This window comes from Pelecanus crispus, chromosome 4 (assembly GCF_030463565.1).
Source record: "Pelecanus crispus isolate bPelCri1 chromosome 4, bPelCri1.pri, whole genome shotgun sequence".
In the NCBI taxonomy this organism is placed as follows: domain Eukaryota; kingdom Metazoa; phylum Chordata; class Aves; order Pelecaniformes; family Pelecanidae; genus Pelecanus; species Pelecanus crispus.
The window spans coordinates 61,751,160-61,822,781 of NC_134646.1; the positions used below are offsets into that span (position 1 = coordinate 61,751,160).

Sequence of the window (71,622 nt, forward strand, 5' to 3'; positions counted from 1 at the left end):
CTACAGGAAAGATGGGGAGAATCTTTTTAGCAAGGACTGTTGTGACAGGACAAGGAGTAACGGTTTTAATCTAAAGGAGGATAGATTCAGACTGGATATAAGGAAGAAATTTTTTACAATGAGGGTGGTGAAGCACTGGAGCAGGTTGCCCAGAGAGGCAGTGGAGGCCCCATCCCTGGCAACATTCAAGGTCAGGTTGGCTGGGGCTGTGAGCAACCTGATGTGGTTAAAGCTGTCCCTGCTCACTGCAGGGGGGTTGGGCTAGATGACCTCTAAAGGTCCCTTCCAACCCAAAGCATTCTATGATTCTATGAATTCCTGCTTACAAAGAAAGTCCTGTAACCTAAGTGATTATTGCATGAGAGGGACAGTATCATGAAAGAGGCAGGGGGAGAGAGAGAGGGAGCAGGAGAGAGAGGTTGCTTCTAGAAAAACACTACCCGTATAGCTTAGTTTCTTTACTGTTATTTTCTCAACCTGACAGGCTGAAATATTGTAAAAATGGGCAATTTTTCAGGTATCAAGTTTAGAATATTAGAGTAGAACTGTGTTTTCTTTGCAGTTCTGTTAGGCCTCAGAGATTTATTTTTCCATGTAAGGCAATACATTTCAGAAATACATTTACTTTCATCACCAGAAACAGCTCCATACTGGGCAAAGGGGAAAGTAATAATGGAGTTTAGCTTTTAAATAGTTTGCCTGGGGTGTTCCTTACAACTTTTTCTTGACTACAGGTCTGATGAATATAGCTGCTTGAAGTTAGAGATATCGTTTCCAAGTGTCATGGTTTAACTCCAGTAGGCAGCTAAGCAGCACATAGCCAAAACCAGTACACCAAGGTAGGTTATACTGTCTGGGTCCATGTATTTTATTTTACTTTTTAATATACAATTTGCCATAAACAAATACAAAAGATTTCCTAGTTTGCAGACTGTAGACACATACTAAGAAGTGGTCTCAGTCCCACAGAGATTTGTAATAGCTGTTTTATGTATGAGGAACTGAGCTTATGAATACATAAAAAAAAAGTCTGTCAGAAAACCAATAATTAAACTTGAGTTTTATAAGTACCTAATACCTTAATCATCAAATTATTTTGCTTATTCCTCATCATCCCAGCTCCTGAAGTTATTGTTTTTTTAACACTCCTACTTTATTATTTTGCTCATTCTGATCTGTAAAGTAAACCACTGTCAGGTGAGTTACCGCTACCAAGAGTGCTTCTTTGATGTATATGAGTGTTTTAAATACTGCTGGTATTTGGGTGCAGCTTTAAAATGTTTTGGAAGTATCCTTGCCTTGAATGTCTAGATAATACATACAAAGAAAGCTTTTAGAAAGAACCCTTAGAAAACAAAGAAACCTGTGTCTTAACTGTGATTCCAGTAATAAATAAAACTGAGCAATTAAATGATGTGGGAATATGTACCATTTGAATTTCAAAGGGAATGTCATGTGTTCAAGCTTTACCAGCACTAGCGTTGGTCAGCTTCACACTGAGGTATTTGTGCATACATGTAACAGAGGTTTTTTATACATATATATATATATAAATGTGGAATTAGCATACAGCTTAATGATTTTCAAGTTCAGTATAAAGTAACTCGTTAGGTCATATAAAAGGGCTTGATGATGTGACATTTCCAGTGTCACTTTCTTTGTTTTGAAGTTTAAGACCATGTTGCTTAAGATGTGAAAGCAATGGGTTCTCTGTCTTCTACTTACTGCTGCCACTGTTTTTTCTTTCTGTAACTTGCAGATGAGGATGACTAGTTGTCTGGCCTGTTCAGGCATTCCTACCAATAAAAATGAAAGTCAGAAAAAGTCTTCCAATAACTAAAGTCAACAATGAAACAACAAAGGAAAAATTAGGTAAATGAATTAATAGGACATTCTCCAAATAATACGTACGTTAATGTGTGATTCAAAATAACGTAACAGAGAAATACTAAGCAAAACCTACTTGCCTCTTAGTTATAAAGGTCAAGAAAAGGCATATGTATTTTCCAGATTTCCAGTAACAGTAGTGAGGACTTCCAAGGGAAATGCAGAAATGCGTAATAATACATATGAAAAGAGGCAAAACCTAAGCTCTTCAAAGTGCATGCACAAACTAAGTACAAAAGACAGTTAAATTTGGTTTTGAGATGAAGTGTCGAGAATTAGTAGTGGCTAAAGCCAAAGACTACTTAAAAAAGAAAATGCCTTGACTGGTTTGCATGAGAAAAACTGCTTACATGTTTCCTAACTCATTACATTCTCTAGTAATAGGAACAAACTGAAGATACATTTTGGAAATCTTGAGCAAACAACTGACATGGACTGGGTCAATTAAACCTTACTGCAACTTAGTTTTGACTCTGTTAAGGAAACTTTACAGTGTTTTGAGTGAGGTTTATTATTCTCTGTAAAAGCTGGCAGGTCATTTTACGGGTCTTCTAGTGGCAAAGCTGATTTAAGAGTTCCCCTATACCCCGGGGTGTTTGTTCCAGTGGGTGAAGAAGGGCAGGAAGTTACTGCCTCAGAAATTGCGCCAATTCACTGCTTGTGGGCTGTGTTGTAAACCCAGATTAGTTCCCTTACTGTTGGGGGTGTGTGTGTGTGTTTTTTTGGGTTTTGTTTGTTTGTTTGTTTTTGGTTTTTTGTTTTTTTTTTTTTTTTTTTAAATAAAGTACAATCTTTTTGAAGTCAGAGGGAGACTCAGAGATAAAGCCTACCTCTGGAGAGCTTGTTTCATGGAGTCAGATTTGCTTCAGAAATCCTGCTGAATTTTACAGTTACCTGTGAGTTGGGAACCGCAGTGCTACACTTAACCAAAGAGAAAAGGAGGATTCCTCCTCTCCCTGAGTCTGTCTCGTTTATGACACTGAGTGCAGTTGACACAGAACCACACCCTCAAAAAAAGAATAAATCAAAATTAAAGAGACAGAGCAGAGGCAACTTGGGTGAGCAGTACTTTCTGTAGGAAACTTGAGAGGAAGAAAGATTTGGTTTTGTAAGTGCAAAGAACTCTTTCTTGTGTTGCTTGACTTCCTCTTCTGTCAAAAAGGACAGTTCTGCTCATTCCTTGTTAGTTTTCTTTGTTCATACATATGTAAGTTTCCCACCAATTCTTCAAATAAGAAGAAATCTGAGATTTCATGTTCTTGGCTGTCTACTTGACTGAGAAGAGGCATTTCCAATTATAAACATTGTATTCATTAAATACCTTAACTCCTTCAGGCTGAGCATTTGATTTGATACACAAGCTAAACTTGAAAAACAAAATCATTAATCCCTATTTATTCTGCTTATGTACTCTATTCTGTAGCTTTAGGATTTTTTTTTAATTGGGCTTTAATATTTTACTTTTATTATCTATGTCATAACTGTTTCTGATGACTTATATCGTCTATTGTCAGGACTGCCTTTTCTATTTGGATGCTGCTGATGAGCAAATAGCAGTCAAATAGCTAAAGTGTTTCAGAATTTGCTTCTATCAGGACTCAACTTTGAGTTGTGAAAGGAATTGTAAAATCATGGTACTAATAGATGCTAAAAATGGAAATGTAAACAAGTATCTAAACAGTAAATAGTGCTGTCACTACACTCAGAAAATGCTTATTCTCTGGAAAGACCTTTTCCCCTTGTGCTCAAAAGGATAAAAGACAGCTGTTGTACTTTTTGCATGTCAACATGTTTATCTCAGGCACTAAATCATCCTGACCTTTTCATACAAGTGTCTCTGAAAAAAATTATTTTATAAAAAATAGTGGCTACAGTTTGTACCATGAATAGAGCTGACAGTCAAGCACAGAGGAAAAGGGTTAAAACTTTGGTTATTTCCAGAGCTGCAGTTTCCAGAGCACTTCATCAAGTACACAAATGGTACTGACGTACTATTTTGAGAACATAATTTTCTGCATGTTTTCTTTACCAGGAAAGAAGACTGGAGGGGGCGGGGGGAGGAGATGTCAGATGGGCTGATTGTCCCAAACAAGAAGGTGGCAGTCTGGTGTACTGAATCTAGCTGTGGATAGCTCTAGTCAGTGGCTGATAAGGGTGTTTCTGCATACATTGTTGGTACTACATGAAAAAATTATTTAAGAATGTGTCTGCCTGTATAATAATTGCAATACTGTTTCTTAAATGAATGGTGTTTTTTGCTTAGGTATTTAAAATGAGTAAAAGCAAGCAAATACATTATTTAAATTAGAATAATTTAGAGTAATATATTTGGAAATACAGGGAATATATAACTGCCTCTGCCTTGATGCAAGAATATCACTCAGTTTCATGCCATGTCAGTGGAAAAGTCCAGTTGCAGATGCTGAAATACAAAGTGGGTCAAAGTCTAAGCACAGGAGTTAGTTTACCAGAGTGCAAATCTAAGCTGGAGTTTAGCTGTGAAGAATTAAAAAACAAAGCATGAATTTGAGGCCTTGGGGAACGGGAAGAGGTAATAGGGTGAGCGTGAGCAATGTCCCCATGCGCTCAGGGACAGCTAATGCAGGGTCACATTTAGTTTCTGAACACTTGCGAGTCCTTGCGCAGATGCTGCAGCGGTGGCGACAACTTCATGAGGCGCTGCGGCCCCTCGGGGGAAGCACGCTGCCCTGCCCTTACACTAAGGAGCTTCGATGCAGCTCTGCTAACCAACAGGCTCCCCTCAGGTGCGGGGCAAGGCCCTGGTGCAGAGCGACTGTCCCCGCCATACCGCCTCGGCCCCGGCAGCAAGGATGCTCCCAGCACGGCGAGCACGGCCTCTGGGGTGGCAGTGGCAGACGAGCCTTCTCTGGCCACAGCTGAACCCCATGGGTCTCAAGGGAGACACAGCTAAACCTGCCTGGATGAGCGGCCCCGGGCAACCCCAAGAGGGTGGCACGGCACCCCAGGTGCTGGGGAGCCATTGCGGCACAGGACAAGTGCTAAGCCCGCGGGGCGAGGAGTCAGCTCAGCCTGTCCCCATCTCCATCTTGCGTCCCCGCTGCACCCCAGCGTTGCGCTTGCCGGGCTGAGGGGCTGGGGGCCGGTGGGGCTCAGAAAACCACTGTCTAGCAGCTGCAATATCGAACTGCTTCTGGGGGCGGGGGCCAACCTCGGAAGAACCCTCACAGGAGTACGCAAGAAAGGCTTCCCCCTGCCTCAAAGCCAGGCCGCGGCACCCTGCGCGCAGCCATTTCCCGCACCGCAGCCTCGGCTTTCCCCCACGGCGCTGCCCGCGGGGGCCGCCGGCGCCCGCCCCCTGGAGGGCGGGAGGCCTCAGGCGCGGCACCGCCCCGGGCCGAGGCTCCGCGCAGGCGCCGTGTGGGCAGGGCGCGCCCCGCCGGTGGGCCGGGCCGGGCCGGGCTGGGCTGGGTCGGGCCGGGCGGCGGCAGAACGGCTGCCAGCCCGGAGGCAGCGCGGGCGAGGCGCTCGGTATGGCTCCGTCAGCGACGGGCGGGATCCCGCCGACTGCTCCCTCGCTGGGCCCGACGGCTGCCTGGCTGAGCAACCGCTCCGCTCTCGGTGGGTCGCTGCGGGCTCGGTCCTTCGCTGCGGGTCGCGGCTCCGTCGGAGGGGAAGCTTCAAGCCGGGACCCCCTCGCTCCCCCGAGCCTCTCCGCGGCCTTCCGCCGCCTGCGACCTCGGCGGGGGGTGCGAGCCGCCGGGCCCTGCCGGCCTCTCCCGCCGCTCGGGTGCCCCGTCTGCCCCGCTGCTTCCACCGCGGGCGACCGCCGCCGGGCCGAGGCGGGCAACTCGGGGGTGCCCTGCGCCGCGGCCCGCAGGAGCGTGGCGGGGGGGGCGCGTCCCGCCTCCGCCCTGCCCCTGGGCCGAGCGGGGGGCGAGCAGGGAGGCGGTGGAGGCCCCCGTCGCGGCGGCCGCGGGTTGTCCCGCCTGTCAGCCGGGCGGGCCCCGGCGGCGCGCAGGGCGCTTGGGCGGCAGCGGGGCTCCGGGTGCCGCTCGGGCGGGCTGGGAGAGCCGGTGCTGTCCGTGTTCAGCGTTGTCGGCGATAAAACGGCTCTTCACGTCGCGACAGTCCCCGCCCCGGACTGTTAATTTAGGCTTGCGGAAAAAAAAAAAAAAAAAGGAAGAAGAACCCCTACCGAACTATACACAAACTCGAGTCTGGCAACTCCCCCGTAGCCGATTTCACTTTAAGCTGGAATCGGATGGCTCACGAGGTAGAAACGCATCAAAGAATTGCTTCTACTTCACTGTCTGTTTATTGTGAGATTAAACTTGGCTTAGCGTTTTTCCATTCTGGAAATTCAGTTGACTGTAACCCTCGAGATATCCGAGGAACGCTCGCACACATACAGGCGCCCGAGGAAGTTAGTTTTAAATTAAACTTTCTTTGTTTATATCTAAGCCCAATTGTTATGGTACTACTAATCTCACAGTGAAACTGATTTTGTCGCCTGTGTAGTCTAAAGTGCTTTTTTGTGTGTTGTCTATGCCTCTCAAACATTTGTGTTTAAACTGATGCTCATTTTTACCTGGCGTGATACTCAACTTGATCAGCGTTATTACCTTTGGGTGGTATGATATTGATAAGAGTGTGCCTGCTTGTTTGAGAGTAAACTTTAAACTTAGCAGAAATGGTTAACATGGGCATACCATTAGCATAAAAACTAAGCAATGTTTCTAGTCTTTCTAGACTTACTTTTGTACATCTGTAACTATTACTTGGTGCAGGCCAGCTTGGTCAGAAAGGATTGCGATATCTGCCATGTGCTGTTTGTTTTCTGATAGCAAGAGGAACGGAAGGCTTGTCATCCAGTCCATCTCTCTCAGGAGAGCGGAAAGAAATAAGTACCGCTAGGCACAACTGGGGACAGTAAAATGATGCTAAAGATACTAGCATTATCAGACCTTTTTTTCCTCAGCTAACTGAGTTCGCTGAAAGAGTTTAAGCATTTTGAATTTCCAGTTTGGGTTGACTGGCAGGTAGTGTTCTCCGAGGCCCTAATTCTTTCTTTTTTTTTTCCAGGTTTGTATGCAGAGGTAGGAGGAGGAGAGGAATTGTGGATTTATCTTCTCTTCTTGATCATGACCATATTTTTTTTTTCCCCTCTTCTCAGTTGCTTTAGTGTAAAATATTTTTTAACAGATAAAAAATTAATTTGCTCTCTGATGGTTGTTACTTTGGCATATTACTGCATGTTTCCACATGTTGAAGTTACTATACAGTTTACCTACTACTGGCATCTTGAAGAGAATGTAAAGAGATGTTTTAGTAAACCAAAGGAAGCGTGTACATAGGCTTGTACTGACTTTTTACAAGTGTTTATACTCAGGATTTCTTTATTTAGCTTGAAGGCAGTTATGCTGGAGGACTGTTAGTATGCCATGTGCATTGGTAGGATTTAATAATTATAGCAGTAATTTAGTCTGGTGTATCTAGATGAATAGGATTGTACTTATAAAAGCTAGAAGTTGGCAAGTCTAGCAGGAAATGCGAAAGCTATGAAAGAATTTTCTCCTTCCTCTGTATTTGCCAAATGCTTTCTGTCAGTTTATCTGCTGATCTTCACACAGGAGACAAACTGGTTTTGGTTAAAATTGAGTTTTGAGTCATCTAAATTAGTGCGGATGTTAGTTTGCATAAATGCATTGATATGATGTGTTTGGTAGCATTGATTTAATGCTGCTCGCTAGGTGCTGCTTGCACTTGTAAATTTACCTGTGATATGGAAAACTTCTAAATATCTGGTGTGTCCAGAAATTACTTTTTTTTTTTTTTTTTAAAACAGCCGAACTGGTCAAGTGTGCTTTATTAAATGCATGTGGTAGCTGCATGCAGTGTGTATTTTGTTTGAAAACTGAAATTTGAGGAAAAACTTTCCAACAGAAATGCAAATGCAAAGCACCAGTACTATGTTTTTTTGCAGTAGGAGCTGTGTGCTGTTCCAGTAATGACCTGAGCAATTACACCAAAACACTGCAGTTTTAACGCTGGTAAACAGTCAAACATGAGCTTTTTGTCTCTGTATGTGTTTCTGCAGCATTATCAACTGCATTTTGTGTCACGCACAGGGAATGGGCTGAGTCTCTGTTAGTGCCCTTTATATTGTAACTTTTCCCTTTCTCAACAGGACAAAACTGCTCTAGATACTCTTCTCTTCACTGTTTTTCTCATTGAATTCTTAATAATGTCAGATGCCTTCATGGTGTGATTGTTTGGACTGACTGGGTGATGACTGCCAAGATGATTTATTAGGTTTGGTCTTCCTTTTTTGGTTCCTAACAAGCTCTGTCTGGGAGTGTAGAAATTGTAATGGTTTTAAATTGTTGAGGGTTGTGTGGATTATACAGTAATGCTTGTTTGCTGTTAATAGGACCTGTCCTTACATAGGATGGATCCCCTCTCTGAGTCCCCACCCCCAGGCTTCCAGGGAAGCCTGCCTAATGCAGACAATTTACTGAAAGTGTTGGTAGGGCATGTAATTCAGAAATAAATAAGGATTAAGAAATAACTCATCAGGGTGGAGATTTATCTCCCAGAGTTTAGAGTAGAAAGCTCGCTTTCCAGACCTACCGCAAAATTTGCCTACAATCACAATTTTTGTGGTGACTTCAGTGAGCCAAAGACTCAGTCTCTAATTTAAGGACTGTTGGCAGGCTCCAGCTTGAGGTACGATGAAAAACTTGCAGTTTTATGGTTTTCAATAGAGTGCTGGGTGGTAAGGGTGCTGTTGGGTATTATGTTCAGGTAGGTCATCCATGAGGCTTGCTGCATGCATCTTGCTGTTAGTGTTCTCAAAGGAGGTGCAGTTAGAACGAGCTTTAAAGAAACGCGTTGATCCTTCTGCTCACTTTTTTGAAATACTGCTTTTGACAAATCTAATGAAGGTCTTGAGGTCTGTTCTTAACAGCAAACCTTAAACAACCTTGCTTAACCTCTACGGCAATTGGCAGTACTGTTACTGGTTGTCATTATGTTCTTTCATCGTGTGGCTTCCTTTATCTCATCAGACTTCCTGCTTATTTCACTTCTGGTTGTAGGTTCTGATTACTACAAGGAAGCTAGAAGTTAAGCAGAATTCACAAACTTGTTGAAAGTTCCTCTTTGACAATAGGTGTTTTTCCTTTGTTACTCAGTTTATGCATATTCCCTAAAGGACAATTGCCCTGAACAATAGATGAAGCAAATGGTAGGCAATAGGTTTTCTTCACTTCAGAGTTTTTTCCTCTAGAAAATAAATCTTTTCTTTAACCTGTTCTTTGCTGCCTTTTATAGTTTGCCTAGTCTCTTCTGTAGCTACCACCTTACTAGTAAGGCAGAGAAGCCCAAACATTTCCTAAATATCTTTGTGAGCAGTGATATATTTTGACTTGTGATTGAAATTGCTTGTTATTTCATCTGCTTAGTTATGCAAAGGTAATTTGACTGTAGTGTCCAGAGTAGATAAATACTATTTAAATCAGAGAACTCTTAAAAAAGTATATTTAATTTGAAGTCACAGCAAACTGTTCTGGCTAAATTTACTCTCATTAAAATAACTAAAAACCTGTATTAAATCAGTACATAATTACTGAGTTCTAAACAAATCACTGCTAAGCACTTGAATTAAGAATCTAAAAAAATGAAATTAGGCGTTGATAACAGAAACCTCTACAGCAGCTCTAGTAGAATGCTTTGTATGTAAATAAGTTGAATGTACTGAATGAAAGTAAATAGCTGATTTAGAGTTTCTTTCTTTTTAGAAAATATCCACCACTTCTGAAATGCCAAGGAACATAAGCTGGCCACTTTTGGCATTTAATTAATTTCACTAAAACTCCGTTACCTTAGTAAGTTTTTAAAAAGAAAGATAGTTTTCTTAAATTTTTGAGTGAGGTATTTAGCATGTACTTAGGAAATTGAGCTAATAACCAAGCTTTTGTGTTTTTATGCCTGAATTTAAGTGTGTAATTTAAAGTTTTACTTTAAATGATACTTAAAATGAATGCTTTAAATCAAAGCGTACATCCGTCCACCTTAGATGTCTGGCCTGGAGGTAGGAAGTGTCATTCTAGTTTAATACGGTTCAAAATATACTTCCCCTAGAGCCAGGAGAGGATGAAGCACTAGGTATGGTCATCAGGTGCCTTCTCCTTGCAGGGTGAACTGAGGTCACGGCTGCCGGACCATTCCTCCTTGCGGCATTGCCAGCTTAAGCACTCCTTTGATTATGCCCTGTAAACGGTGTGTAGGTCCACATGGTGAATTGATGCAGGTATGAAAGAAAGAAAAAAACCAAAAAAAACCCCCAAACCACCCAAGCAAACCATATTCTGTCTAAATTATTTTGAACCTTAAGTGATTGCTCTTTCTTCCACAGATGGGTGAACTGGTACATTAATGGTGAAGAGGGGGAGAAATGCATAAGTTGATGTTGCTACTGAGACTTCTAACTGTGCTTAGCTGAGATGTTTGAGCAGATCATATGCCATATCTGAATATTTCATTTGTCTTGTACTTAAATAGGTTGTACATTGACTGTATTTAATTTCTTTAAATATTAGTTAACATTAAGGTCAACAATAATTTGTTTCTGTATACTGTGAGATTGATAGCTACATTTCATTTTTGTGCCTGAAAGCAGGAAGTATGATCATGTAACTCCTTGAACTTTATGGAGAAGATGATAGTGAATATGTATGTACTTATTTTTAGCAGGTAGATTGCTAGAACAATCAAATTAATAAAACATAAACAAAGTTCTTTAAAAGGCATGCCATAAGAAATAAATGGCATGGGTGTAATGGGCAAAATCCAGAGTAACCAAATAGGATTCTTTATCAGTAGAGCAGGGAGAAGATTACATCATTGTTTATGGGCAACTTTCTGTAAATTAAACAACACAAAAACAACCGGAATGTGCTTGAAGTAATCAGCTTGATGCAGATTATGCTTAGGTTTAGTATAGGAGATCTAGAAAAAATAAATATAATGCATTATTTTAATGATGAGTTTATATTGCTTATATAACAACTAAATGGGTTTGATCTTTGTTACAAAAAGGATTTATTTTTCAAGAATCTGAGTTCTTTCAGCAATATTAAATATTTCTAGAGATTTCTCATGCGCTTTATGAAAAGTTTGAGAATTGTCTACTTATATCCATACTAAAGGGAAAGCTTTGAGATAACTGGGTCTCATACTGGGGAGATCCTAGTGATCATGCCAAGTATGAAATCTTTTCAACTCTATGCAGCTAAAAGCAAGGAAAGAGTCATTCTGTAACTCAGTGCAAGCAGAATCTGATGTTGTGGTAGCAGATACTAAAGGAGGAATTGTTCTGACCCTCCATTTGCAGTGAGAAAGAAAATAGGTGTGGAGGGCAAGCTATTACCTTTGCAGGATCTTTAGTCATGCTTGGTAGATAGTTGTCTAGCTACAGTTGTTAGTCCTGCTTTTTTGACATTGGAATGAAGTGAGATGACCTCTCTAAGGTGCTCCCATCTCTCTTTTCTGTGAATTTATAAAACCTTAAGGGGAAAGCAAGTTTGTTACAGAGCAGTACCTTTGCTTACATGGTCCACTCCAGCTTCATTCTTATCACAGCCTTCAAGACATTGTAGTCTTGGAATACTTTTGTGGTCAAACATTATTTTACTAATATGGAGGGAATACAGTGTTTAGCTAGAATGCTAATAGATATGTCTGGTCCATGTAAAAATTGCAATTTAATGAAGGATGAAATATTTTTTCATTAACATGCTAACCTTGTTCCTCCTCTATTCTGTTTCCTAAAAATGCTGTAAAATTTTCTTGAGCCGTTGCTGAGATGGAAGAACACTATCTTTCTGTCAGAGTAGTAATGATTAGAACCAGTGTAAAATACTTGTCTGAGGTTGACTGTTCTTATGTGTTACTTTTTAGGTAAGGATCAAGTAAGGGCAGACAATATTCAAGTTCAATACCTAACATGTTCATTTTTAAGCGAACAAGAGTACATGGGGTCTGAATTAGTAGCATGAATGCAATCTGTGATCTACAGCTTAAGCATCACTTTAAACATGCTGAATATTGCTCAGATCTTTTTATTTAGATCACATCTTCAAGTAATTTTGATATGTAGACTGGTATACAGTGACCGGTATATAAAAATGCCAGGACAGGAAAACACCGAAGCAAATTAATTTCTATATGAGTTGACTTGAGTCAGGGAACATTGCTATGGCCTGAACGTGTCATTAAAAACCATTGTGAAGCAACATCATACATCATGAGAAAGAGACTATCAACAGTCTGTTAGTAAGCATAATATGCCTCTGGGGAAGAGGAATAGGGAACATACAATGAATGATGTAGCTATGACTTGGGACATAAAATATATTGCTCATTAGCTAGGCAAGCCTTGTTTTTGCATTATGTTGTAACTGCTGAGGTTTTTAAGGACAGACTTGGTATGTGTAGGGTGTTTGATAATGAAAGCTGAGTGCTTTGCTCTGCTTATAAGGTTACACAATGCCAAGTGTTTGATCCAGCTAATTAATGTCTTCTGGGATACTTTTGTTTTGCTTTTGGTGAATTTTTACATCTCATCATAAAACAAATGGCATCAAGCAGTTTATGGACTTTGTGTAAATTACGTATTTATATAGAAATACTATTGATTTAATGTTTTACTAGTAATAAGCAAAATAACTTGCAAAGTTGTTTGTATCTTGCTTAATTTTAATGGGACAATTAGATTTTTGTGTCTAAGGACTACTGAAGAAAAATCACATAGCTATATCTATATAGGCTGGTATGTTGGAGTATCTATGTTTGTTAATGCCTTTTAAATGGAAAAAAACCCCTTTAAAGTATGTTTTCCTGCCTAGTTCAAAAGCTCTCATTCCAATTAGTGGACTAATCTATGCTACAAGGTATTCAGTTGATAAATTATGTGCTTTCCAACATCCTTCGTTCAGGGGAAAGAAGTGCCAGTACAGGCACAGTTCTGGCTTTTTTTTTTTTTAATTTTCTTTTAACTTGTGTAGGTTGCATTTATCCTTTTGAGAATTTGTCTAGATTTTCATCACCTTTTGACTGCAGATTAGATTGTAGCTGATAAGGTTTTCTCATTGGTGTTTCAGGTGGCAGTCTATGAGCAGAAGTACTAAACTAAATCATGAAATGGATTATGTAGGTAGAAAAAGAAACAGAAAACAAAGTCAAACAATGGTTCTTACCATGCAAGCATTTACATGTGATATATATTAGGTAGACTGGGAATATCAACCTCAGTAGTTTCTGATGGTTTGCTTTTTTGGAGGGTGGGGATGGTATTTAGTGATTGCTCAGCAATGATCTGTCCTGAAAATGCGATGTAGATATGTCACTGGAGTTGCTTGTGAACTTGAGATTGGCTCAGGTTTATATAGAAATTTTTCTTGTTTGCTGTGAACATTTAATAGTATTTGGGATCCATTTTCCCATTTCCTTTGTGTAATTGTTTTCTTCTGTTGATTGTATGCAGCTTTGTGAATCAGCTTTGTATTTTAAATTGTATGTATGTTTTCAGTGGCTGTGTCAAGCTGACGGGGTTTCAAGTTGATGATTTAAAAATAATTATGTAGGACTAATACTTTTTTTTTTTTTTCCTGTGTAATCCTCCTGCCCTTAGTTTTGGAGCATACTCTGAGACTATGGCTCCATGTTACTGCAATTACTTTAGGAAAGCTTGTTCTAGGTGAATACATCCATCCTTGCTGATGGTTGCTTATTCTCCCACTTCAGCTTCCTTGGTCTCTTGATTGTCTTGATAGAGCAGTTTGCCAAACCACAGGTTTCTGATTCAGTAAAATGCTTAAAAACTGAAGACTTTTTGAAGCATTTTTTTCTTAAACCCTGGTCATCTTGGTAATCCAGTTTAAAACTGTTTTCAGGGCTACAATCTGTCAGGAGCACAGCCAGTGCGGTAGCAGAGGACTGAAGGGGAAGGGATTTCTTAAAGACACTTTGCATCTGGAGAAATTGTAATGAACCACAACTTGCAGAGTCTGAAGCATGGGCCTTTAGCCATGCAATAAGGCCCACTTGCTCTCTAGGTTTGATGTGGGAATTACTTACCATGGTTATGGAGAAAATACTAAGAAATGTTATTTGTTTGGGCAATTCGTGCCACTCTTGCCACAAAGAGAGGTAGAAAACCTCAAAAGTCGAGTCGGATTCATTTCAAAGCCCTTCCACCCATTACCTTGACTAGTAAGTGGCTGTTGATTTCTTAGAAATAGTGTAGTAGGTCTTTCCCATCCATTCTTAAAATGGATTATGTGCAGCAAAATCCAAAGCATCTGTCTGTCTTTGTCTTACGAACATGAAGGGAACATGAAGGGTGCTTATTTATTAATAGCCTTCTGAGCTTGTGATGTATACTGTTTAAGCCGGATTTCTTGGATTCTGAGAAATTATAGTCATCAAAATAATAATTCTGTGGTGTGATCGTTTTTTTTTTTTTTGCCTGGGAAGTAGATTAAGCTACTTTCTGTGATTAAGTGGGGGACTTTGTGGCTGTTGCTATGTGATGATTTAGCAACAATTTAAAAAAATTATAACTTTTATTTTGGTATATTGAAACATGACTTATAAATTCTTAGAAAGCAAATAAACTATATGTAAGATCGACTTTCTCAATTATATGATTGTGTCCATTACCCTTTCCTGTCTTTTTTTTCCTTGGTAGTATAAAACAATTGCAGCCTGAAAGTGTTAAATTGTATATATTGTTCAATTGTCCTACTCGGGCATAAGTTAAAGCTACCAAAGGTTATTTATCTAGTAAATTCTGCATACAATTATCTGTAGGATTGCTGGCCTCTCTTAAAAGTGGATAGTTTTCTCTTTTGGTTCTGGGAGCAAGCTAGGCCATCTGGCTTTGTCTAAAGCAAACATCCTGAGATTTTGTTTTAACATTTAGCCTCATGAGCTGTTCAGCTGTTTGTATTTCTTTCTATTTTTCTGCATTTCTACTATTGTCTAGAAAATTAGTTTAGAGAAATGCTTACTATGTCTTTTTTTCTTTTTGCTAATTGGTGTTTTACCAATTGTTATTTCAAAGAAGTTCCACTGTTTTTTCACTTTGAGCAAGTCTTGTGTATTACTAGTGAACTGACAATTCAAGACTGTCCTGAAAAATTCAGAAATACTTTAAAAATAAAAGGTTTAGTGTTTTGATATAAAGAAAACTAAGTTAAATACCTCCTAGAGTTTTAAAAATATTTTCTTAGTTATCTGTCACCTTACTGGTATTTTTCAAATACAACTTAGTTATACAGCCAATGCAGTAGAGGTGTTTGTGGAATAATGGTCTTCCGGCAATTTTCTGGGTGCTTCCATTGTTGGGTTTTTTGGGGTTTTGTTTTTTTAAAGGGAAGGATTTGATTGTTCTAGACTTTTCTGTTGTGAAAGGGTCGCTACCATGTAAATGTTTTTCTGATGAGTCTTCACTCCTTCAACCAGTTTGATTAATGGAACGATTCTGAATTGCCTCGTCTATTTTAATACAAGTAGATGGGAAATATCTTGAAACAGTGTTAGACTTTTTTTATTGGTCTTTTGTTGTCATTCTTTCCTACTCTTAAAGATTGTTTTCAGCTGAAGTGGAGGAGAAGAATAGAGGGTAGAAATGCAGGAATATTCTTGCATGTTGGAAGAGTAATATTTAAATCTTTATTATATGGGGTGGGGAGTGTGTATAAACTCTAGAAGCTCAGAAGGAATTTTGAGTATGCAAATGTGTGTTTTTTGATTTAGCTGAACAGTTGAACTTGTATACTTCTATATTTGATATATGAGAAGGTACTGAGTTTTTAATTTATCTGTGTATGTTGGCCATAAAAGTGAGCAAATATTGGAACAGGTTGCCCAGAAACATTATGGAATGTCCATCCTTCAGATGGAGCTTACTTGAGCAACCTGATCTCATCAGAGCCTCTTTTAGCAGTGCTTGGACTAATGAAGTTCAGAGGTCCCTTCTGATGTAAATATTCTATACTTTTGGTAGTTCAAAAGCCTCATGTGTAACATGGAATATACATCTGTTAAATTTGGAACTTAATTGAAACAAAAATGCTTAATTGTGGGTATACAGTTAGTGTGTGCCTATGCTGCAACTTAAATTCTTTGCCAACAAAAACAAATCCTTTTTCCTATCCTGTTTCAAGTTTAAATAAAAAATGGTATCCAAATCCTAAACAAGTGCAGAATGAGCCCACCTTATGCTGATGAGTAGAGGATAAATGTTCTTTCTTGCATGCTGTGAAATCCCACTGTTAAGAAAAAATCAAGGCTTTTTCTCTCACACCTGATACTTTTTGTTTGCAAGGGGCAGTACTAAATCCTGTACTTGCTGTCGTATAAGGGAAGGATCCATGTTGTTTTAGCAATTTTGCATGAACTTAGGACCAGAGGAATGGTATGGCCTTATCCTTACTGATGGGAACAAAGAGCAATGGTGGTGGTGTTCTGTGAAATATGCGAGCCCTCTTGTTGAGAGTACAAGTCTATCAGGCTAGGATATTGTTTGTTCTTCATGGTTACACTGAAGAAATATCATGTGGGGTTTTTGTATGTTAGAAGTTTTGTAATCGTTTTACGAAGAGGGACTATCTACTGTTACGGGTGTGAGTTCTCAGCCTGTAGAGTGTATGTTACCCATTCTAGTCATCACAGAAGGTACATCACATTGATGCTATGGGGATTTGGTCATGCTTGTGATTTACAGTGCATAGTAATAACTGTGTTTATTCATTTATGTAGGTAATGGAGAGTTTGTCCAGGTTTTGTCAAGCTATGGCTTACAGACAACTACTTCATCAACTAAAACTGATGGCAAGGCTGAACACCTAGAGTATATTGCCTTTGCATTGGTTCCCGTTTTCTTCATCATGGGTCTCTTGGGGATCCTCATCTGTCATGTCCTTAAGAAAAAAGGATATCGTTGTACAACAGAGGCTGAACAAGTAGAAGAAGAAAAACTTGATGAAAAAATAGGTAATCAACAAGTCTAATAAACAACTTCCTATTTCTGTACATTGCAACTACTATGGAATAATTCATTGTAAGACTTCTGTCATTTCTCTGTCTATATTTGACATCAAAACAATATTAAGAAAAATATTTTTTTAGCATTATATGTCTGTTGGGTTTTGATCTTTGCCAGTCAAAACTGGCAATTTCCCATGCAAATCCTCTAACATCAATTAAGATCTTACAGAGGGATCGAAGTATCCAGTATGTTTGTTTGCAGCTATACACTGCAATTGGAATCACCAGATTACTTTTCTGCATTCCACATGCTGTTAGCCACAAAGTATTATTACACATAATTTTATCTGAGGAGTGACAAAAAGCTGCTCTTTAAAGCCTAAAACCTTAGTTTTATGTTTAGCAATCTTAATTTGTTCCTGTTGTGCTGTCACTCTCATCTCCCCTCTCATTATAAAACTGAGCCTTTGGACTGGCTGTCTGTGTTCCGTTTTATGTAATCTGTGCTGCTTATAATTGTTTCTTAGATACCTTTGGTTTTGTTCTAATGTTGGTTCGTTTGTGCTCCTGTTTTTACGGTTCCTTATTCCCACCTACTCTTACTTGAAAAAAAACCAAGAAAGTGTTATCACTTGGGAAGGTCTGTAGTAACGGAGTTACTTAGCATTTGGCTAAGTAAATACAAGGGCCAAGTCACTTGTAAATACTTTGGACCTCTTCCTTTCTGCCAATTAATTACTGTCAGTAGGCTCGTAATAAGCATAGTAAGTGCAAATTACAGCGGCTTGGTAGTAAGGGTAGAGCCATGTGGTGCAGCAACGATGTGTCAGTATGTTCTTAAGCAGTTACTGCCTGGGGCAGGTATGCAGTGAGTGGGACTATGTGATCTGTTAGTTCCCCTGAGTGGTAGCAGCAAGGTGAGCGGTAATGAAAGGGGGACAAGTTTTAGGTCTTAGTCTGGGGAAGTATCTGTGTGTAAGTTGCATTGCAAAGTTGCAGGTATGGGGATGAAGATGGAGCATGGGTACAGATATGGGGAAGCCCCTAATTTACTACTTAGAGACAAATTTAGGGTCTCGCCTATCAAACTTGCCTCAATCCTGTGATTTTTTTTTTAATTTATTCTTTTTTTTTAATAAAGCTAGTCATAACCATTACTAGGGAAGGGCAGAGCTGTGCCTCGTCATCATTCTGTTTCTCTCCCTGATCTTTCTCTGCTTTCTGAGGTTATTCTGGAGAAGCTTCCAGTATTGTTAATGGATGCAATTGATTCAAAAGTATTGACTGTAGTCATGAGGTTTCTTTCTTAAACCCCTTGCTCCTGTAGTCATGTCATATGTTTTTAATGAAAAAAAATCAAATGTTATATCCTTGTAGATGTGGTGAAAAGCTTAAATTGAATTCCTCTTATACTAGAAGCTGATAATACCTATTTTAAAATAGTGACTTGAGATGGTTTAATGATTTTCTTATTTGTTTTTTTCTCACCTGTTAGGATTAGAAATACTGGGCTCTTGTTTGTCTCCTCTTTACTAGGTAGAAATGGAATTTTGACATATGCTTGTGAAAATACTGAGTTTAGTCAAGTCTTAGATGAATATATTAAAGCCAATGTGTAGATTCCATAAACTTGTGTTTGTATTTTTTCCTGAATAAGGACTAAAAAGTTTTAGATAAGCTTTCCCTCCAAAGTGACAATAGATCTTGTCTCTTTTTATGTAACTTCTTCTGGTGTGTGTTTTTGTTTGTTTTGGCTTGGTTTTTTTGTTTTTACTTTGTTTTAAAATAACTCAATTCTTGATTTGGAAGGTCAAGATATTGACAGCATATTTATTTCCTTGCACAGAAATGAATGAAACTATGCATGAGAATAGCGACACTGTGGGACAAATTGTTAACTACATTATGAAAAATGAAGGTATAGTATTGTGATACAGAAGTTATGAGCCTTTGTGATGGTGTTCTATAACAAATACGTTTTTCCAGATATTCTGTAGTACGGTATGTTCATGTGTGTTCATTTAATAACAATTTTGTACATGCTTAACTCTTTGAGATTGCCTTCAGAAGGCAATGACTTCAAACAAAATAGGGAGTTTTTCGCTTACCTGAAAATTATTTTCTATTGTAAGTTTGGTTCATGCATTTCTTGATTTTTTTTTTTTTTTTTTTTTAAAAACTATTTGGGTGTTTGAATTTGGTTTTTGGTTCATCCTTTTGTTTTGTTTGTGAAGTAAAAGCTCAAAGTTGCTTTCTCAATGGTAATGTTTAAAGCATGTGAATTTTTTGTTTTGACCAGATTAAACTTTTTGTCTTGAAATTATTCTTGCAGCTGTTGTCTGATGAAAGGTTTGTGCATAACTGAGACAATACGGTAGAATAGCATCAACGTTGAATTTTGGACATGGTATCTTCATGTGCTGTATGTGCAAAGTAAAGGATAAAGAAGATGATATGACTTAAAACAAAATCACAGTTAAACAGCCCATGGAATGCTTGGATTAGTTCAGAATGTATTTGCCCAGTAGAAGAAACATTTAGGAGACTGCATGTTTTTATAGTACAAGAACCTTTAGCCTTTTAATTTTACATTTCTATAAATTGAAGTTCTCCTAAGCATTGAATTGGCTTTGAGTTACTTCTGAATGTAGACTAGTCCTCTGGAAAAGTTGTATTTTTGGGGTGGTTTGTGGGGTCATCTGGCCTCCCCCCCCCTCTTAATAACTGTTAGGGCTTTGAGCTTGTGTATTTTTCCTTGAGGTTGGGATTAGGTACCCCATGGTTTTTTTAGGATATGCGAGCAATTGGTAGTTCTTGGCTGATAATTAATTTACATTTTGTAGGCCTCACTTAAACCGGAGTTCTTAATCTGAAGTTGCTTTATACATGTGAGGTAATGATACTCCTGTGATCAAATGGATGTTTTAAAATTTTCAGAGATATTGTTTGGGAGTATTGTGCAGATGACTATGTTATGTGGCTTGTATTGGGGCAGAGCTTTGAGTGCAATATGAACTGTAATTTTAGTAGCTCATGTTAAGAAAATCCCATAGACTTACGTTAACTTTTTTTTGCATAATTTTCTCTCATGCCTTTTGGAGATATACATTATGCAGTCATCTTTCTTTTAGATGAAATTTTTTTGAGGACCTTTAATTTTGCTGTTTGTTTTTTCTAAAGTTAGAGCTGTACACTTTTGAAGAGTTCTATTTATTCTCATTGCAGCAAATGCTGATGTGTTAAAGGCCATGGTAGCAGATAGCAGTGTCTTTGAACCTGAAAGGTAATTACTCATCTTTTTAATGCATGTTCCCTGAGGCAACTAAAAACATACCCTTTCAAAGGATTTTATTTCCTGAGCACTTTCAAGACTGCATCACTTCCTTGAGTTACCGGCTAAGAGGATAATACTTTGATTTCCTTGTGGTGTTGCTAAATTTTAATGTATGCCCTGGGTTAGTAACTGGCTCTTCTGGTTATGTGTTCTGGTGAGTGATACGGATTTATTGCTTTTTGGGCTAAAGATTTACAGAGGCTGCAAATACTTGTTTACTTTAAGGTGAAGTTACTGATGAGTTGGCTTAGTCCAAAAAAACTCTGACTTGAAAGAACAGAAGCAGCACTTGTTTCACTTGTATGGATGCTGACTTAAAATAGATATTTCTTTCTAAGTCTCCTTCTGCTTTACTTTTTTCTTTATAATTGTGGTAATACACATTGACTGACCTACCTCTGATTTTTTTTCACTACACATCTATTTAGAGAATTATGCAGAGAAAGTAGTTCAGCCCTTGAGTTGCAGATGTATTATTTGTGTAAAAGTACTTCTGTCTGTACATAAGTACCTTTAAGCTATATCTGTACTACTCTAAATACTCTTCATATGTAACCCTGTGTTCATATTGAAGGCAGAGAAGATGAAGGTTCAAGTAGTACTGTGTCACTAATAAAAGAAGTGGGAGTGTATAGTTTTAGCAAAACAAAGAGTTGAGCGTGCAACTATTTATCACCCATTTTAATGGTGAGAGGCTTGGTTATTGAAGAAAAAAATTGAATTTACAAAAGGAGTTCTTCTCAAGTATAGGAACTATTTTTAAACTTTTATGTTGCAGCAGAAATATTTGAATTTTAACTCAATCTTTTTGCGTAGGCATATGTGATGTTATTTTGGGAGTTTTAATTCACCACTGAAATAGTCTAAAATACAAAAAATAAGGGGAAGGGAAAAATGATTGTTTGCTCTTGCATCGTTTCTGACTGATACTCCTAAAGCTTTACTAACTCAAGTGCAAATCCATTGTATTTCTTTGTAAGTTCGGTGCACTATGAAATGCTTCCTAACGATAGGAATAGTAATGGCTAAGTAAAATCCGCACTTCTGCTTAAAGCCATTAGTTCCTGTCTTTGCTTCAGCTGTTGAACAGCTTTTATGTCCTTTAATAGTATTCTCTTATTTATTTGAAGATCATTAAATGTCTCCTGTCAATATTTTTGTTTTGAAAACAAGCATCCAAGTAACTCCAGTCTTTTATAGCCTATTTCTTTAATTTGTTATTTCTGTTCTACTTTGGAGTCTCTTCAGTTTGTTAGTAATTTTCTTGAAATAACATTTCTAAAACTGGATGGAATGATCAGCTGAGGCATGATTAATGTGAAGTAATGTAATGTTAGGTTCACAGGTTATACTCCTGTTATTTCCACTGTGAAATTTGTCCTTTTTAAGCAACAACATCATAATGATTCATGTTCAGCTTGTGATTTTCACCTCCTTTTTCTAAAGAGTGATCATCTGGCTAGTTTCTTTTTAATCTGGGTTTGTAAAGCTTTTCTGCTAAAGCACTGAAATTTGTGTTGTCCTTACTGCAATACAGCCAGTATTTTTAATAAGATTTATGTATGTTTGAACGTGTCTTTCACACACATGCTCTCCTCTGATCATCCTAATTTCTCATCTTGTCCTCTACAGTTACTATGGGTGACCCAAAGTTTATGGGTACTCTAGCTATTCTTCTATTCCATTACCCAAGGAACTGTTTAAAACGCTGAATATCATCAGGACCAGAATAACCACATTTAGTATGTCTTTCCAGTTTCATAGTAAGCTACTATTTAACTTTCTGGTATGTCTTTTTTTTTTTTTTTTTTTTTTTTTGGTTTAAAACAAGGTGTGCTACCTTATGCTACAGTTATTTAACCTTTAATGCACTGAGCTGTAGCTTGCTTTAGCAGAGTGTGTTGCAAGACAGTGTGAAAATTGATGCTGAAGTCCAAAAAAAGTACATCATCTGGTTGCTGTGCTATCTGCTTTTCTCTTTTAGAAGAAAGATTGATTTGGTTAGATACTCTCAATAAATGTCTTTTGGTGGTTGCGCGGCTTTTTTTCCCTCTTTCTAGGTACTTTAAAAAAAAGTTTTTCTGAAGCTTAAGCCAAACGATCTGTTGATTCCTTTTCTCTTCATGGTAGACATTGTAGTTTTGCCTCTTTGCGATATTGTGGGACTATGCTCTTACTCTTCTGTGAGTTCTTAGAGATACTGTAACAATTCTGAAATACTTTTGTAGTTCTCTAAGTGTGAATTTAATCAGCTAATGTCTTCATCAGTATAAGTTCATGTAACCTGTCCTCTTCTATTTTAGCCTGATTTTTTTTCCCCATTTCCTTGCCTTTTTCTGTTAGTTAACTTAACCACATGACTGTAGCTGAATTAATTTATGGAAGTAATTTTAACTGTAAAAGCATGATATCGGAGGGAACTTTAAGCCAGACATCCTCACAAATAAATGGTCCCTAAAAAAACTAGCTATTCACTGGACATAACTGAACATTATATTTTTATCCTTTTTTTTTTTTAAGAAACAGGATTTTATAGTAAACACTAAATTTCCTTTATACTTTTTCCTGCAGCCCTTTGTCTCCTACCTCTCCTGGGAGTCCAACGAGTCCAGGGTCTCCTTTGTCACCTGGTGCTGTTCCGTTTAAACACAACTGTAAAGGCCATCACTTCCATACTGTTGGAGGAGTGGTAGAAAAGGATGTTTGTACTCGTTGTAGCCACAAACGATGGCACCTTATAAAGCCAGCTCACAAATCTAAAGAGCACAGAAGAAGTCGTCTTGGAGAAGTTACAGTCCTTTCTGTGGGAAGGTAGGACTTAGGTGTACTGTATACTTTTCTTAGGGACGCTACAGTGGCCCATGGCACATCAGACATCTATTGATTTTACTGTTTATAGCATCAGTGAGTGTTTTCTGTAACTTTTTTTTTTATTAGCCTGAAGTTATTTCTGGAAGAAGTAAATGTGACTTTTTTTTTAAGAGCTAGGTAAATAGATGGGGATTTACTGTGGGTATAAATCCAAAGCTGTTGCTCTATTGATACTGCCTAAAAAGAAACAAGGATTGCACACTAATAAATTCCTCTGTTTCTGAATTTGGTATTTCTCAAGTAAGTGTGAGCTATAGAAACAACTTCATTCTGTTTCATTATTTTTAATTCCTAGTTATGTTGTAGTTGTCTTAGAAAACTACTGTTCTAAGTCGTATGCAATCCATGGATTCTGCTTTAAAACGCAATTCGCTCAGAAAGTGTGATTCAACAGTAACAAGTATTAAAAGTACATGTAGGTAACAGGAAGTAAGATTGCTCTGAAGCTGGGTCTGTATGGGTGTCAGCTCTGACGTCTAGGTCTTGGGACCTGAAAATGTGTTGCTGTCTGTACACTGGGTACTGAGAACAATCTAACTAATCTCTGGGGAAATACAGCTGGATCTTTCTTTTCCTTACCTCAGATTTAGAGTCACAAAAGTGGAGCACAAATCGAATTCCAAAGAACGGAAAAGCTTGATGTCTGTTAGTGGCGTGGAGAGTATCAATGGTGATATGCCTGCCACGCCTGAGAAACAAGAGGCGAGCGAAGCACCTGCCACGCCTGTGAAACAGGAGATGCAAGAGGGGAGAAGCTCAGAGTAAACTGCAGGTATCAAACATTGAGAACTTGTATTGAAAGTGGTATATTTTGAACTAACTGAAGGTAATCAGTGAAGAGAAATGAAGTTGAAAATGTATCAGTTCTGCATGAAAACTCGTCTTTCAATTTCAAAAGTTTCTACAGAAGTCTGCAAAAATTATATTTGATCACTCAGTTAATGATAAATTGGTAAAGGCTAAATTATCCACCAAGTTCTTATCTAATTATTCATTTAGATTTTGTAGTTAGAGTAGCTGTTGAAATAAAAAATACTTTGTGGAGGTGGCATCACTGGTCCAAGAAACAAAACATCTGCATATTAATTTTAGGCAATAAATGAGGGATCAGATTTAGGGGCAATGTGCTTATTACCCAAAAGAAACAAATGCTGCTGACAGCTCCATCACTACAATAACTACAGTGCTGCTTCCTTATGTTTGCTGCCCTGTACTGTGTGCTTGTATAAGGTGACTGCTTACTAGATACTTCTCTGACGTATCAGTGGAGCTTTGGCTGGTAAGAATGGAGACACATGAAGATGCTTGTGTCGCAGGGATCTTTGGTAGGTTACTAAGCCAGGAGGTTGGGGTTTTCTTGTGACTCACTAAACTTCAGTGAATTGCTTGAGGTACCCCATTAAGCATATCAAGAATGTGTCTGGCATGGTCTGGCGTGCACCCCTGACTACTTTTTCTTTAACAGTTAAGAATGTCGGGAGGAAAAAGCCCTGTAGGTTAATATGGCTTGCTTCTAACCGATGATGCACCGATTGATAATCTGAAGGGGAAAGGTGATTTTACACAAATACGATTCAAAATACAGAGCTTGACCCTTGGGGAAGAAAGGGGTTCTGGGGTGACAAAATAAAAGCACTGGATTTGAAGAAAGTGAACGGAGTGCCAAACTCTCTGTGTTGAGAGAGAGGATAAAGTCATCTTGTGTCAGCTCAGTCCAGTTTCAAACTCTCAGTAACTTCAAATATGAGGGAAATTCACAAGTGGAAACTGGGTGTGTTTAAAAATGTAACAAGACCCAAAACCCTCAAGGGTTTTGTCTTGAGGTTAAATTCCGAAAGGCCAAGGCACGAGATGTGGCCTTTGCTTCATATCCGTTGTTTATTCATTACGAAAACATTCTGTAATTGTATCAGTTTAGAAAGGAAGACAAAATAGAGAGCTGGTATGCAATGGGATACTTCCTCCCAACCTTTACTGGCAGCACAGGTATGCCTGTTGAACGAAGCAGAGTGTATTTGTCTGGACTCTGTGCCTCGTCATTAAATTATACCCAATTTTTTGGAACCCTTGTCATAGGGGAGGAAAGACTTGGAGATGTGGTATGCTTCTAAATGTTTAAAAAACTTTCGAGGGTAATGAAGTAAATTACTCTTTTTGCTCAGTGGGTAAGAAGGTAAATACAAGGCTAATTTGCAAGGAAGTGGAGTTCAAGTTTCAAAAATTAAAAAGTTGGCATAAGTTGTCATTACCTTTATTGCTGGACATTTGTAAGACCAGACTGGACAAATGCTTGTCAAGCCAGTGCAAATACAGCTGGCTCTGCCTTGGAGATAGGTGATAGACTGTAAGGATGGTTGGGGTTTTTTGTTCTGCTTTTTGTTCTGTGGCACATTTGGCCAAATCATAGCTTTTTAGTGGCTGCTGTCTCTGTCTCATTGCTGCTCTGTAATTTGTGAAGGAGCTACAGATGTCAGTGAAAGACAAACTTTACTTTTACTTTCTGATTCAGAATTATACCCTGGTGCTCAGGGATTTTTTGTTGGTGTGATTTTTATCCCTTTCTTCTCTTTTTAAAAAACAATGTTAGCTAAATGCAATAGGAGATAATCTCTTCCTTCACTGGCTGCATTGGCTTTTGCATGCCCAGCTAATTGTTTTGTTACTCCTGTGACTACTTTTTTTTTGCCTTTTCTGTATCTCTAATGGTAGCATGATCAGACTGTTTGTAACATGATTTTTGACTTAAAGGCAGACGAGTTATCTTCTCTTTAAACATTAGAAATAGAAAAGGGCGTGTACGAAAATAAAGTTAATTCCAGTGCACTTTGATTTAAAAAAAAAAAAAATCATGTTTTGTAGTCCAGTTTTCTTTCTAATTTGTTCTTTCCTCTCCTAAATAAGAAAACTGTTCCCTGTAATTACCTAAAAGTGGTTCTCTAAATGTAAACCATTACTACTTCAATCTAAAAATAAGATGTTCTCTAGAGAGATATGATAGTATAGCTATAAAAAAATTAAATGTCCATCTATGGCAGCTTTTTATTGTAGAACCTCTCTTAGGATTAAAGTATTGCCCTTTCTGAAAACAAATGTTCTAATAGCAGAGAAATAGCTCTGGAATCTCTTGTAAAGATCTCTCCAACAGAACTATTTTGTAAATCCTCTGGGAAACTAGCCAGGCCTGTTTGATGTGCACTGCAAAAAAATAAACAGATCTTGCTTGAAAGACTATGATACTGTTACCTAGCATGATTCTAGGTCAGTTCTTGTCCACTGTCATGAAAAGCTGTTCACATATAAACAGGTAGTAGTTAGAACTTTACTTCAATTACTTACTTCAGACTTCTAGTAAATTATTATAGCTTAATTTCCTGAAACTTGAACAGATAAGCAGCATTGAAGACTTTTGTGCCTCCAGCCAATAAATTTGTGATAAAAAAAGCCATATAGTTTTGGAGAATTAGGCTCAGATCTTCAGATGCAGAGGAAGAAGGCAGACACAAATGTGTGTTTAAGTGCTGCCAGAAAAGGTTTGTTCTGGCGTTTGGAGGCAGTAGATTTGTGCTTTGTGGCCTGACTGTAACCACTCTTACTGAGAGTTTCTGTATGAGATGGAATTCCTGAGCTGGGCAGTACCTAAATGACATAATAGTGCTGGTTGCTTGTGTTCACTGCTGCTCTCGAGTTCAGCGTTTTTGTTTGTTTTTTTTTCCCCCTAAACTGACATGTTCTTAGTATTTTCTTGAAGTGACCTCTGCAGTGTTTCAGCTTATCCTAGTGCCTTGCTGGCTGGATCATTTGAAGCTGTAGCACGTCTTCTCCATGTCTCCAAGGTCCATGTACTCAGCAGACTCCATTTCATCAGTTAAGTTTATTTAAAATAATGCTTAGTGGCACATGAAAAAGTAGTAGATATGCAGCTGATAGTTGAAGTCAAAATTTTCAGTTGAGCTTTTGCACATTCATTGTAAGCTTACTGGGTAAACAAAAACTTAAGGTACTGGTGCACTGAAGTTGTGTAACTTTTTCCATTCCTAGTGTCCTTTTCAAAGTTGTGTGTGCTTTGCACTGTGATGTGATTTGTCAGTTTGTTCTTGTGTTTGTCCATCCTTTCCATGAGTACCAGCTGAATTTTTAGTTCCTCTCCTTTAGAATTTCACATGCTGAACTTGCAATGCATGGCAACCACTTCATGTGATTGTGGCATTTTTCTCCATTTCAGAGCAACTGCTAACTCTTTAATTGGTGTGTTCATCCTAAAACTAATTTTGCTGTTTAGGCTTATTTTTAGAATTGTTTTCTTCTCTTGCAGGTGGAAATTTTAGAAGAAGCTTGTCTGCTAGCACTTTGGAGAAAACTGAAAACTTCCAAGAGATGCGTACTATTTAAGGAAATGTATTTATAGCACTGTAGCATTTTTACAAGTTCTGTGATGGCATCCATGCAAGGTTAAACACTTAATTTCGCCAATAAGATCAGTAAGATTTCAACACTTAAATACTGTTGAGCTGTGTGGACCTCATACCAGATGTTGGGCTTCATCTCGGAAAGAAAAAATACATATAAGTTTTTGGACAGGAAAGGTAAAAGCCTTACCAAATTTTTTTTTTTTTTTTTTTACTAAGATAAGCATTTTTAATGAGCTCAACATTACAAATAATATGATTACCCTGTGGATAAACTGTGTTCACCCTTGTGGTCCCCTCTGGATTTTTCTTCTCTGTTCTTCCCCTCCAGCATTGACAAGTATTTGCTGAAGATAAAAAACAGCCTTTGGAACATGAAAATATTCTTTTAATCTAATTGCTAGTAGTCAAGCAAAACATACAAGGAAATAATTATGTCAGCCAAAATCTGCATGTGTGTCTTTAGTGCATAAGCCCTTGGACTCTGAAGGGTACTTCACAACACAGAGTGGTTCAGCTGTATGCAGATGTTAAATTAAATTGTTGTCTTCCTCCTGTTACCTCCCCCTTACTATTTAACATAGGCTGAAGAGCATCTTTTTCTCTGCAGTTGAGTGAGCTCTTGGGAAGGTTATTTTCTTCAAGGCCACTTGTTCTCCCACTTTATTGTAACTACTCGCTCATATTTGAAGAATGCCTAATAGTTTTGCCTTTCTTTTTTGTTTTTACCCACAGGTTCCTTATTAAGCTAAGGCAACATATTTCAACCATTAGATAAGGATATGGAATATTTGGCATTAAAAATTTATGGAGTATATATTAATGTACATCAGAGTGGCTTTATTGGACTGAGGGTAGCTGTTTTCATTGGCACCAAAATCTTAAGCCAGTGTCACTCCCTTCATACTTTAAGTGTGACTTACTGATAAAAATACCAGTGATGGTTTTGTGATGTTAATTCTTTGTGTCTACCTGTCATGATCTCTGCTTTGTCCTGTCATTTTGTTTTTGGGAGGGAAATCTTTGCAATACTTCAGCAAATTTTGCTGTGTAATAGAAACTGAAAAAATAATATTTGTTCGGAGTGCCTAAGAATATAAGCTCTAATGTAATGCATTTTAGTAGAGATTGCACTATATTCTGAGAACTATAAAGTAACTTAATCTGCTTTATGAACTCAATGAAAATCAGTGTTTGTTTTGAAATTCATTTGTTTTAAATTAATGCTTTGAATCCCTTTAGTCCAAGTGCTCAAAACTGTGTTTCTCCTTCAGATCTGAGAATCAGGTTTCTTCATCAGTTTATGCAGTGTTAACAATCAGTGTGTACAAAGATAAAAATTAATCTTCTTCTGTATTAGATACTCCCGTGTCTTGGCAGGAAACATCAAGTTTGTTTCACTCTTGCTGCAAGTATGTGCTGCTGATGGTCTTCCTTCTACTTGTATCCATGAGATACTGATTGGACCTACCGATACATACTTTTCACTGATGCTATATTTGCCAAAAAAAAACCCCCACCACCCACCAAAGCTCTGAAAAGCATAAATGGTTTATTGTTCCTTTTAAAATGGATGCTTTTAGAAATAATTGTCCATCCTTGAGAACCCAAAATAACTGTTTGGCCAGGACTGGAACTTGAGTGTTTAGCATTCCTACTCCCATTAATTTAAACCTGGCTTATGAAATCTCTGCAATATTTAACATAAACACCGAGCTCACCTTACAGGCATACCTTTAATATTCTTGAATTTTTCTTCAAGCTTCACTTGATTATTTGTATGAAGAGCTAATATTTTTAGAAGAATTTAATTAGTGTTGGTTATAGTAGTTAGCTTTCAGTTTCCAAGAAATTGAGAGCTATGAGTATAAAATGTTACTGGAAAAAAGGGAGTGTTGGGCAAAACCAAGCAGTTTCAAATACTTTTCAGAAAGGAGATACACAGTTATTGACTGTCCCAAAAGCTTTAAAAAAAAAGGGGGGGGGGTAATTTGATAATGCTGGGTTTTGATACATGATGATAGGTTAGTATTGCAAGTAAATTTGCCAAAAGGATGGAAGAAAGTTTAAACAGAAATATGTATTTTTTTACTTAATTTAAAAGTAGTTTCTATTTTGATTCCATTGGAAATATGTAGAATAAAAGAAATGAATGTGTTGGATATGTAAAACATTGTTTACCTGTATAAAATACTTGGGTTATTAGAGGGCCTGACTTGTGCAAGAATTTAATTTGTGCATTGCTACTTCAATAAGAGGATTTAGAAACTGTGCCTCTTTCATTTCATTTAACACTACACTCTGCTATTTTACAGGGGTATGGATATTGCCATATTAGTCTGCCTTTCTTAAATTTGCATATTGGATGTATTTTTAACAAAATAGTTTATATACAACTTTTGTACTACCAAGCAGTAAATAAAAAATATTGATTCTTAAGCTTGCTTGTGACTTCCTCAAGCCTGCATCCATTGCGTGAAATTTAACCTTTGCACAGTCTTAATGTATAATGCAATCTTCTTGCATCTTAAGTTTTTGTCTGTGGATGTAGTAAGAAGGTTAGGTGGTTGTGTGATGTACTTCAGAGCAGTTTTATTTTGTTGAGAAAGGACAGCTGCAAATACTACTTTAGTTCCAGATTTTTATATGGGAAAGAAGAAAATCTATGCTTTAATCCAAGCTGGTATCTGGTTAGATTAAAGACCTTTTACCTTTAAAGTATCAAGACTTTTAACTTTTTATTATATTTGACATTGAGCTTTTAAAAATACACACCATTATGTTTATTCTCAATTGTTTTCGTAAGGTGTGGAACAAAAAATTACAAATGACAGGAAGCTCTTTGCAGTTGCTTCCTTTCAGCCTGTGTCCCTCTGTGATACTACAATGCTTAATTTGTTACATTATGTTCTCACAGATTACTACGATCTGTAAATGGCATTAAAAATGAGTTTTGGTGTATGAATAGTGTGAAGGAGGCTCAAAGCAAGTTGTTGTGGCTAGCTGAGATGTAATTACCAGTGTACCATCCTGTTTGCAGGTTTTTTGTTCTTTATTCCAGTGTTCCTAGCTGCATCACACAAGGTCTGTTTTGAGGTCTGTATTTGGATTTTAAAGGTTCATATATAGCTGTGTTTATATTCAGAATTTGGGGAGGGGGAGGAGCAGAATCCCACCAGGCCTCAGTTTTCAAAAAGAATTGAGACACTGCTGATCATGAAGCTTCTGGAAATTGAACGCACTTTCTGATTCTCATTTTCAGGGTTTTTTTTTGTTTGTTTGTTCTACATAACAAAATAACCTGAGAGTAATATACTACTTCTTGTTCCCTTAGCATGTTTCACCCCTGCACCCTTTTCCTTGGCGTTCTAATGCTTTCAGTAACAATTTCAGGTTATGTTGAGGTTAAAACTGAATGCACATATAACTGTATCAACAAATTTTGATGCCAGAAAAGACAAGGATAGAAGATGGTAATTTTGTGTAATACACAGTTTTTATTAGACAATATGTGCATATATTGAAATACAAGAGGATTGCTATATTAAAGTTTGAGCAATTCTATTATAACTGGACTGATGTAGAGAAGTCCTCAAAAGAAATGTGAAGTATTATTTTCCAGACGTAATTTTTTTTTTACATAGATCATACTTCTGTTATTTTTCTCCAATATGGACACTTTATTTTTTTAGTAAAGCATTATGTCAAAATTCGGGATCCTGTCTCACACTGCTGTAGCAAAACAGATGAGGGAGCTACTTCTGTCTTTAATAAAATCTGATTTTACTTGTAAAGAGCACAGAGCACATGTGCAATGTTTTTTTGAAACACAGTAAGGATTAAAGCATTTCTTTCCTCTTATTTCTGAATCTCTTTATAAACAACCTCAGTTGAAAAGCATGCTGTATTGTACTTGGTAGCTTATTGTAATTTTCTTTCTGAACTGTCTCCCTCTTTTTCACAGGTACAGAAACCTTGACAAAATTGGTACCTTATATGATCCCTGTACTCAAAAGTGGTTTGTGTGTCACTTTTAGCAAGACACTGTTATTTCAGCCAGCTGGTCTTGTTTAAAAAAAAAAAAAAAAGCAAACCAAACATGCTAAAGCACAAGTGTTTTTCTGTGTACTTCAAGTCTGTGGATAGATGGTGCATCTATGCACTTTCTGTAAAAATGAACCCAGGCTCCAGTATTCTTGAAGAATGTGTGTGTACAGCTTGGAGTGGGGGGTTCTGAGCCCACTGGAGAGATGCGGCTGCCTGCGGTGCTGGCTAACAGAGCCAAGCCCAAAGACACAGAACGGGGGAGGTGGGCACTAAAAGCATGACAGGAAAAAACAGGAGAGGGTGTCAGCTAAATTTGTTTGGGTTTTGGTGTCATCCCCCCACCCCCGATGAACTGAGCTTGTTCTTACTGCATAGTAATACAAAATCATGTGGGTTAAAAAGTGCCTTTTTCTAAGTTTATTCATCTCTGGATGGGAGGAGGACATACAGTCTGTTCTGGTTTGGTAATGCTGAAAGTGCCTACTGGGTTAGAGCACAAGACTGTTTCTCCTAAGGAATTAAGTTTCCTGGATGTTTAATGTATGTTGAGTACTCCTACCTGTGCCCTGGATGTAGTTTGCAGTGCAAATCAATTTGTAGCTGTTAAACTAGGGTTTCTGTGCACCTCGGGCCTGTTCTTTCCTTTTCCTGCTAATAGTACTGCTAATGAATAAACAAGAAAATGAGTGGTTAAGCCTTGGCTATCTAATATTAATGAGCAACAGGTAGGACTTGGCTAGATAAAGATAGATTTAGATTTAGTTTTTTTCTCAGTGTTTTGTGAAGTCCTGTATTTGGGAATTTTGTTTGAGGGAAGTTTGCAGTTAGGCTCAAAGTACTGGCAGACACTGGATGCAATTTCCGTTTCTCTCGTTTTCTGTATGTAGGGGGTGTGCAGTAAGGTGCTGCTGGTCTGTTTACTCTTGCCATAATTTGATGGTATGTCTTGCTCTGGATGCAGCATTTCTTCTCCTCTGCACCACCTGTGGCAGGGGTTGGCTGATTTGTGACCTGGCAGTGCACCGAGCTGCGTTCCTGGCAGGTTAAGACCATCTGGTGAGGCAAAACTAGTAAAAGGACATGTAAGGCTCTGGAGCAAGATGAGGAAAAGGGAAGCTCAGTGGTTTGAGAAAGTAGGGGTCTGTTCCTCTAACTCTCAGAGAAAAGAAGGCGGGAGAGACGCCAGGCCCATAGTGCTGGAAGCGTGAAGATGGCGGCAGCCTGTGAAGAAACATCCCGGCAAGGTCTGAAAGCTGCCTGTGCTGTTGAAGTAAGCGACCTCTGAATTATCTGTGGCTGGGGGGATGAGTGGCTTGGTGGTATATTTTGCTAGTAAGTTTAGATAAGAAGAGATACCAAGCCACCTGTGACATGGATGGGCCTTAGTCCAGATCGCGTTATGTGGATACTGCTCGGCCATCTGTTTCTGGACGTGCAGTCAGGCTTGCTTTGTCGTGGTCTGTGTAAAGTCTTTGCAGAGTGGGTCTGTTACATCTTACCTGAAATAGCTCCTCTTAAATCCTATCTGTGCAACCCCTAGTGTTGTAGAGATGCAGTGGCATCAAGTTTAGCTATAGCGTGTTTGTCTTCCACAAAAGAGGGTATATTGGCAAATGTATTTTTCTATCAATACAAATGCTCACTTATACATATGTAAACCGTCTGGTGTGGGGGGGGTGTCAGATGGTCATCCCAGTCTTGTTTCTTCTGGACTGCAGAGTTGTTGAGCGTGCGGCGGTGGTGGACAGGAGGCACTCGTGCTTGTACCGTGTGGTTGCGTCGATGGTCTTGAAATGGTGGTCATGGGGAATAGAGCGCATTTGCCTTAGGTAAACTTCTCAAAGCTGTCAGCATGCAGCAAACCAGCCATTTTGCTGTTGCAGAGCAGCTAACAAACCTAGCTGATACCGGCTGGCACTGATGGCAGAGGGGCAGGTATGGCGAGGAGGCAGCAACAGGATTATGGAAGACTTGGGAAGGTGGGAGGAAGACTGAAAAATAGTAGCAATAGTAAGGGCAGCAGAAGATTGAGACAAACTCTTGTCTCTTACTCTCCTAAAAAAATTAGCTGTTGCTCTGTGGGTGTGGCTATATATCCAGCTAGATACCCAGGTAATATGGTGTGATTTTTTTGCATTGAATAAGATAGTATTTTGAATTACCATAAAAAATTAGCAAGTATTTAACTACTGGCCTTCAGTATTTTGATTTAGAGTCCAAATAATTATCATTTACAAGCAGCAATCTTAGGAGAGTATTAAATTAAAATACCCATAGTCTTTCCCAAATCTTATTTTTCAAGGATTCTGCATACCTACATATACACATACACACATGTATATGCAGAGAGAGAGGGAGGAATGGGGTATTTTCTGGCAGCTGCGAGCAGGTTTTGCATCGAGCAGCTGAAATATATATTTGCTGGCAGCAGAGGGAGCTCTTGAAGCTTTTATTGAGCATTCAAAAAACTTCCGGAGTGTGTCAGTGTTTTTAAAAAAAAAAAAAAAAAAAAAGCCCGAACTTCATCGGAGCTGTGGGGTGGCTCAGCGTTTCCCTGCAATGGGCCTTTGCTGCCCGGGGGTGCGTGGGGCGGGGGGGCCGGGGCAGCGCTGGGGCCCAGCCGCGGCTACTGTGGGAAGGAAGGAGGGGAACCTCTCCCCCAGCCAGGCTTTTAATCAAAGCGATGGGGAAGAACAGGATCTGTGTGGCGTATGTCAAAACAATAGCGGTGTGCATCGGCTGCTAATTAACGCCCATGCATGACTCTGGAAAAGTAATTCCCAGTCGGGGTGGAATATGTGTATTGTAGGGCTTTTGATAATTTGTCTTGATTTTTATTGATGTTGCATCTTTAGTACAGTTCTTTTTTGCAGATGCTAACTGGGTGAGTTTCATATGCAAGTCTTCATAAACAGGAGATTAAGCATTAAAAATTAACAATAACCAAAAGCAGATGGTGACGTTCTTCTGGCACAGTATGCTGTATACTTGTTAGATTAACCCCTGTGTTGCTTTTTATCTACCAAACTGAAATTCGTGGGGTTAAAAATCTGTAATATTTACTCAGTTCTGGAGATGGGTTGTGGAGAAACTCATACCACTTTTGGCCACAGCAAAGTCTCTTCATATAACACATCTTGTGTTGGAAATACGGCAGTTTGCATGGATCTTATTTTTTTTCTGAGGATTGTATGAAAAAACTAATCTGAGAAATTTCCCTAAGTTAATTTGATATCCTCTTGCTTCTGGAAGAAGTTCTCAAATGCAAGTTAAAGGAAAGTAAAGCTTTATTTATATGTCAACCTTTAGACATGAGAAGGAAACAACCTATGTTAGTCATTCTTGGTCAGATCCCTACAGTTTGTCCTCAAATACTTAAACAGTATTTTCATCTTGTTCATACATCCATTTTGCTCTGTAGTCATCTTGCCTTTGTCACTTACCTTCCTTTCCTTTTTGATAGGTCTGGGTAAGTTACGTGCTACCACTTGGTACACCCCCAAGTGTTAAGAGCAAGGAGTAGCATGTGCGATCACAGATTATTGAACATCTGGTCATGCCTGAGGTTCAGGTGAGCAGCTGAGGGTGTTGCCTTGCTCCTTTCTGCTTCTGCACCCTCATAAAAATCAAGCTACTCTCTGGCTCAGAGTAAACAGAAGACAGCTCAAATTAAACAAAGCAAACAAATTAAACTGCAGTCTTCATGTGACATGGTTTTATTCTGGGGCCAGTTCAGTACTTAAGTCATCTGCAACCTGACATTATATTGGGATGCTGTATTTCCTGAAAGACTTGTTTTTTTCTGTTTTGCTACAGAATAAAATGTTTTTCAGCTGGTAATGTACAGTAATTGAATTATGAAGTACAGCAAAAACCTGTTAAGTCCTGTTTAATCTATAAGCATTTCAATCACGATTCGGAGCAGGGAATGGTGTGACCTCCATAGGTTTGTTCATGATGGTTGAGAGATGACTGCTTGGGATCTGTGCTTCAGCAACTGGATTAAAAACAAAATCAAGACAGCCATTATCTTTCCTGCTTTATTGAGAGAATCCTGTTCTCTGAATTAAGTTGTACAAGGGAATATTGCTTTTCTCTGACCAAAGGAGCAAGAGGTGGGGAGCGGGGGAGTAAGCCTGTTTAATAAGGTTCTGTTGTGAAGTTGGATTAAACCATGTTAACAAAATTGTATTTAACAATAAAAATTTAGAAAAGTCGTGACTGCTTATGTTAAGGCATAAAATTGCTATAATCTATTTCAATCTCTTATAGAATCCAGGATGCACGTTTAGCTTCTTCCAAAATCTCAACAGCTCATTGTTTGAAATGGAAAAAGTCCCAAAGCAGGTGGGACAGTTTGCAGAAGTGGTCAGTCAGTAGTCGTATCATTTGTAGGTGCAGGCAGTGTTTCCTGTTTTCTGTTTTTCCAACTAGTTCGATTCAAGGATTGCCTGATCTGGAGTTTAGAAAATGATTGTGAATGTTCAAAATGAAGGAAAGTTTAAAAACAAACCTCCCTGAGATGCCGAGTGAAATTGTTAATGGAGAAGGGAGTCCTGAGACTGAGGTCTCTAGCTGTGTATGTGAATGCATACAATTTGGAAAGCCTGGTCAGGGAAGGAGCTGAGGAGTTTCTGTTTTGATTTCATGATGGTAAGAAAAATTGGCTTTGCCAAGGGCAGTTCATGTTGGAAAGATCCAATGAAAAAGTCTTAACCTAACAGTTACTCTTAAACATTGTATGATATAGGTGTTCTAAAACCTAGAAGGACACAGTGTCTGAAACAATTCTGCTGATAAAACTTCCTTTTAAAAATAAACTAGTTTTTAATGTAGAATGACTTTGATAAATTTACTTTCTCGTGTATTCAGCATGTTAAAGTAGTCCTAATACATTTAATTTTAAAATTATGCTTTTGCACAATTTAGATGGATTCCGATTTCCGTCTACATGCAAGGAGAGATGTCGCAAATCAAGATACATAATCTATTAATCTTCATTGTTTCAATGTAATTAAAGTGTACTAATATAGGCATTTGAATAAATGTATGAAATACCATATACACAGGCCTTAATAAATGTTGAGATATTCTATTCTCATTTAGCAAAATGTGGTACATTGGCAAGAATTAATCTTTTGGAAAATTAAATCACATTTAGGAAATTGAAACTACAACTACAATGTAAGGTCAAGATTAATTTTTTTATTTTTAAGCTCATGTTTCTTGTTTCATGATTTAAATTATGATTAAAAATGGTATTTATAGATTGCTTTAAAGCAATCAAATCTGAAATATCTTTTAGAAAATAATAGACTTTCTATTTCTGGATTTTAATTTTTAATGGGAAGTCTCCATAGCAACACTTGCCCAGCCAATTGCTTTTGTTCTTCAAAGGGGGAAAGGAAAAAAAAAAAAAAATCTGCATGGAATTTATCTATTTCCAGGTTCCTGCTTTCTTGTTAGGGTTTTGTTTGCTGAACTGAAGAATTCTGCAGTATCAAATTTCATGATCTTCTGTTGCTCTGTAAACAAACTTCCCTCATAACCTTTTCTCTAGGAAATAATTAACTTCCTTGAGTTGGGTGGACTGGGCTGTCTTCCACTCCTGTTGTCGTATCTGGAATCTCTGCAGTGATCTGAAAACTTTTTCTTAATCTAGCGGTGACCCACTGCTAAATGAGCAGGTGCTAAGCTTATTCTTACTCAAGGTCTTTTTGCTTATATACAGAAAGATTACGATTCCCCTTTAAGCTGTGTTACTAGCTTTAGAGAATGAGTAAAACGTGAACTTCCAAGATGCAAAATCTTTCATGGAAATACCAGCTCTTATAATAGTTTCCCATCCTGATGCCTGTTCTTTATTGCTACATGTGTCTTCACACTCAACTATATAGAATTACATCAAGTATAGAAACACTAAAAATAGATATTGGCCAACCAGCTCCCTCATTATTCCCTGTTGTATCAAAGGAAAACTGAAACATGTAAACTCATAAGTGAACTGTCTTAATATAGGAAACATAATTGATTGGTATCTGAAGTTACAGTGTTTGGGGTAAAGAGGAAGAGGTGTCTTAAAAGCTGTGTAGTTTTTGAGAGAAGTCTTAAAATTCACAGTTCACTCTTGATTCTAGTAACTTTTTTCCTTGTTACTTTCTCTGTTTTCTCAAGATACTAAATTTTACTCTCTCAATTCTCTGAGCAAAATGGATTGTTCAAGCTGGCAGTGGTTGTGTTTCTTTGCATCAACATCTGAGGGAACTGAATAAGGTTTGTTTCTCACAGAATTATTTAAAAGCTGATTTTTATGGAGGAAATTGTATGTGGTATTTAAAAATTATTTCTGAAATAATTGATTACCTCTCATTTATTGTGAAAAGTGTACTGCAGTCTGAGAAGTGGCTAAGAATTCCTGGCACTCAGCTGTGACATGGTAGAGCTGAAGGGAAATAAACACATGTATAAATATAAACCCCATAGAGAGAGATACAAAAACCCCCACAAACTGCACAGGGCACTTTTAGATAGCAGATAAGAGAAATCTGCATGTTGGTGATAACTCGTAGGTTTATTTTATGGAAGCTTTCCATATCCTGCAGATTTGAGGCATGCGTATGCCTGACTTTTTTTTTTTGGTTAGGAGAAGCATTGACCAGTTATTTCTGACGGAGTGGACGCACTTGCTTTACACTGCTTTTGTCTTTCTTACATTTAAGACACTGAAAACTTGGGCTACAAGAAATGCAATGCTTGTGGCCCAGCTGAACTCTTGCAGAGGATTTAAGGCCAGTGGTCCACAGCTGCAGGAAGTTGCCCATAGAAGGGGTGCCTGGTTTGGGGTGTCCAGGGCACCAGTTGGGTTTGACCAGGTTCTCTCCTCTAGTGAATTTTTTAATTCTTGGGGAGTGGGATGAAAACTTGCTGTGATTTGCACTCGAAGTTCGGGCTAGAAAAATCTAATGGAGTGGATACTGAATAATCCCATCTGTTTCCTGGGGTGTTTGTTGCATTTCTTTCTTTAATATCATTTTACTTAAATCATTTTTCATGATTTGTGTCATGGTGCAGCAGGGGCTGGTGGTTCCCTAGGGCCGGGATGTGGGGAGCGGTGGAGGCTCCCCGGGGGTCAGCGGGGGGGCTGCTTCATTAGGTCATAGAACTTTGGGTAAGTTGTTTTGTTTGGGGTTTTTTTTGTGCTAACATAAAGCCTCGACGCCAGGGCCTGTCCCACCGCCCCAGCCAGGGAGCGCAACGCTGAAATGTTACTGAGCTCTGTAAAAAGCACTCTTAAGAAATGCTTCCAGAGCTCAGACCCGCCTGCCGGCATAGCCCTGAGCTCGTCCCCATGCCTTGTAACTACAGCAGGGAGCGGGGCGGGCTGGGGGGCACCGGGGCAACCCCAGCTCTGGGCATCGGGCACCTCCCTGGGGCCAGGCCGTCGGCCTGCAGGTAGGCCCGGCTCGGTGGGGCCCATGGCCAGGCTGGGCAGGGCTGCGGGGAGCTGGGGCAGGGCCCGGTGGCCCTGAGGGGCTGGAAATGGGGCCCTGGGCAGGGCAGGGGGAGCCCTTGGGGGTGGGGCAGGGACAATCAGGCCTGGTGATGCCCTTCAGGGCCCTCGCAATATAAAAGCAGACATAAATGCTGTGTCCTGTCATACCTGTAACTAGTAATATGCCATGTGCAAGTAGTCTTTCACTGTCATTCAGTATTATAGTAATCTTTGGTACACAAATGTGCACATAAAACTTGTATGCACATATAAAAATGCTTAGAAAGGCCTACTAAAGTACAGAAGTGGTAGAGAAATCAACAGTACAACAATACTTTAAAAACATATAAAGCTTTTTTTATTTTACAGATACAATGTGGTGACTTTCATCTGTAGCTGAATACAGTTCTCTTGAAGCTGAGACTTGAGGGTTTTTTATAATTGCTCCTAGGGACATCATTAATGTTTTGAGAAACGGAAATCTTGATTTGGGCTTGCGTATTTGGAGGAAAAGAGGGAATTTGCATTTAAACAGGAATAATTTAAATATCTACATGTTACTTAAAACCCACCTCCTAATATTCTGATCCTTAAGTGTGTTAATGGTTAGACTAGGATTCAGCATATGCTGTTGGCAAATACATAGTTGGTGCTTTTCATATATCTAGTGAAGGATATATCTTACAGTATTTCTTTTATGCAACCGTTACATAATCAGAAAATGCATAAAGCACAAAAGCCACCAGATGATTTTTCATATGATTAAAAAAATTTATTAAAAGTTTATAACAGACTCAGAAACCACAAAATGTCAGTATAGAAATGTCAAGAACTTTCTGTTTCAACCATTAAGATCCTTTTCCGGCTCTTAAGTTTAAGAACTGCAGCAGAGCCAGGGATGGGTCCAGACCGGCTCTTGCTGTTTGTATATAAACAACACACATCTTGGTGGGCAAGTTTGAGACACAACCTGTTTGCAAACGGTATTGTTAAGGCAAGCGATGTATACTTGGAAAATTTAGCAGAGTTGAGAGATCTCAGGCTGTAGTTTTACAACAGTTTTAATCTATTCAAACTGGTAGGACTGAGTTTTGATCCCTCTCCAGCACCTCTGGTAGTCTGTGTGCAATTCTTACGTGAGCTACTTCAGCTCATTAAACCAAGAGAAATTTACCCACTCTCTTGGATTTGGCTAGGCTTCTGCTGTTCTAATGAACTGAAGCAGGTCACTTGGGGTATCAAACAAAGTCCAGGGGAGGTGTAAGGGAAGAGGTGAGGTTATTGTCCTAGTGCCAGCTGCACAGGTACAGATTTAGGCTTCAGCCAGAATGGAACCATAACTGCAGTGAAGTGCAAGCCAAGCTGCCTTCCCTATTTCATACTTCATTAGGTCATAGAATTTTGGGTAAGTTGTTTTGGTTTGGGTGGTTTTTGTGCTAACATAATGAAAATCTGTGGTTTCTAACTCCGTGGCTTCTGTAGTTCTGTTTTAAATAATGGAAGTTTTCTGAACCTGGAACCTGCAGTGTGTGCAGACCCTCTTGAGGGTCAAACCCAAAGGAAACATTTGCATAAGTCCAGGTGAGGGGGGTATACAGCAGAATATCCTGTGTGGAAGAAATGATGCTTTGCCCTCCCGGTTGGCCCCATAGAGAAGAGTGTTAGCATTACCGTTAACCAAGGGAGTACTTCTGTGCCTTGGGCAGTAAAAATTAAAAGGCTGTATAAAACAGCTGAAGAGACATAGGTTTAGTCCCAACTCCTTTTATATATGCTGTTCATAACAGCTGTCCACATGTACTGTACATGTGTTCATATAGGTCCAGAAATAAAATCTGGATCTTACCCAGTGTATTAGAAAGAAACCTTCATCTAGTACTCGTCGTCATCTTCCAGGTCTTCCCCTGCAGTTGCAGCTTCCAGTGCAGCCAGAGCTGCTGCTACTTCTGCATCTTCCTCCTCAATTTCTCCGTTGATGTCTTTGTGGTTGGGGTGTGTGTGTGCCTGTGCTTCTTTGGTAGCAGTGATGCTGCCAGGAATGCCCTCACTCAAGCTTGCAGAGTCAGTTTTAAAAGGTTCAATACTGCTCTCCTTCATAGGCGAAGGTGAGGTTGCACAAAGGTCCTGGTCCTGTATTGCTGAAGGCCCAGTGTTTTGGTCTGAATGCACACAGTTGACTGAAAAGCTATCTCTTTCAACATAGTTCCTGGTTTGATTGCCATTTTGGGGATAATCAATATCTGGCAGTTGTATGGCATTTTTTTGTGTTTCCAGTTTTGCACTTCCTTTGAGAAAGGTGCTATCATCTGCAGACTGGGAGTTCCCATCTTCAATACTGTTCGGCTCATCGCAGGCTGCCTTCCTCTGCCTGCCAGCCTCTAGGTCAAGTTCTTGGCCAGACCTATTTAATTTGGTGTAAGAGTCTCTACTGCTGGCTGAAGGAGTCTCTGCTGACTGGCTGAGGGGTCCCTGTTCACTGGCTTCTTTCACTGGGTTTGCGTTGGGATTAAGCATGGGGTGCACTCCAGTGCAGGAGTTGCCACCATTGACTGCAACATCAAGCTTTGCAACACACTTCACAAGGCCGTCCTCTTGAAAATCATTACCTCCGTGGTTCCAGAGAGTTTCTTTTGTGCTGTTTACCTGGGTTTTATTTTCTGTTCTGTTTAGCTCATCCTTCTGGAGTTCATTTTTGTGTTCTTGAGTTTCATTATTCTCTTTGAATTTGGATTTATTACTGCCTTGGTCATTGTGTTTGTAGCTGTTTACTTCATGAACGCATTGAGGCGATTGTACTTCTTCTGGGTCAAAAATATAGCTGGAGTAAGGAAAATTTGTAGAGGAAACATTAATTATGCTGTTAATGTAATTAGAAAAAAGATTAAGCTTAAATTTTTAAGCTGGAGATCTTGAGGAACTGGTATCACTAAGCTTTACCTGGGGTCCTGAGAGTGAGCTAAACTGAATGGAAGTGCTGAACTATGCTGTAGGCTGCTGTCCCCTGTGCCTGACCATAACTAACCCCTGTAGTGAGATTCACCAGGAGCATAAAGAGGATGTGAGAGAACCTTGTGCTGGTTGTTGCATGTTTCCAGCTTTATTTTGTATTTTCTCTGGGGGGTAGATTAGCCAATAAGTAGTCATTACATAGATTGTTAATTAATATGTCATGTAGTTGCTAAAACATGTCCCTTTTTTCCCCTCATGTTCTTCCTTTTAGGTCTTATCTTTTTGTCCTTTTTTCTTACTTTTGTCCCTTCCTTTTTCCTTTCTTACTTACTTTTTTTCTCTTGTTCCTAACTTTTCCTTGACTTATTTCTTCTGGAGCACTTCTCTTTTCTTTATCTCCCCCTTTTTCTCTCATAGCACCAGTTTTCCTTCCCACTTCCTTACCTCTTGTGGAGATGTGGCCAAGGGAAGGAGTAACCATCAAGTGGGGCTGAAGTGTTGTCTTTCTAAAACTAGCTAGTCTCCCTCTCCAGGGAGACTTTTAATGTGGGAATTGTTCCCACAACTAACTACACTTAAAAGTCATGATGGAGGCAAGGATCTGTGGTTCATTTTCATTGCTTAGGAGAGAGGGAGGACCTGACAAAGTCTGTGCTCCTCGTTCTGCTGAATTGAGGGAAGGTCACATGACCTAGATGAGAAAAAGCTTTGCTAAGGATGAGTTTTCAATGCCACACAATTCTTCTGTGGGACAGGAATTATAGAAATGGACCTCAATTACAGTAAATCAAAAGGACATTCACAGGAAATCAGTATGTCTGTGCTCTGGCATGACTTTAAAGATACTGTAAACTTTGGGAAAACTCCAACCTTGTAAATAGGCTTAATTTAAGCAACAGGTGTAGAGGAGCACAGACACGTGCTTTAATGCATTTCTTTTATTCCGTCTAAGCAACTCTTATTCTGTTGTACCTTTGTATCATTTTGCAGCACCTGCACCCCATCTGGATTTTCTTTAATCTGAAAAGAGAGAGAGGGAAGGCAAGGGAGAGGGGAAGTGAGTAAAGCATTATGAAATTAATGTGTGGGCAATTGCATTGAAAATGATGCTCATGTTTAGGAGAGATTTATTAGCTAAAAAGAAAGGTGCCTACACAAGAATGGATGCAGTACAGTTCAAGGTCTTTCTAGGTTGCACTGACAGTGGCCTTTAGTTGGGGAAGAATCTGGGGAAGAGTTTAACAGTTCTTAAACAGCTAGTGGTGTTCTCCCAGGCTATTTTCCTAAGCAATTTTATGATTTGGAGACTCTGAAGTTGGAGAGTAGTCATGATTTGGTTTTGGGTTTTTTTGGGGTGTGGTTTTGTTTTGTTTTGTTTTAATTTGGCAGCTATTCCATGGATTTGTCCAGTTGTTTTCTGAACTCCAGTAAACTGGTAGCACCTACAGCATCCTTTACTTGGGAGTTTCACAGCCCAGCCTTGCCTGCGTGAAGAAGCACTTGCTCTTGTTTGACTTCAACCTGGTTCTTACTAGCAGTATTTGATGACTTCTAGGTCTTCTATTAGAACAGACGGTGAACATCATGTTCTATTGCCACTATGGTACAGGTTCTGTACTGTGTCTTCAGTTCTGATATGCAGTCTGAAGAATCCTCATCTTTTTAAATGTTACCCATACTGACATTGTTTCATGCCTCTAGACTGTCCTTGTGGTGGTTCTCAGGGCCTTTTGCAATTCAACATCCTTCTTAAATGAGGTGTGGGAACCACAAATGCAGAGTTCTCACGGTGTGGGGAATCACAGATTTATTCTTTCCTAATAGTTCCTGTCTCCACTCAGTTGGCTCTGTGACAGCTACTGAGCACTGAGGTGACATTTTTGTGAAACTCTCTCTTAGACACAGACATATTGCTGGGATTGGCACTTTATGCACGTGTTGGACCTGCTTTTTACTATGGTAAATTGTCAGAGTTTGACTAGAGCTAGCAGAGTGTTTGTATTTTGCTACACCTCTGTATACTGCAAGCTTTCTGTGTACGTGTGTCATTGCCTGACCCAATGAGATGCTAAGAGCTATCTATTACATGGTTCATATATCAAAGTCTTTTTATTATGGGAAGAAATAGTTTGCTAATTTGAGCCCTTGAGAACTTTTATGTTCCGAACCTGAAGTGGAGACACAGATCTGAACATCCCAAAAGCCTAGAAAAAACATTATTCTTTATGGGTTGGGGCTATCCTATTTCAAGTTAATCAAGTCAGGACAGGTTGTTAATATGTTTTGTCCATTGTCACTCAAGCTTGCTCTTTTTCTCTTGAGATGTTCTACAACCTTGCATACTTTTGCCATTGCCTAAGGACAGCAGCTCACTTCCCATAGAACAGAAATTGATGATGCAAGGTCAGGGTATTTTCTAGAGTGATTTATTCACAAAACACCAAAGGAAAGTAGTATTGATTAATTCTTACCAGGCATAGCCTGAACTGCACACCAGTGATTTTGCTAGCAGAAATTACAATCAAAGCTCTCTGTTGTATGGGCTTATCGTCTCGCTCTTTTTCCTCTAAAATCTGACTTCCTCTGGTGTTAGCACTGAACAAAATACCTGATGTCAAGCTCCTGATTCTGAGAGCCTCTAAGGGCCTACAACTATTCAGCAGCTGATTTTAGCTAAGGTGTAGCTGCTCCTACCTATGCTTTTTGTCTTTGTCTGCATATGAACAGTTTTGGAGCAGAAAATTCTATCAGGTGTAGCTAGCTTGTTGTAGCTCGGTGCCTGTTGGGATGGCTTGTAAGCCAGCTGCTTTGTTTCCTCTGTCTTGGTGCTGCTTCTCTCTCTTCCTTAAACACATTCTCCCTTCCACACTTCTGCTGATCTTGTGCTGTGTCTCGTTGTCCCCCACCCCTCAACAGTGTCATTGCAGGAATTCTGGTATGGGGCTTTTCATCTGAAGAGGATGCTTCAGATGAACTGGTGAGGTGGTCGTGTGTACAGATGCTCCTTATGTGCCGTTGCTCTACAGTACAAAGGTGTTTGGACAGGTTTGACTAGATATAGGGCTTATCTGAGCTGGCTGGCATAGCCATCTTTTCCAGCCAAAGACAAATTCTTAATACTATTTGCTTCGATTGTGTTAAAAGCTAAATTAGCTATAGCCCTTCTTTAGGTTGAGACTGATTTGAAGCTAATTCGGTTGAGCTAAGCCCTATGTGGACACTTCTTTTGGTTTGACTGACATCTTTAGTTTTAGCTTAAACCTGCTTCTAAACTGAAAGAACAAAAACTGCATAAAGTTGACCAGCTATTGATAGACTCAACCTTCAAGTCTCAGTGGTTTGCAGGTTACCACATATTAGATAAGTCACTGTGCGATTTCTGTTCATGGGAAAGGCTGTGTAACTTTGCTTATGTTAAGCCTCTTTCTATACATTTACCATCCCTCATGCTTGCCATGGGCTAAGAGTATGCAAATATTATTTCAGGTCTGCTAAATCATGATAAATTCACTTGCTGTCAGTTGCAATGTGAGCCCACTGAAATGCCCACGTGGCCTTTGGCTTGGCTTTAAAATGTATAGGTTTGGTGAAACCAGTCCTGGTTTGTATGCAGACCAGTTCTGAGAACAGATACTGCTTCTAGCTGGGTGTGGGCACCTCAGGTCAGGCTGCTTCTGTTTAAACTTTTATCTATCAAATTTCCTACTCAGTGCTTTTATTTATAACTTTTTGTGATTTTTAAATCACAAAATCTTGCTCATAGGTTTTAAGCATTAGGAAGTGCTAATTGATGTCCTTTATTCTGCTGTAAAGATTCCTGTGATTGTCATAGAAGGCAATTATAAATGGAAATTACTGTTGTTTTCATAGGAAGCACTTTCCCATTTTTTTAATTACAGGTACTGTTTGAATTATCTCTGCAGCTACTGCGTTAAGCTTTTCCACTTACTAGTTACAACTGGATCTGTCCTCTGGCTTGAATAAACTATTACATATGGAAATACTTTATGTTGTATTATCTTATAAATTATTTCACATCTCTGAAATAGGAACATGGTTTTACAATGTTGCTGTCTGAACACTGTTGGTTTTTTTTACCTTGCCCTTTTCTTCCATATTTATAATAATCTTTCAAGTGGAGTTGGCAAATAAGTCTGGGGAATAAATTGCTTTTATAGCATGAAAAAGCATGCTTTAATCCTACTTATCTTGTTTTAGGTACCTTGCTCTAAAGACTTGTGTATTGTGTGATGTTCGTAGTTCCATTAACGGATAAGTAGTTTTAATAAGCTCCTGTCTGGAGCAGTTTGAATCAAGCACATGCTACAGACTTGCAACAGAAAAAGTGTTAGAGAGCTCAAGCAATGGATAATGATATGTTATCTGATACTGAGTTTGAAACATTGCATCCTTTTATGTGCAAACTTTTTTTGCCTTTTTATAAGCCATTTATTCCCTGAGATATTCTGTGCTGCTAAATTGATCATATAATTTCAGATGATCATGATATGATATGGAATGCTCCCTTGCAGAATACTTTTGGGACTAGTTCTCCCCTGGCCCCCCCCGCCCCCCCCCAAAAGGCTGTCTGTCTAAAGTGGCAGTAAAATGCTTGGCCTTAACGTTTAGATCCTCAGAATTCAGATGAAATTGCCATTAATCCTAGGCATCATTCTTTCTCAATCACGAAATTCCTGAAGGCCTGTATATTTCTGTCACTAGTTATTATGCAGTCACTTAATCCTGAACACTAACACATCATCTGGCATTAACTAAAATGTTAAGTACAGGTGTTTTTTGTTTTTTTTTTTAGGCAGGCACTGGAACACTTGGAGCATTTACAGGAAGGAGAAAGAGCTGTTCAGGTGAGAGGAGTGAGGGAGGCCTAGAATTTTTTTTTTTTAACTCTGCTTAATTTTGAAGTTTCACCTCCCCAGCTTTGAGTAGCTGCTGAATAGTGTGGCCAGCAGGACTAGGGAAGTGATTGTCCCCCTGTACTCAGCGCTGGTGAGGCCGCATCTTAAATACTGTGTTCAGTTTTGGGCCCCTCACTACAAGAAAGACATTGAGGTGTGGGAGCATGTCCAAAGGAGGGCAGTGAAGCTGATGAAGACTTTAGAGCACAAGTCCTATGAGGAGCGGCTGAGGGAACTGGGGTTGTTTAGCCTGAAGAAAAGGAGGCTGAGGGGAGACCTTATCGCTCTCTACAACTACCTGAAAGGAGGTTGTAGTGAGATGGGTGTTGGTCTCTTCTCCCAAGTAGTTAGCGATAGGACAAGAGGAAATGGGCTCAAGCTGCACCAGGGGAGGTTTAGATTGGACATTAGGAAAAATTTCTTCACCGAAAGGGTTGTTAAGCATTGGAACAGGCTGCCCAGGGAAGTGGTGGAGTCCCCATCCCTGGAAGTATCTGAAAGATGTGTAGATGTGGTGCTTAGGAACATGGTTTAGTGGTTGACTTGGCAGTGTTAGGTTAATGGTTGGACTTGATGATCTTAAAGGTCTTTTCCAACCTAAATGATTCTATGATTCTATTCTATATGAGTCTTCTAAAATGTGTCTCTGAGGCTGACCTTGTAGCAGTTTCTATAAAATCAGATTCTTGCAGCATGAGAGATTAGGATAGCCTTGTGGTTTGCATATTCAGTGTCAGTGCTTGCTTCAGTTAAAGTTATGATACTTTTCTTCAGTGAGAGAGTTGGAAGAGGCCGAGCTCTGTGTGTATTCCCCCAGCCACCCCAGCAGACCTTTAGCTGACCATGCAAAAGATAGTCTAGATGTAATGTTCTTGTAATATATTAAATGAGTGTTCACAGGAATACCTGGTGTCATGGAAGAGTAGTTTTCTTCCTTTAAAAGAACATTATATAAAAGAGCAACTATTTTAAAACCAGTTGGGAAAAAATCCTATTATGGTTATTAAGGAGGTAGTAATTAGTGTTAATTTGAGGAGAGCAGAACACCAATTCCATCAGTAAAGCAAATGCTGAAAAAGGGGAGGCTGTTTAATGTTTTTATGGTGGCACCTGCTAAAAGAATTAAATGGGATTTTTCTTAAAGTGTGAGACCTTGTTGAAGATTATAAGAATAGTGTCTGACTCCAAAAATGTAACCTTGCATTACCAACCACAATGTACTTTAAGTCTGCTTTGCTTTACCAGATTTGAGAAACACAACGTATCTGATTTTAAATTATGTAATAACATAGCTTCTATTGTCTGTTTAAACTGTAGCTATGTTATGAATAAACAAAAGGCAAATGAAAGATAATGTCATGGAAAGGGAAGGGCAAACATTTTTGAGAAATAAAAATGGTTTGACAACCTTTTTCGCTCTTTTTGGAAGTTTACATAGAAACCGAAAAAGGCCAATAATTTTCGTTCATGGTGTGTGTTTTCTTCTGTCTTGATTTTGGTGGTTGTTTTTTTTTTTTTTTTTTTTTTTTAAATGCCTCCAGGAGCAGAGGCAGAAAGGTCGGGGGAGAGCGTATTGAAATAGCTTTCCTACAGGGTCTCAAATTGATAAACTCCAGCTTGGTGACTTTTGATTGGGGTCATTCTTTTTATAAGCCAGTTGGGTTTTTTTGTTTGTTTGGGTTTTTCATCCCCTGCACCCTCGTACTTTATGAGCTGTTGCCATTTCTTTGGCTTTTCTCTCTCCTCCATTCATTCCCACTCTAAAAAGTAAGGAGTTTTTTCCTATGTGTGTCTTGTCTGGGCTGCTGAGCCTGAATGATGCATCCCAGGGGCCTGGGGCACCTCTTTTTGTTCACTTTTTCCAGTAGAGGCACCTTTCAGATGAGACCCTGCCAGTGTCTTCACCATCTTCCCTTCTGCACTTTGCATTCCTCAGTGAAACCTGTCCCTTCTCAGGGTAATGACCTGAGCTACCAGTCTCTTTGCAAAGGACACAAACCCTCTCTCATCAAAATTAAGCCTGTCTGCCTCACTACTAACACAAACAGAATTTACTTAGTGGGGTTTTTTTGCTAGTGAGGTCTCATTTAAATGCCAAATGCTAACCAGCTAGGGGACATATTCACAGAAGCAAATGTGGGAAGAGCAAGTGTCTGCAGAAAAATATGTGCAGAGAGAATATAAAGAATTTGGGGTGGGAATAACCTTAGAAAGCTTTAGCACTTGGTAAGCTTCTCCTAGTGGGAGGTGCAGTTTGCCTTCTGTGCTGAGTAAGCATTCACACCTCAGAAGATTTCAGAGGCTGTCCTCACCATGTGCCAAGGTCTGAGAAAGGCTCAGGTGTGTCGAGGTTGGAGGTCGAAAGTGCAAAGTGTTACTGAGGGGTGGAGGCAGAGGAACAATTGATCTGGATGACAGGTAATATAAAAGAAGGATAGAAAGACTGTGGCACAGATGGTAGAGCTGAGAAGAACTATATTTAGAAATTTAGAAAACTAGTAAACATACAGTAGAAAAAAATACCCCAGCCTGTGGTAGAGGGAGAGATAAAATAACGGGGAAAAGGTTGTAAAGGAAGAAAGAGTAGGGACATAACTTCATTAGCCACGCATTGTGCAGGCTGATGGCTACTTTTGGGTGAATACCATCTGCAAGAACTGTCTCACTTTGCTTAAAATACAGAGAACTCTTCAAATCCTGTGGTTTTTTTCCTGACCTTAGTCACTATTCTGAGGCCAGAGGCCCTCCAAAGAGAGAGAGGGGGGGGGAAAAAAAACCCCAAACCACCTGTTCTGGGCCCAGAATCCTTTCCTGCTAATGCTCTGTGGAGACTGACACCACTGAGGAAACCTCTGGAGCTGACAGATAAATGTCTTCTGAAACCAAATTGCTTTTCCACAAAACTCCAGATTATCTCTACCCTTGTATCTGAAAGTTACAGCCCAATTTGGCTGGAACAGTCACATTTAGCATACAGGTGACAGCCAAAAAAAATAGTGAAAAACAAAACCACATAGAATGTCTGATGGTTTTTAGTGAGTGTCTAGAGCCTTTGGCAACTGTTGTCTTAGCGTAGTTGTTACGGAGGCGACAATTTGATAACTAGTCTGTGCTTAACTCTTCATTAAGACCAATGCTTAAAGCTGGACTGAAATCTGTCTACATTCCTTTTTTTCTGACTGATTCTTAGTCTGGAAATTTCTTTTAAAAGTGCTTCAGGAACAACTGAATTGTCATATATAATCTAAAATAAATGAACTAACCTGAAGAAATACCATAATATACTCCATTACAGGAAGCAGGCCCTGCCTCATGGGTTCTTTTCATCTTTTTGTCTGTACCTGAATTGACTTCAGTCTCTTTGCTCACACTTTCTTAAAGTTCAGCACTGAAGTGTTGTTTCCATACTTCAGCCATCATGCAGTCCAGCCCTAGTGAGAATACCTGGCTGTGTCGTCCTGCTGACGGAGTATGACCTGTGGATTGACTCTGAGTCACCCTGCAGTCCCTGTTGTCTGTGTTGCTCTGCAAGAAAAGGGAACCGTGCAAGTGTTTTTCCTGGTGTGGCTTGGTTTACCCACCTGTTTTGAGGGAGGCAGGCTCTATATTTGGGAATAAGGAGAGTCAGTATCTGCCAGAAAGAGCCTTATGCTATCCTGCCAGCACAAGGTTATTGCTAAGGTTATCACTGCCTGTGCTTCCCCTTACTACTACTCCCCCTCAAATGTGCTCTTTTCATTTACTTTACAAGGAAAGCTGGGGAGCTGCACAGGTCTACCAGCCACTTCTATTCTCCACTGAGGCCTTATTTGCCCAGTGAACGGTTTGCATGCATCTCTAGTACAGCTAACTGTGAAGATAACAGAAGTTGACACAGAGGCACCCATCAAAGGCTCATATAAAACTTCTTCAGCCACAGCATAGCTATAGTAGTGACTTATGGCAGTCAGCTTCAGCTGTTTGACTCCCCTTGCCACTCTCTGCTTGTTCCTTTTCAGATTGGATCCCCTGTTTTTCACAGATAAACGTCATTATTGCATGAATGCAAATAATCCTTACACTATCTTCAGCTGTTGAGAAGAATATTTATATGCTTTTTTGAAGATGATTCTTCCCCTTTTCTTTCCCTGGCCCGGCTGAATTGAGCCCATGGATTGTATGTTGTTCAAGGCAATGGCCTGATTCTTTATGTGCTTCTGTGACTGAAGCATCAAACTTCTGGGTGATATTACACACTGGCACTGTGAACAGACAATGGCTGTTTGTTTCAGTGAGGGAAGAATTTGATGTATTCATGCTATTCAAGGCATGAAGTTTGGGGTTGATTTTGTGTGTAGGGACTTGGTATAATTTATGCTTCTTCCCAGTGAAGCCATAAAACTGATTTAGACTCATTCTAGTTTTTTCAAGGGAGAAAAGCTACTTTAGCCAGGGCAGGTATCAAAACCTGGAGATTCTCATGCCTCAGAAGCATGGGTTGCTTGTTATCTGGGAATTTATAGGACTTGCTCAGTTATGGCTTCATACACTTTGATGCTTTGTATTCTGACATAAAGTAGTTCTTTTGTTACTGAGGAAGTAGCTCTGATAGCACAATGTGTTTCTGCTTCAGCAAGGTAATACGTGACAGGATAACAGAACCCTTAAATGACAAAGGTATGTGAGCAGTCATAGCAAGGGGAGAAGCAAACCAAGTGACACTTAAGCAGAATTGTTTCAAATTAGCTTAATCCCACACTCTTCAGGAGATTAAAGCAGGGGATTAAAGAGCACATTGATTTAATAACAAACACTGTGCTTGCCTATTGAACCTTCAATACAGCATCAGCTAATCACCAAACTATGGCCTGCTTGCCAAATAACCAGTGGGAGTAATGTTACCATGATTTTCACCTCTATCTGCATGGCATCATCTGAAAATTTATGCATTTATTAAGTGTTTATCCAGGAAATTTGCAATAATAATAATAATTGACAAAAGATTGCACTTACTGTGCTCTTTGTCCCAGGATCACAACATTAGTAGTCAACACTAATTACTGTGTACATGAAATAGGACAAACTGCATATTATATCTTTGGATTATTCATAACAGCATCTCAGGGAGAGTGCAGTCTCCTAGCAGAGAGGTGTGTCTACTGTGCAGAAGTCAATTATGTCCTCTAATTGTGGGTGCGTGCTGTGGCATTTCTCAGTGCTGGGGAAGAGCATCCTGCCAGTGTGATGTCTGGCTGTACAATCTGATGAGAAGCGACTCTGGCAGTCAGGATGCTCAGAGTAACAGAAATATCTGCTTACATTCATATTCTCACTCCAAGAGCTGAGAAAAGGTCAGATTTAGCCTGATTCTGCTGATATTAGAAAAATATGTGCTCATTATCTTACATATGTGCAGCTGTAACACCAAGAAACTATGCCAGTATAGTTGGCAATGGTGATACCTGCCAGTTGTTACATCCCAGTGTAAATACTTTACCTGGAATGGGGAGCACCTGAGTTGATGCAAATGCAACACCAGAAATGGCCACCCTTCTTTGCAGCTGCTCTCTCCCCATGCCCCCAGGTATCTAGCTATGTTTTTGTCAGATCCTGATGGTATTTCTGCTCCTACCTTGCCCCTTCACCTTCTGGCTTTTTCATGCAGCTGTTTTGCACCAAACTACGATGCAGTGGCAGGCAGGTCTCAAGGCAGGGAAGCTTGAGTGTTGCCAGTTCAGCTTGAGCGCACCTGCACTTGTTTGTGGGTTTGATGGCGGAAGGGGAAGGTAATGAAAAGTAGATGCTATCAGTTTTACAAAAGGTGTTTTGTTTTGAGTTGTAACTGTTGATTATTGCCTAAGCTGATCTTCCGAAAAATGTAATAATATGCATAGCTATGTTAAGTCCTACTGGCTCCTCCTCAAAATGTCCTTCTTTCCAAACCAGTAAGGTCAGCCAGATCTTCCACTTACCCCTGGTGGCTTCCTGACAGTCAGTATATGAAGTCCCATGTTTTATTCTCGTCATAGATTCCTATTTCCACTCTGCCAACGTTTTTTATTTTAAAGTAATTCTTGTACTATTTCATTCACTGACTAATCTCTCTGGTAGCTGTAGGCTTTTTTGTAAACACATCTGAAAATTAAGGCCAGCTCACAGACAAGGTGGACCTTTTGTGAGGCCCTTATTACTGCAGTTAAGACTGCCCTAGAGGGCACATGGGCTGCAACTTAGAGGTGATCTGAACATGTCCTTTTTTTCCTGTTATGCATTTTGCAATTGATTTTAAATATTTATCAGATATTTAAGGGGAAATGCATTCTCTCTGACTAGTTCCTCATCACTCACAGCAGTAGGTCGCAGAACATTTCCCTACCCCCATTACTTACCATACAAAAATGTTTGTTTTATTTTTGATGATTAAAAGGAAGAGTAGGGCAAAGGGTAAAACTCTTACAATCATTAGCCAGTTTGCACAAAGGGAAAACAAATATAGCTTGTAGCATAAAAACACTCATTTCCTCTTCAGCCAAGCTTATTCCCTACATCTGGTCTTCCCGAACTTACATCACTGTCTGGTGTTTAAATTACTGAAGTTTGTATTTCCTGTCTTTTAAAATTGTTGATTCTATAAAATATAATAGCTTGTAATCTAGTGGGGCCTAAAACCCTGAATCATGTTTAGGTCCATGTTGTGCAGAGGCAAACATAGAAATGCACTCTTTCCCAAGGGATGCATGGTCTAAATGTGTGACAAAGCAAAAAATGGGTATGATAAGCAGGTGGTCATGTACGTGTGAAAGAATCAGTCAGCAGAGAAACTATATTTGATTCAGTAATTGTGTTAGGCTAGGCCCAAGTGGGGATCTGTGTTTGGGAACATAGCTGGAGCCTCAAAATAGCTATAGCCAGTTTTTATGTAACAAAGAGGGAATGTATCTGAAATCTCATCTCTCTTGGTAGGTTAAAGTGTCTCTTTGCAACCTTGTGTGACTTTGCACTTTGGGAAATGGATTCTTGGGTTCCAGCCTTTGGTCTGAAAAACCTTCTTGCATCCAATGTCTTTTTAAAGCACTTAAATAGAAAGAGCTCTAGAATCAGGGGCTGAGATAGCACTGCCAGGGGGCTACAATTCACAGGATCCTTTGCTTACGCTTTGTCTGGAACAGCTCCCTTCCCAGTGGCAGGCTTCAGCAGCCTTCTTCACAGCATGCCATCAAGGATGTGACTTCGAGAGCTGTGAGACATGGCTTTGAGGCGGAGGGTCAAACTGAACTAGGGCTGCTAATTTATGAGGGAATTCTCTAACCCTTTGAATACTGTGTAAAATAATCACCACCTCCCTTGTGGTTTTAACTGGGAGTTGCTGTGGCTGCTGTGTTTTAGGTTGAACGTTGTGCTCTAAGTTTGTGTGAGATGTGGCTTTAATGCATCTGCCAGGCTTTGGAGCCTCAGCAACACCATGTGGTTTCAAGGCACAAGAAATCTGGTATAGCCACGCCCTAGGGCAAGGGGTTCATAAGCTCTCAGTAGGCTTGGCTGGGTATCCAGCTGAAGTGCCTCGTCCCTCCTGGCTTAGACGCATGTGGATATTTGATTATAAATCCTTGCTCTTAACTTGGACTCCCTGTTCTATCATGTATTTGGCCAGACAGCCTTTCCTGATTCCCAATACAAATAGTCTGCTTATTTTACAATTCCCAGATGAGCTTGGCAGGAGATATTTTTCTGAGACCTGTCAAGATGGTAGGAACTCTGGTATGCCCATCAAAACAGCTTTAGTCAGCTAGACACCTGGGTGGAATTGCAGTGTCTGTGGACTTCCAGAGAATGCTGCCATTTTCGGTTTTGGGCTTGGGCACTTAAAATTCACAAAAGTGTCACTAGGACACTAAAAGTATTAGAGTGAACACAATTAATAATGCAGTTGAAATAAGAAATCCTTCAAAATGCCCTAATTTCCTGACTCTGCTTAAAAGGCTCTATCCTGACTGGACGATATACATATGTGTGATACACAATAGACTGGCCTGGGCTTAGTCGAATGGAAGGTTGAATAGGGTCTGAGGACAGGTTGTCCGTATGGATAACTTCTTTTTATGCTGGCTAGGCGTTACACAGCAGAGAATCTGGGTCCCACTGGCATAGCAGTGGTACGGGTAGAAACTGAGCATTGGCAGCTGATTTATGTCTTTCCTCCCTGAGAACAGCAGAGACTTCACGTGCATCATATGTATGATGCGGTGAATCTTTTCAAGAGAAAACCGTGACTCGTTTGCCTCATTTGTCCAGTCTTGCAGAACAGCTCAGATTGAGCTAGAGGAAGTGGCTTGTCATTTTTATGCCATAATCTTTGTGATAAAGAAATGACATAGCAGGTTAAGTTGTAAGGTTGATTTCTATATGCATGTATCTCTCCTTAGGTGTCATACGCAAATAAGTATAGATAAATAAAAAGGTCTTAAACAGGGAATAGGTCCATGGTAGTCAAGCAGTTTTCTCTTCCCATTGATAAAATTGTCTCATTATTTGCTCCCCAGCTTTGGAAACACAACTACTGAAGTCCTGGTTATGGATTTCAAAGGGTCATTGCTCTTATGCCTCAGGGACTTCTCAAGGGAATAGTAGGAAGACATACAGAGAAGTTGTTTGACTTGATTGCATGAGGCTGCTTAAAGAAAAGTGTATGGTGATTGATGTATGCCATAAATGCCCAAGTTCCAGGTTTTTTATGCTTATTTTAGAATATGAGGTAGCTTATAAAGATGTTGCAGTAAAAACAAAAGCTATAATTTGGGAATTCTGTTCCATGTTCACATCATTTTAGTGTAGCTGCTAAAGGCTGTTATTTGCTCCTAATAATTTCTGAAATATTTGAATACTCTAAAACACTCCTCTGTTCCCTGTCCTCTCGTGTAGTTCCTCTTCTGTACCTTCACAAGAGGCTTTTTCCAGGTTCTTGCTAGAAATATCTGTACTTTGAGGTGTTACCTAATGCCTGTCCTATGTATTTCCCCTTGTCATATTAGCTGGGGGAGCAAACCTAAGTTTGAACTGCTCTATCCTGCTTCAGTGATATTCTCTAATTTCAACCCTGTTCAGTGGCCTGGTCTGAGCATCCTGAAGACCATGAGCCTTTTACACTGGATGCATCCATATTCTGTGTGCCTACTTGAGAAACAATCCTACACGGAAATCGGTGGGGATATTTTGGTTTACTTCAAAAAAAATCTTGATGAGTCCCTCCATTGACTAATTTCTGACTAGTTGTCTATTTCACTGGAAATACTGAGGTTTTTTATATGTGTGTTATTGTTCTTCACACTTTCTTTTTTTTCCTAATGGTTGAACCATTTCTCCTGGCATAAAAATTATGTACGTTTCCACATCTGGTGATTTTTTTTTTTTTTTGTTTCCCCCGGTAGGTCTCTCAGACCTATCTTTAAAATATTAAGGGAAATGAGAAAAACTAAAGGTCTGTGATAGCTTTCTTACAGATGCTTCTAGTTCTGTCTATAGGCCTAGCTGAAGAAGTGAGACTTCAACCTCTGGATGAAAGATGAGGTAACGAAGAAGGACTTAATAACTTCACAGGACTCAATAAATTTAGGTCTCAAAGAGTAGAGAGAGAGGATAGAAGCATGCTGCTTGATCCATCGATATATTAAAGGCTTTGGTAAATTTTGAGGACTGAGAATATTCAAGAGTTCCTGAGAGGTCAAAGACATCTGTTAAAGATAGCAATAGTTGAAAGATGTTGCTGTCCCTGGTGAAAATCAGATTGAAATTTTAGCTGAATTTGAGGAAGGGCAGATGCTGAGGTCAGAAAGGTACATTTGAAGAAAACAACAATATGTCAGGGTCTGCAGTTGACATTTACTTTTCGCTTAAGTCCCTTTTTGGCTGTGTGTGAGATGCTGCTGAGCAAACTGATGAATCAGAGTGCCTAATAAGGCATAGCTGGGTAATCTCAAAACCTATATGTGACTTAAACATGAAGTAGCACTAAACTCAGGTGCTGACCTGAAAACTGGGGTATTGCTGGTCACTCAGGTCACTGGTTTGAACTGGTATGGTGGTCACTAAGATCCTGTAACAATGCAGGATCCACATGACAATGTGAATACAAAGCAAATTTTCTCCTGGCCATGATGTGGCCTTAGTTTCCTGCACCCTCACCAGAGGGGACCGGGAGAATGCAAATAAGGACAGAATCTGCCTTTCAGAATATTTATTACTCTGGGGCTGAATGAGCCAGGAACTGGACAGTTTGATTTTCTTCGCAGTACTGACAGGAAAGCAAGCAAATCCTTTGCCTTGCATTTTGTATGTCAGCACAACTGGCTGTGGAGCTGCTTGTTTTGTGTCTTCTGGCTCAGAAGTCACTTTTCCTTACGCTTCCATTTGCAGAATCAGCTGAAGACTGTGAGCCTGCTTAAATATAGAAGTATTTTCTAGATATGGATTGTTTCTCAACTGAATATATACATATATATATAAAAATATGAATATATATAAAGACTATTTTTGTAGCCTCCTGGAATAATTTAACTTTTATTGTATCAGTTTTATGGATGCTGATATCAATGAGAAATTCTACTTCGGACATTAGGAAAATGGAAAATATCAGACAGTGAGCATGAAGACTGCAGCCTACTGCCACAGGACGAAGTTTGTGAGAAAAACTTGGCAAGTGAGACTGGTTCCCAGCGATGTTACATGGTTATGCCATGTACACTGTCACACAGCTGCCACTAGCTTGCAGCATAGCAGCACGCTGTACACTGCTATGAAATCAAGCTCTTCATTGATCCTTCGTCTGCTGGAAGCCATTGCCTCTTGTATTTGCCTGTGAGTTCTGTGCAGCAGTGAAAACCCTGAAACAATTTATTGGCCTTCTGCAGCAATTTGGGGGTTACAGATAGCAGAACCTTTAAAACATGCTGTAGAAAGACTTTGAATCTTTAGGTGTTCTCGGAAACACTTTGTGAACAGAGGAAGGTGGGAAAGGAGAGAAGGTGGAGACCTCATATGTTTTAGATGTAGAATTTTTGTAAGTTAAAATAAGAAAATAATAAACCCTATGAAAACAACAATTAAGTGTAAGTGCACTAAATGGTACAAATTAACTCATGCAATTTTGGCATTCTAGCTTATGGAAAACTACTTTTGTTTGCACGTCAGTTTTGTGGATAGGCTCAGTGCTGCTTTGTTCTCCCCCCCCTCCCCCCCCCCCCCCCCCCCGACCCCCAGGTTTTTGGAAGTGGGCGTGAAGAGACACTGCTGGAGTCTAGCAGGCCTTTATCCTTTAAGTATGCCATACATTTTTACTTAAGCAAGCAATATTCTGAAAGTAGGCTCAGATGTCTATGGAGATTGCTTCAAAAAAGGTATTGGAGTTTTTTGTGTATATGCCTTTAGGCAGGATTGAAGCCAGGTAGGATATGTGATCTCAGCTGTGGTATTCAATTGTAGCTTTGTGTCCCCCAAAATCATCTTGCCCTGAATATTTCAAATGCTTCTGATTTGTTTATTTCATCTGAAATATTGCTGGTGGCAGGTATTGTGGTGGTGGTGTAATGCTCAGAACATCAGCCTTTCTTAATACAAAGAAAATTGGATAAAGCTGTAAGCAGTTAGTATGAGTCAGTGATTCTCTTCTGTAAAAAAAGACAAAACAAAACAAAAAAAACCCAAACAACAAATGGAACAAGGAGCTTTCTTAAAATTGTCAGGATATTGCTTTTGACCATTTAATGGAATAACCTGCAGTTCTTTGTAAGGGAACTGTTAGAAGTCAGCATGCTCTCCTCCAGCCAGATCAATCCTTCTGTTTTCCAATTTGTTCTCCTTCCCCAAATCCCCCTCTATCTTTCCCCCCTTGCCTTAGCTTGTTCTTCCTGTACCATTTGCCTGCATTTCCACATTTTCTCCTTCCATTTTTCACCTGTGTTAACCGACCAAATGAGTCAACTTTGTATTGCTGGATTTCTTCTTTACAGTATCATTTTCTAAACTTCGGAGTGGAAACTGGGAAGCTTTTATTTGTTACAACAGAAATATTAGGGGCTGAAAAGAAACACAGTTCAGAACCTGTTCTGTCTGTCACCAGTGCTTGTAGCAACAAAGCATCATCATTAGAAAATATGGTGGAGTACCACAGAGAAAAAAATAATCCAGTGATGTTCTCTGTTGTGGAGTGCTGAAGTCACAATAGTGAATGGCCATTAAGTTTTAAACCTACACAAGGAGAATAAAAAAAAAAATAATCCTACCTTTCAGATTGTACTCCATCAACTGCTTGAAAGGTTTGGTTTAAATGTCTTGACCCTGCAATAGTAAAAGAACACTCTGCAAGTGGTTTCTTCATGTGCCCACAAGAAGGATACTCTGAGGTGTAGGCTGTCTACTGCAAACGATGTGGAAATATAACAACCTCCTCTTCGTGGCATTGTGTATTTTTAATTTAGACAGTGATCAAACAAATGACTTGAGTAGTACGCTCATCCCCTTGAGCTGAACTGGAATGCTAACCTGCTTAAAATGAGCATGAGCTTGCCTGCTACAGTGGATTAGGACTCATGTGAAATGTTTATACTTTAAACAACAATACAATTAGAAAATTTTCACATATGCAGTATTATAGGATTTCTTTTTTTTTCTTTGCTGGGAGCCAGGATATTTATAGTATCAGCTAAAACTTTACCTTTACTGTATGCTTGTCAGAACTTTCTCCTTCAGATTTTCACAAACTTTGAGACTTAAGAAATGCCTCTGGCATTGCAGCAATATTCTAGGTATTGGTAAAGATATTGTTCTTTCAGATATGTGTGCTCCAGGCTAAATGGAAAACTCAGCAAAATATTTTCTATGAAGAACTTGGAGAGACAGATAAATTCATGAGATAATGGTAGAATTAGAATGAAACAACGCAGATGCTTTTTCTCCTTTAAAAGTACCAATATTTTCTGTATTTCTTGTACTGAGTGGAATGTGGGCATATGCCCATGTGGATATGTGTGTGCACGCAAACCTGTAATGAATATTAATCACCAAGTCAAGCTCATTTCTGTGAAACAGGCAATGTATTTTGCTGTGGATTTTAGAATTTGGGCCATGTGCTTTCTTTCATTGTCAGCATCTCTCTGCTTGAGTGACAATAACTTGAAAAATCTCAGTGCAGCTTACGTTACAAACCACAAATCCAGATAGAGTTGTGCTTGCACCATTCTTGAAACCTGCAAGGCTTTTCTTGTAAGAGAGTGGGTTTTTTACTGGCCTTGAGATCCCTTTCAGCAGAACTCATCTAGGATCTAAGCCAAGGCAGTTCATTCCTGAATTCAGCATCCATAGGTGATGGGGCTGGGGAGGGACAATGCAAGGCAATTTCATGGTCATTGCTCTTGCTGCTGGTTTTGCTACACTGTCTTTGCATACATATTCCTTACAATTATACTTTTCAGAATTTATGGGTAAACTCTGAAGGTTCTCATAAGATTTCACTGCTACCTTTCAGGTTTGAAAGTACCATTGGCTGTATAGGTAGTTTCATGGTTGCTGTTGGCCTACAAAGTCAAGAAGACAACAATGCATAGTGTCTGACCAATAGGCAATATTTAGAAGACTTTCTATTAAAAGCCTGAAATATGACTGAAAACTAAATGCAAATTGAGGTGGCCCAGATATCTGATGTGACTCATGGCTAAGGAGGGCCTGGGAACCCTTGATTCATTGCATTGCTCTGTTGCCCTACAGCAAGTCACTTAACTTGTCTATGCTACCATTTCATATCCTTCTCAGAGCTTAATGTTTGTGCAGCACTTTGGAGATTTACAGCCCTATTCAATCTTATTATGCTGTTGCAAAGGGCTGAGAATGTTTCTGTGCATCTGTTAAAGGTGCTATCAGTATTTTAGGTGGAGTAAATAATAACGCTTATCAAGAATGAGTCATTGTTTGTTCCTATTTTTATGCAACCTTTTACTGGTGTCGTCTTGTGTCTCTTTTTGCCTTAATTCTATTCTTATTTGATATAGCTGTCATTATTAATTGCCAAGTAGATTCTTCCATTTAATTTTTGTTCCAATCTCTAATTGGTCTTACTTACAGTGTAATTCTGTCTTGATGTCCTTATTTGTTTTGTGTAAGCCATTTATGTGTACAATGAAAGTAAAATGAAAAATAAAATCCGTGGCCTCTTGCCACATGTTGAAAGGATGCAGATTTTATTTAACAAATGCAAAAGATGTAGCCTGCTTAACTAAAACTTACAGTGCATTCTTAACACCTGTGAATTGCTTTTGCCTGTTTAACAAATTTTGAAGTAGTAAGTTAGCTATAGGGTTTTCTTTTAACTTATAGTTGGGTTTTGTTTGTTTATTTTAAATCTTCTAGGAAGCATATTTCTGTAATTCCGTGGAAATTTTAAATGAAAATGCCAAAAAGGAGAGCAGCTGTTGGTAAGCTGTAAGCTTACCCATTATATCATATCAAGTGATAACTGATTTCACTGTGAGCTTCTGTCTGATGTGTGTGACTGGCTTTTGACCCAAAAGTAGGGTGTGTTTTTTCTTTAAGGAAAAGCAATGAATTAGTGGAACTGTTTGCCTATAATGTTAAAATGAGTGCCGAAAACTCAGTCTCAAATGCTGGATATTTAACAGAAGAACATGTGCAGAAGCTGGCTTTCAATTGAACCAATAGTTCATCTTCTCTGTGTCAGACAGGATCAGGCATAAACCATTCTATATTTGCTCTTAAATATGAGTTAAAAATATCCCCTTTTCATTGTATTTGGAGCTTTCTCCTCTTCTGCTTGGTGATAGTTTGGAATATGGCTGTTAGTCCTGCAAATTATACTCAGACATCTTAATTAAATACTCTTTTTACCATCATCTTTGCTTAGCAACATCCCTTTTGAGATATTCTGGGAAACTTAATACTTGTCTGGTGTGTAAAACAGTGTTTGTAAATCAAAGAATGTTGCCACATCCTTCCTGCTCGCTTATGTTGTTTAATACTTTTTGTATTACTCTTTTTGAGACAGAAACATGAAGCCTTACGCACCCAGTCATTCCAACTTATTGCACGACACAGCTACAAGTGACCTGAGACCCGTTCTTTGGAATATGTCTTACCATGTTGGTGTAGATCATTAAAGCGAGTGTATAGTATCTACATGGTTGTCATGGATCCAAGCAGCAAGTAGTTTTCACATTCCAAAATAACCTGGAATTTAAACAAAATCATTAGGATCTCAGAAGCTCCTATTTGCATTTTCCATTTCATTTAGTTGCTGAAAAACATGGTATCTCAAAGTTGTATAGTCAAAATCTAAATGGAGTACTCTAAGCCTGCTTTGGCATAGACCCTGGGTACACTTCAGACCCTGAGTGTGTTTTGTGCTGGACAAAATTGACCTTTTGGACACTGAGCAGTTATTTCTGTATTTACCTTCTAGTGCTGCTGTTGAATCCCTTTCTAGGTTTTTGTTTTCTAAAGTTGTATTTGTCCTGTGCTTGAAGTGTGCATGGGGTGCTGCTTTCTCTGCACAGGCTGGACAGTTGTCGCTCTGATCCACCTATAGTCCCACCCCATTAGGAGGTCCCACGCTGAGGTCTTCCAGCACCATATAGTTTCTCTGTTGTATAATGACAGCACTTTTCATAAGAAAAGAGCCTCCCTCACCCTAAGGATCGAAGAGAACTAAGGTATGTTTTATTCAAACAATACAGGGTTTAACCCTTTCTTTCCAGAATTCATAACTTGGTTTCCCAAGCTGATCTGAAGATCAGCTGTTTGTAGATGTTACCTGTTTTCCTTCATTGGTCAAAAGTATTAGAACTCCATGCTGTCCCCGACAGTTTCAACAGTGAATCAACAGAACAGCTATCAACAGTGGTTTTAATTTATGCCCTGAGGTTTGCATTCCCCTCACAGTTTCCTTCCCTTCTCTAATAGCCTTGGCCCTGCCCAAGTGTGCTTTTGTGGTATTGTTCAAATACTTTCTCTGCTGCAAACTCTGTTGTCCAATAGCTTTTTTTGGGGGTCTTTTTGATCAGTTCAACTCTTCATCTCAATTCACATTTCAGTGGAACAAACCCCTGATATTCCATGCATTCTTTGTGTTTCTGCCCATGTGTTTCAATATAATTGTTTACAGAAGGTTGTATTAATGTGTTCTTTGTGCAAGGAGAGCTGAGATGCATTTTGTATGTGGGATACTGTATAAAATGTAGGCCCACTGCATGTTGATGGGTAAAACTGTGATTGACCTTGCTAGGAAAGGGATCAAAGCCTTTATGATTTTGTTGCAAGGTCATGAAAGGGAGAAGTTTTGTGAAATCAAAGCTGAATTTGAAAATCCTAAATTGTTTCTATGAATGCTTGAAGTGAAAAAATAATCTTTCAACTGTAAAACTGCACACTTCTGCCCTACGCTCTGTAGGGATGAGGAGAAGTAAAAATATAGGTAACTATAGCTGTCTTGGTTTATTGGGGGAATTGAGGAGGAACAGAAATGAATAGTCAGGTTTTTTTGCAAAAAGCACCTAGGAAATATAATCATGTTCAAGTTAGTTATTCTATCACTCTTTCTTGAATTCAAGAAGGTTTTCATGACTTTTTATATATTTATCAGTACACTAGTTCTTGAATTCTGTCATTACACTCCTTGTAAATATCAGACTTGTCACTAATAACATGAAGAACATAAACAGTTAACGCTTGAATGAACACTGTTAAACAGTTCTTCAAGATCTGACCAATCTCCCTGATTTGTGGAGAGCCTGATCAGTAACTGAAAAGGCACAGGTTGTTTTCTGAGTGCTAACAAGCTGCCAAAAGGAGAGATCTTGATCCACAGCTGAAAATAGGCAGTAATCATCTGGAAGAGCTCTGTGGTCTTGCCAGTTCCTGGATGCATCAGCTGAACTTCCAGTTGCCACCTGTGTCAGTTGAGTTTTGCTCATTTTGCCATAAATTGAAAATGTCATAAACTGCTGGTGTGTTGTACTGTAAGAAGTGGTTTATTCAAATATGTGCAAGAGACTTCTGGAGAATTACCACCTTTCTGTTAGCTAAGGCAGCTTAGGATAGTGCTGTCTGTTTAGTTGATCTTGCAGTCCATGATCATGTGCCCATTTGTGTCTAGATATGGGTTCTTAGCTATAGTTGTCTTTTAGTGAGGTCCCTTTGGGTCACTGGCAGAAAGAGGTATTTTTATGTTCTGTTTGTTCCACTGCTTTTGTAGACCATGCTGGCTAGTATTTCTTCCTGGCAACTAGTGATCATGAGCTGTTTTAGATGGTAGTATCCTTGTTCTTAGCAGGCTTTCTGCTGCCTGGACTATGAATCACAACAAAATAAATTTGTTTTATGTTTTATGAAGTGTCGTACAGAATCATAAAATAATCAATTGAAAGGGAGCTCCAGAGTTTGTCTGGCCCAGCCTTCCACTCTGTAGAGGTCAATATAGGTCTACAGCATGGTATGAAACATGTTAACAGCCAGGTTTAGCTCATTAATGCATGGGAAGCTTTGATCTTTATTGGCACTTTCTGCAACAGCAGCATATGGCTCTGCTGGGCAGGTGATGCAGTGTCAATATACTCTGTCTATGTTTGCATAGTTCTTTACTAGTAAAAATCTCCCAGAAGCCTAGGGTGAAAGTTCAGCATCCAAAATTTTCCACTTCTGTAACAGTTTCCTGTTCTTAGCTTGGGTGTTAAACGTGTTCGGATTGCTTACCTCCAGATTTCAGCCCAAAATGCTAGCAATCTCTCTACTGTTTAAAGAACCTAGAAGAGGAAAAGAATATACTGCTGTATTGCTGTATATTGCTATTTGCATATATAGCTATGTGCTGTGGCAATACAGAGACATTTATGTTCCCTCTAGAAGGTGGCATTTCTGGTGACGTCCCTGGGTCTTTTGTGAAAAAGAGAATTTTTTGTTGCAATAGATTACACTGTTCCTCAGGTACCACTTTCTCATTTTAAAGTTTTTGTTGTCGGGACAAGCAAAATAATGACTAGATAAGAAATGTCTTACGCGTGGGACGTTTTACAGCTTCATCCTGCAAGTTGCTTGGGCACAGAGATGTTCAGGTACCCAATTCCTGTAGCCACTGTTCAGTCAGCACTGAGAAACCATGACAGTCAGACAGACAGTGCTCTGCATGGAGCAGCTACCTTTTCTTTCTTTGTAGAAGATGAGCACATGCAGCCTTTCATATGATCAGAATCTGAGAAATCAACCTACCCAGATGCTTAAAAATTAATTAAGGGGAGGGAGTGAGCAAAATCAGCTCCTGGTTCCTGCAGCTGTCAGTGCCCATAAATCAGCTCTGTTTTGCCTTTTGAAGCAGGACAAGAGCATGAATTTAATTAATGGGTTTGACTTGCTCTGGAAACACACAGTAGAGAAATCACCTTACGCACACCTTTCACAGATGCTGTAAACATACAAATGTTATTGTGTATTTACTTATGAATGTTTTCCAGCATCAGTGTGCTAGATACAGTTGAATGCCTCAGGCAGGTGGCAAGCAAATGACTGCAACAAATCCTTGTTCTTTGGACACCCAGATCAGAGCCACAAAGGGAGCAGCAGGTTAGCTCCTGGTTTCTTGGTTCCACCCGAGCTCTGCTCAACAAAGGCATTAATAATGGCTGCTGCAGAAAACTCTAGGGGGTAACAAAAAGAGTGGGTTTTGTCTGTTTTCCATGATTGGGAACTTAATTAGAATATGAAAAAAAAAATCATCAAGTAGATTTGTCCTGCCACTCAAAAAAACCCCAAAAGCTCATTCTTTTTAAACTGTCTCTGCAATGTGCTTTATTCAAATACTGAAACATAAGCTTGAAAATACTGAAAAAATGGTTGAATATTGTTTTATGTTTCCTGTGTTGCCTACAGGTATGAGAGCATCCTGGAAACTTGAGGTGCAGAATGGCATCTGCTCTCCTATGATTGCTTGAACCCTGTGATGCTGTACTAACGGTGTCAGTTCTGGGGTTTTTTTGTTTGTTTGTTGCCCTGCCCCAAAACTCTCTCTATCTGGGGATTCGAGGAGAATTGGGCCTCTAACTTTCAGAACAACATTACCAGACCTGTGGTGACTGCATTTATGAATATTTATCTGGAACTTAAGATTCAGAGTGAGTGTTGAGTGCAAGCTGCTGCACATTTTAATCAGGCAAAATCCTCAGACCTCCCTTCCTTTCCCTGTCATGCTTGTATCCTGACAAGATCCATGATCCTTGGTTTTTAAACACTCATGCCAAAACAAGAACATCCATAAGAAATTTCAGTCAAAAAATGCTTCTTCTTTTCTAACTTTAAATATTCAAACACACTTATAACTGTACTGGCCAGACACTGACACCGGTAATTCTGGGAAATGTTCACAAAGAATGCCAGACACCAGGCAACTGGTGCACTAGGTCTTTGTGTTTGTTATAAAAGAACATTTTTTTCATTTAACTGTAGAATAAATATTTTGGCTTTCTCATCTATATATAACAGCTTTAATCAAACGACTTTAATAATTTCTTAAATTATTATTAAAGCTATACATGGCAGCATTTTATCATGTAAAAAGTCTTCATCAGCCTGATTTCATTAGCACAACTTCCTGTAAAGGCTGTGTTGCACGCTCTGGGGTCATATATAGGGATGGCTGAAAAAGTAAATCATCATCCCCAGCTATCTTGCTTAGGACCTGGCTCTGTAAGCGGTATTCCCAGACACCCAGTCATCCCAGTCATCTCCCAGTCTCTGACTGTTTTCAGGCAGTGGTGACAAAGAAACATCTAATTTAGCTACAAAAATTATGAAGGTTTCTGAAGAGTGTAATGCGCTGTCAGAAGCTCATAAGCTCTTCTGTCAGCAAAGAGCCATGGGGAGCATCCTGTAGAAAGTGGATTTCCCTCCATTCATGTTTTTGAGGATGTGGAAGTGGATGACATTAAATCATGGGATATAATTTAGACAGTGAGAAGATTGCAGGCTGATTCTGTAAGTAGAAAAATCCCTTGAGGAAACACATTATGTCTATAATCCTGTCAGTCAGAAGATTAGAGATTCAGTCAAAAACTAACTTACGTAAATGGCTTAATAGTAAAGATTGTGCTAATAGAGGTAAGAAATGTATTTTGCTGAAGGCTACGAAAATTGGGGAACTTCAAGGAATGGTATTTCTTTTCTTTTTGAGTAGATGTAGTAGCACAATGTTCTGAGCTATAATTAGTTGACCATGACTCTTCTATTGCAACATTTGAAATAAATGTCATTACGCAGATTTGTGATTGAAAGAATCCCGATGTGCTTAGCATTCATTTATATATTTGGATAACATTTAAGGCCTCAACTTCAGAGCTGGGACTTGTTCATTATAGTTTGTAACTGTGTGAATATTACACTGACACAATTAGAGAACGAGCTGATGTGCAATGAAGGTGCTTCACGTAACATTTTTGATATTCAGCACTAGCACGCACAGGCTTGCAAGCAGATTTTCCGCATCACTTTTGTTATGTGCACACACACATATATATATATATATATTCCTGCTTGCTGTGGTTAGTGTGTAGAAAGCCCTACACTATCAAAGTTAGTTTTTAATAGTGTGTATTCCTCTAGTTAGAAAGATAAGTGAGTCACCGTGGCTGCCGCTGCTTCTTTCTCCTGCTGTTGGTAGGGTACAGGCTCCTTTTGAAAAGGAGTTTTTGTTGAGAGGGTGGAGCCAGGTTTCCTCTTGCTTAGGAGGTATGATAATGAGTGGAACAAATTGATGGACCCTTATTTTATAGTTGGTGTTCATTTATGTAGCTCATCTTACATCAGTAATCAATGTAACCAATATATGCTCAAAATGACATATAGTTTGTTTTGCAATTCGTTATGAAATACTTGCACCCACAGCACAAACACACCCCTGCCACATCTAGGGGATGGGGGCTGCAGGCCAGGGGAGTTTGGCTGACAGCTTCTGGGCATCTGCATCTCTCCTGGAGCACCTAGTGCTGGAGAGCCAAGGCTGGAGCTGGCGTCAAAGTGAAGTGAAGTGTTAGTACAACGCTTACTGCTTTTGCTGAAGTTGCTCAGCTTGTGTGAGGGAGGTGTAAAGCTGTCCCCAAAGGCCAGAAAGCCCCAGAAAGCTGTTGCCAAAGTAGTCAGCAGCTCTACCCTTTTCTCCTGCTTTCTGTGCAGGCAGCATGCTGCATAAAACAGAGAAGACCAGACTGCAGTAGGATATCTCCTCTGGGTGAGGAACTTAGGCATATTTGATAAACCTTAATGTGTACGTAAGAGCCTAAAAGGCACATAAAATCCTGCTGAAGCTAGCTTCTCCTGGTCCACTTGAAAGTTCTGGCTTTAATGCTAGCAATATTTTCATCCTCTGGCCAAGTAAAAGCTCAGGAGGACGTATCAGCAGTGAGTCCTCTGAGCAAGGCAGGCAGTAGCAAAGATGAAGATTTTGAAAGTCCTCTGAACAAAGCAGGCAGTAATGAAGAAGATTATTTTGAAAATGAAAACATTTCCCTAATGTGGTCTGTAATGCCCTTTCAAAGTGGGTAGCAAAGGCATTTTTCAGACAAGCTACTGCAATTCAATTAGACTGACCAAATTTTTATTTCTTCTCTCTGCTACAGATTTCCACAGTGATACAATTTAACTTTCTTAAGATCATGTTATAGCCTGGATGTGTCTTGGGTTACAGCACCATTAACTGACAGAGTTTGAATACAGAAAATGTTCCCTGAATGGTTTTCTTGTGTGTATGCTCACCTGAGCTAAGAAAACTGAAAAAGGACTTTTTTGATTTGGGCAGAGGCAACTTTTTAGAAGGAAAGGAAATGCTGTTGCACCCCAGAGCAAATGCTACTGGGTATGACTTACACAATTTATATACTTTTTTTAATTAGAATAAGCAGAGGTTATAGGCCCCCTCTTCTATATTTATATCATTATCTTTGTGCTGACTGCTCACAGTGACATAGTAAATGGCACAAAACTCTCACTAAACACCTATAAACTCAGTTGTGTGTATCACATCTCACAGTTAGCAGAATTGGTTATGCATTTAAAGCAGTTTTATCTAGAAATAGAAATTCTTACTGGGCATTTCTTCAGCAGCATCTGCTTTCTTTATTTAACTTAATTAAAAGCTGCTTTAAAATGCATTGACGACATCAACATTTGGATAAGATTATGGAGTGATTGTTCTAGGTTCCAAGCCTTTGAAATAAATAAAAGTTGTTTTCGAAGCATGAAATTACTTTTTCTCGCAACCTATTCCTTAATTTAAAATTGCTAATCCTATAAGACTGACAGTCCAAGCATCTACTTAAGACTGAAGCCTTGTTTGCCCACAGAAATGGCACTGCTGTGAAGCAAGAGTAAACTAATCAAGATAAACCAATTTTAAATCAGTGAATCATTCTTATGTACAAAATTGCTTCGGTTTAACTATGCCAGTGCAATGCCACACTTCTTTTAGAGCTGTGTGTAGTACACATTGGTCTTTCCACGAGCTGCTCTGAGCAATGTTTTTGCAGCTGATACAGCGCCACTGAACCAAGACTGGCTTCCTTGGGGTTTGCCAGGTGTTGGTATTTACTTGCAATCTGCATATGTAGGATTGAAACCAAAGGGATAGTTTTAAATGGTGGGAGACATCCTCACTGTTTGCAGTCATTGATCACTTCATCTGTAAAGAAGGTCTCAAATCCAGGTATTTATTTTTCTGTTGTAGGTTTAACTTAACTGGCATGATTTGTATGTATTCCTGGGATTTTAAGCAGACAATACAAAGCTTACTGTTAATCAGTATTCCTTTTGATTTTGCACTAATGAATGCTGTGTATCACATCTTGAATGAGCTTTACTTAAATTTTGGAGTTGCTGAGGATGGTTAATTCTGTAGCAAAGACTTCCTTTTTCTGCAATGTAATCAGATATGCCTGATATCAAATCACATGACTGAAGGACTGATTCTCACAATGGATGGTTTCCCAGTTTTGACAAAACATAGTTTTTTAATGTTAAAATCAGTTAAAATTAAAATCCTGGACCTTCATTACACATCCCAAAGCCAATATTGACGCAGTGCTTTTCTTTTACCAATCACCTTTAATTGAGGGCCTAAGTGATCTATGGGAACTAAAAATGAGTATTATCCCCCCAAATAAGAACCTTTTTCCCCTCAACTGTTTAAGCTGTTTCTCAGGTCCTGGTGGCAGGGATGTCTGTGTGGATTTGGGGCACTGGAGCCCATAAGGGTGTGTGCTGTCCCTTGCACTGCAGTATTCTAGGTCTTTTGTTGTGGTTATTCACCATACACACTTCCCAGCATTTTGACATCTGGAGACATTCACATTTATGGTATATATTTTTTTTCAAATGGCATGTGGTAATAAGGATGAGTGAGGAATGGTAAGTCTGGTTTACAGAAGCCACAGAAAATGTAGCTTTGTTTCAGTTGAGAAAACACACATTTTTGTTTGTTGTTTCTTTTTAAAATTCTCTGTGAGAAGACCATTTCCCCCTTAACTTTATAGGATGATCTTTGTGGTGGTCTTTCCCTATTTGAGAGAGCTTGGACGTTCTTGTACACCTGGAAAAAACATCAGGTCTTAGTTTTTGTGCTCCTTGTCAGGCTGCCAGTCTGATTTCCAAAGAACTGAGCTTCTTTCCCTGTTTGGATCACAGTGCTGGTAAGATGAGATGGTGAAGTGACAGGGAAGTGGTTGAGTTGCTGATGGAGAGCAGATAGCTGCTAGATTCTATCAAATCCTGCCTTGTTCATGTCAAAAAGACACCAGAATTCATTTCAGCTAGGACGGACTGGCAAATTTGCCTAAAAATGTATTTGGTGCTTTCCTAACCCTTCTGCTCTCTGATCAAGTTTCAGTCTACACAGCTCACTGTGATGAGGTGAGGAAGGGGTCTGAAAGAATAAGATATTTTTGTCCTTTACAGAAAAGAAGGCTTTTTCACACTGTGTTATCTGGCATATTACCTCTTGAAATCCTTTAAATGTACCGAGCTTATATTTTTATCTTCTCTGTAGCAAAACTTTTTTCCAGCAAATGTGACATACAGGTGACTTGCCATGTAGTTTCCTGTCACAACTAAATTTCTGTGATGCTGAACTGCTGCCAAGAGATGGCCCTTTTCTCACCTATTCCTTGTGCTGTGCTGTATGTATTCAAAAGGAAAAACGTGAATGAAAAGAATCACAATGAACAAAAGTCTTGGGGAAAAAAAAAAACCAAACAGAGTCTCCTGTGGCTAGAGCTTAATGTGAGCCCATCAGGTGAGAGCCTGTGAACCAGAGACCCTGACACCTGCTGAAACCATTGCATTGTCCTAAGACGGCTGGAGTTGAGGGTGTCTCAAAGGTGTCCCCTTGGGCACTGGCTCTGAGGGCAGCATCTGGTGGCCCCCAGCAATGGGGGGGGAGAGGTTTTCCCCAGAGGTGAGAGAACAGAGGCAGCTCTCTGCTGATTTCCTCCTTTCTTTCTCTAACAAAGGAGTCTCCTTATTCAGGTGGTATTTAATAGTCAGAAACCAACAACTGAGTTTGCAAAACAAGCCTGCTGTTCAATTTGCAATGCCTGCGCTGTTGACATTGTCTTAAAATGCCAGCCCTGCTGCAGCCTGTGCAGGGAGCGGGGAGTGGAAACTTCACTGTTGTTG

At 39.4% G+C, this 71,622-nt stretch overlaps 2 protein-coding genes across 2 annotated transcripts; one reads left to right on the top strand and one right to left on the bottom strand.

Moving 5' to 3' along the window:
* Nucleotides 1-5,399: 5,399 nt before the first annotated feature.
* Nucleotides 5,400-29,503, top strand: RELL1 (RELT like 1). Its single transcript, XM_075709195.1, has 7 exons — nucleotides 5,400-5,487; nucleotides 16,696-16,929; nucleotides 18,770-18,841; nucleotides 20,149-20,206; nucleotides 22,829-23,068; nucleotides 23,713-23,900; nucleotides 27,441-29,503. Exons 1-6 carry the CDS (start codon nucleotides 5,400-5,402, stop codon nucleotides 23,891-23,893), a joined length of 873 nt encoding a protein of 290 aa, XP_075565310.1. The 3' UTR covers nucleotides 23,894-23,900; nucleotides 27,441-29,503.
* Nucleotides 29,504-40,945: 11,442 nt separating this feature from the next.
* Nucleotides 40,946-59,287, bottom strand: PGCKA1 (PDCD10 and GCKIII kinases associated 1). The gene is made up of 3 exons (XM_075709794.1): nucleotides 59,193-59,287; nucleotides 42,995-43,042; nucleotides 40,946-41,891 (listed from the first exon to the last, which is right to left on the bottom strand). The coding sequence occupies exons 1-3, from the start codon at nucleotides 59,285-59,287 to the stop codon at nucleotides 40,946-40,948; spliced, it is 1,089 nt and encodes a 362-aa protein (XP_075565909.1).
* Between the last annotated feature and the right edge of the window lie 12,335 nt (nucleotides 59,288-71,622).

Excerpts from the sequence above, each read along its gene's own strand:
- PGCKA1 (XM_075709794.1), bottom strand. The coding sequence starts at position 59,287 with ATGAAGAAACCACTTGCAGAGTGTTCTTTTACTATTGCAGGGTCAAGA. Across the intron at positions 43,043-59,192 it reads GATGGAGTACAATCTGAAAG|ATTAAAGAAAATCCAGATGG; the intron begins GTAGGATTATTT and ends CTCTCTTTTCAG. Across the intron at positions 41,892-42,994 it reads TGCTGCAAAATGATACAAAG|CTATATTTTTGACCCAGAAG; the intron begins GTACAACAGAAT and ends TCCTTACTCCAG.
- RELL1 (XM_075709195.1), top strand. The coding sequence starts at position 5,400 with ATGGCTCCGTCAGCGACGGGCGGGATCCCGCCGACTGCTCCCTCGCTG. Across the intron at positions 5,488-16,695 it reads GAGCAACCGCTCCGCTCTCG|GTAATGGAGAGTTTGTCCAG; the intron begins GTGGGTCGCTGC and ends TCATTTATGTAG. Across the intron at positions 16,930-18,769 it reads AAAACTTGATGAAAAAATAG|AAATGAATGAAACTATGCAT; the intron begins GTAATCAACAAG and ends TTCCTTGCACAG.